The sequence below is a fragment of the Triticum urartu genome, chromosome 4A, assembly GCF_056163025.1.
Source record: "Triticum urartu cultivar PI428250 chromosome 4A, HENAU_Tu73, whole genome shotgun sequence".
Classification (NCBI taxonomy): Eukaryota; Viridiplantae; Streptophyta; class Magnoliopsida; order Poales; family Poaceae; genus Triticum; species Triticum urartu.
The window spans coordinates 174416103-174488191 of NC_141876.1; positions in this window are offsets into that span (position 1 = coordinate 174416103).

The window sequence follows — 72089 nt, forward strand, 5'->3', positions numbered from 1 at the left end:
AGGCCATATTTAATGCACAATTGACAAAATGATTGGGTGTCAAAAGTTTTGATCTACCTCTGGTGAAAAAGACAAATTCCCGCCGATTCAGTAGGAAGCGGGTCAAATTTAACTGCAGCTGCCTCATAGTTTGCTCTTTATTTTTTCCAAAAATCATTTCTACGTACATAAGTACATATATCACCATAGAAACATCAAAAGTTTTCCAAGATTCAACCACTAGCTAGGAACGGTCAAGTCCGCCGTCTTGACCGCATTTGAAACGAGCATAAAAAATTCAAAAAATTAGAAAACCTTCACATTGTGTCATTATATGTGACCAAGTTTCCAGGAAAAATAATAAACTTTTAATACGGCAATTATTTTAAAAAAGTGTTATCAGAAATGAGCTATCATGCATGAAGAATCATGGCTTTCAAGCCGAATGATCAATCTTATGGCCACATTCATGGCATAGTTTGTTCAAATGATCTCATATTGTGCATAGGGGTGCATCTTGGAGTTACAAACAATGATGCCTAAGGGAGTTTTCATTTTCTTTGCACGGAAAATTCATTTTCCATTTTCCCAAAATGAGTTTTTTTGTGAAGGACCAACCATATATTTGTTGCAAAATTGTACCAAATCAATTTTCTAAAATACTAGGCCATATTTAATGCACAATTTATAAAATGGTTGGGTGTCAAAAGTTTTGATCCACCTCTGGTGAAAAAGACAAATTCCCACCGATTCAGTAGGAAGCGGGTCAAATTTGAACTACAGCTGCCTCATAGTTTGCTCTTTATTTTTTCCAAAAATCATTTCTAGGTACATAAGTATATATATCATCAGAGAAACATCGAAAGTTTTCCAAGATTCAACCACTAGCTAGGAACGATCAAGTCCGCCGTTTTGACCGCATTTTGAAACGGGCATAAAAAATTCAAAAAATTAGAAAACCTTCGCATTCTGTCATTATATGTGACCAAGTTTCTAGGAAAAATAATAAACTATTAATACGGCAATTATTTTAAAAAAGTGTTCTCAGAAATGAGTTGTCATGCATGAAGAATCATGGCTTTCAAGCCAAATGATCAATCTTATGGCCACATTCATGGCATAGTTTGTTCAAATGATCTCATATTGTGCACAAGGGTGCATCTTGGAGTTACAAACAATGTTGCCTAAGGGAGTTTTCCTTTTCTTTGCACGGAAAATTCATTTTCCATTTTCCGAGCGCCCAAAATGAGTTTTTTGTGAAGGACGTAGCATATATTTATTGCAAAATTTGACCAAATCAATTTTCTAAAATACTAGGCCATATTTAATGCACAATTGATAAAATGGTTGCGTGTCAAAAGTTTTGATCCACCTCTGTGAAAAAGACAAATTCCCGCCGATTCAGTAGGAAGCGAGTCAAATTTGAACTGCAGCTGCCTCATTGTTTGCTCTTTATTTTTTCCAAAAATCATTTATAGGTACATAAGTATCTATTTAATTATAGAAACATCAAAAGTTTTCCAAGATTCAACCACTAGCTAGGAACGGTCAAGCCCGCTGTTTTAACCGCATTTGGAAACACGCATAAAAATTTCAAAAAAAATCAAAAGATTGGGAAACCTTCGCATTGTGTCATTATATGTGACCAAGTTTCCAAGAAAAATAATAAACTTGCAATACGGCAATTATTTTAAAAAGTGTTCTCATAAATGAGCTATCATGCGTAAAGATTCATGGCTTTCAAGCCAAATGATCGATCTTATGGCCACATTCATGGCAGAGTTTGTTCAAATGATCTCATATTGTGCACAAGGGTGCATCTTGGAATTCCAAACAATGTTGCCTAAGGGAGTTTTCATTTTCTTTGCACGGAAAATTCATTTTCCATTTGCCCAAAATGAGTTTTTTTGTGAAGGACCTACCATATATTTGTTGCAAAATTGGATAAAATCAATTCTCTAAAATACTAGGCCATATTTAATGCACAATTGACAAAATGATTGGGTGTCAAAAGTTTTGATCCACCTCTGGTGAAAAAGACAAATTCCCGCCGATTCAGTAGGAAGCGGGTCAAATTTGAACTGCAGCTGCCTCATAGTTTGCTCTTTATTTTTTCCAAAAATCATTTCTACGTACATAAGTACATATATCACCATAGAAACATCAAAAGTTTTCCAAGATTCAACCACTAGCTAGGAACGGTCAAGTCCGCCGTCTTGACCGCATTTGAAACGAGCATAAAAAATTCAAAAAATTAGAAAACCTTCACATTGTGTCATTATATGTGACCAAGTTTCCAGGAAAAATAATAAACTTTTAATACGGCAATTATTTTAAAAAAGTGTTATCAGAAATGAGCTATCATGCATGAAGAATCATGGCTTTCAAGCCGAATGATCAATCTTATGGCCACATTCATGGCATAGTTTGTTCAAATGATCTCATATTGTGCATAGGGGTGCATCTTGGAGTTACAAACAATGATGCCTAAGGGAGTTTTCATTTTCTTTGCACGGAAAATTCATTTTCCATTTGCCCAAAATGAGTTTTTTTGTGAAGGACCAACCATATATTTGTTGCAAAATTGTACCAAATCAATTTTCTAAAATACTAGGCCATATTTAATGTACAATTTATAAAATGGTTGGGTGTCAAAAGTTTTGATCCACCTCTGGTGAAAAAGACAAATTCCTGCCGATTCAGTAGGAAGCGGGTCAAATTTGAACTGCAGCTGCCTCATAGTTTGCTCTTTATTTTTTCCAAAAATCATTTCTAGGTACATAAGTATATATATCATCAAAGAAACATCGAAAGTTTTCCAAGATTCAACCACTAGCTAGGAACGATCAAGTCCGCCGTTTTGACCGCATTTTGAAACGGGCATAAAAAATTCAAAAAATTAGAAAACCTTCGCATTCTGTCATTATATGTGACCAAGTTTCTAGGAAAAATAATAAACTTTTAATACGGCAATTATTTTAAAAAAGTGTTCTCAGAAATGAGTTGTCATGCATGAAGAATCATGGCTTCCAAGCCAAATGATCAATCTTATGGCCACATTCAAGGCATAGTTTGTTCAAATGATCTCATATTGTGCACAAGGGTGCATCTTGGAGTTACAAACAATGTTGCCTAAGGGAGTTTTCATTTTCTTTGCACGGAAAATTCATTTTCCATTTGCCCAAAATGAGTTTTTTGTGAAGGACGTACCATATATTTATTGCAAAATTTGACCAAATCAATTTTCTAAAATACTAGTCCATATTTAATGCACAATTGATAAAATGGTTGGGTGTCAAAAGTTTTGATCCACCTCTGTGAAAAAGACAAATTCCCGCCGATTCAGTAGGAAGCGAGTCAAATTTGACCTGCAGCTGCCTCATAGTTTGCTCTTTATTTTTTCCAAAAATCATTTCTAGGTACATAAGTATGTATTTAATCAGAGAAACATCAAAAGTTTTCCAATATTCAACCACTAGCTAGGAACGGTCAAGCCCGCCGTTTTAACCGCATTTTGAAACATGCCTAAATATTCAAAAAAATCAAAAGATTGGGAAAGCTTCGCATTGTGTCATTATATGTGACCAAGTTTCCAGGAAAAATAATAAACTTGCAATACGGCAATTATTTTTAAAAAGTGTTCTCATAAATGAGCTATCATGCGTAAAGATTCATGGCTTTCAAGCCAAATGATCAATCTTAAGGCCACATTCATGGCATAGTTTGTTCAAATGATCTCATATTGTGCACAAGGGTGCATCTTGGAATTCCAAACAATGTTGCCTAAGGGAGTTTTCATTTTCTTTGCACGTAAAATTCATTTTCCATTTTACGAGTGCCTGAAATGAGTTTTTTGTGTGAACGACCTACCATATATTTGTTGCAAAATTGGATAAAATCAATTCTCTAAAATACTAGGCCATATTTAATGCACAATTGACAAAATGATTGGGTGTCAAAAGTTTTGATCCACCTCTAGTGAAAAAGACAAATTCCCGCCGATTCAGTAGGAAGCGGGTCAAATTTGAACTGCAGCTGCCTCATAGTTTGCTCTTTATTTTTTCCAAAAATCATTTCTAGGTACATAAGTATATATATCATCATAGAAACATCAAAAGTTTTCCAAGATTCAACCACTAGCTAGGAACGGTCAAGTCCGTCGTCTTGACCGCATTTTGAAACGAGCATAAAAAATTCAAAAAATTAGTAAACCTTCACATTGTGTCATTATATGTGACCAAGTTTCCAGGAAAAATAATAAACTTTTAATACGGCAATTATTTTAAAAAAGTTTTATCAGAAATGAGCTATCATGCATGAAGAATCATGGCTTTCAAGCCGAATGATCAATCTTATGGCCACATTCATGGCATAGTTTGTTCAAATGATCTCATAGTGTGCACAGGGGTGCATCTTGGAGTTACAAACAGTGTTGCCTAAGGGAGTTTCCATTTGCCCAAAATGAGTTTTTTTGTGAAGGACCTACCATATATTTGTTGCAAAATTGGACCAAATCAATTTTCTAAAATACTAGTCCATATTTAATGCACAATTGATAAAATGGTTGGGTGTCAAAAGTTTTGATCCACCTCTGTGAAAAAGACAAATTCCCGCCGATTCAGTAGGAAGCGAGTCAAATTTGACCTGCAGCTGCCTCATAGGTTGCTCTTTATTTTTTCCAAAAATCATTTCTAGGTACATAAGTATGTATTTAATCAGAGAAACATCAAAAGTTTTCCAAGATTCATCCACTAGCTAGGAACGGTCAAGCCCGCCGTTTTAACCGCATTTTGAAACACGCATAAAAAAGTTCAAAAAATCAAAAGATTGGGAAACGTTCACGTTGTGTCATTATATGTGACCAAGTTTCTAGGAAAAATAATAAACTTGCAATACGGCAATTATTTTAAAAAGTGTTCTCAGAAATGAGCTATCTTGCGTAAAGATTCATGGCTTTCTAGCCACATGATCAATCTTATGGCCTCATTCATGGCATAGTTTGTTCAAATCATCTCATATTGTGCACAAGGGTGCATCTTGGAATTACAAACAATGTTTCCTAAGGGAGTTTTCATTTTCTTTGCATGGAAAATTCATTTTCCATTTTCCGAGTGCCCGAAATGAGTTTTTTGTGTGAAGGACCTACCATAAATTTGTAGCAAAATTGGATAAAATCAATTTTCTAAAATACTAGGCAATATTTAATGCACAATTGACAAAATAGTTGTGTGTCAAAAGTTTTGATCCACCTCTGGTGAAAAAGACAAATTCCCGCCGATTCAGTAGGAAGCGGGTCAAATTTGAACTACAGATGCCTCATAGTTTGCTCTTTATTTTTTTCCAAAAATCATTTCTAGGTACATAAGTATATATATCATCATAGAACCATCAAAAGATTTCCAAGATTTAACCACTAGTTGGAACGGTCTAGTCCGCCGTTTTGACCGCATTTTGAAAAGGGCATAAAAAATTAAAAAAATTAGAAAACCTTCGCATTGTGTCATTATATGTGACCAAGTTTCCAGGAAAAATAATAAACTTGTAATACAACAATTATTTTAAAAAAGTGTTTTCAAAAATGAGCTATCATGCATGAAGAATTATGGCTTTCAAGCCAAATGATCAATCTTATGGCCACATTCATGGCATAGTTTGTTCAAATGATCTCATATTGTGCACAGGGGTGCATCTTGGAGTTACAAACAATGTTGCCTAAGGGAGTTTTCATTTTCTTTGCACGGAAAATTCATTTCCATTTTCCGAGTGCCCGAAATGAGTTTTTTTGTGAAGGACCTACCATATATTTGTTGCAAAATTGGACCAAATCAATTTTATAAAATACTAGGCCATATTTAATGCACAATTGATAAAATGGTTGGGTGTCAAAAGTTTTGATCCACCTCTGTGAAAGAGACAAATTCCCGCCGATTCAGTAGGAAGCGAGTCAAATTTGAACTGCTACTGCCTCATAGTTTGCTCTTTATTATTTCCAAAAATCATTTCTAGGTACATAAGTATCTATTTAATGAGAGAAACATCAAAAGTTTTCCAAGATTCAACCACTAGCTAGGAACGGTCAAGCCCGCCGTTTTAACCGCATTTTGAAACACGCATAAAAAATTCAAAAAAATCAAAAGATTGGGAAACCTTCGCGTTGTGTCATTATATGTGACCAAGTTTCCAGGAAAAATAATAAACTTGCAATACGGCAAATATTTTAAAAAATTGTTCTAAAAAATGAGCTATCATGCGTAAAGATTCATGGCTTTCGAGCCAAATGATCTATCTTATGGCCACATTCATGGCATAGTTTGTTCAAATGATCTCATATTGTGCACAAGGGTGCATCTTGGAATCCCAAACAATGTTGCCTAAGGGAGTTTTCATTTTCTTTGCACAAAAAATTCAATTTCCATTTTCCGAGTGCCCGAAATGGGTTTTTTGTGAAGGACCTACCATATTTTTGTTGGAAAATTGGACCAAATAAATTTTCTAAAATACTTGGCCATATTTAATTCACAATTGACAAAATGGCTGTGTGTCAAATTTTTTGATCCACCTCTAGTGAAAAAGACAAATTCCCGCTGATTCAGTTGGAAGCGGGTCATATTTGAACTGCGCCTGGCTTATAGTTTGCTCGTTATTTTTTCCAAAAATCATTTCTAGTTACATAAGTATCATTTTAATAAGAAATACATGGTTTGGTGGCGAGACATCGAGGTTTGGACGGTGGCCGAGGGCCTCAACTCTAGAGCGCGTAAGCTTGCTTGCCAGCCGCATGGTCACCACATGAGCGTGGCGTTGCCATGCGTTCTGGGCGGCCTAGTCATGTCTAGTGGGTTGGGAGCTCCCCAGGTAGGTGCTAGGAAGAAAATTACAACATAGGATTCTCATGAGGAGATCAAACTATGCTCAAAGATAAATTAGCACCCAAGTGTTTTATTAGCGGTACGGGAAATGCACATGGCCAATGGGTGTGAGTTTTGGCTAAGGATGAACATCCGCTAAGAAGAATGTCTTCACAAATTTTTAGCTCAAAAGGAGGATTCTAGGTGGTACTTCCTTCACAATGCTTCTAGGTGGACAAAAACTTTGGAAAATCGCCGAGGAAGATTTGCTGGGCAAATTGAGCTGAATTTGGTCATGATGTAATGATTTGGATAGGAAAAAGTGCCCAGAAATTTCGAGGGCATTAAAGAATATATAAATAGCACTTCCTTCATAAAGTGCTGTTGTGAACATAATAGGAAAATGAATATTGTTGAATTATTTTTGAACTAGGCAAGGAAGGATTTTTAGATATTTGACGAAGATATGACCCAAAGAATTTATGAGATTTTTTTGGGAATTTTGCGAATGACAGAAATATAGGTTGCTTCACAACCTATGGCAAAAATTGACACATGGACATGACACATAGGCAAAACTGATGAGGTGGCGCCTAGTCATACCAATCCACCGTAATTTACAAGGTTATGACCATCTATATTGGTAATGATTAGCTAGAAATAAGGCAGCAGGCCATTGCTGTCTGCTTTGTGACCATTTTGTGTAAGGAAATTACGACCTTTCTGACCAAAATGGTCGATATAGTTTAGGGTTTGGAGCCCCCCGAATAGCTTTTGACCAATTGGTCTCAAATGGTCATAGATCTATGACCAATTCTTCCAGGGTCACTGACAGAAGGTCACTAGTTGACATATTTCTTGTAGTGGTCTTTAGATGGCGATGCGGAGTACAAGGACTTGTTGGAGCGTGACCACCTGGCGGAGGAGCAGTGTATCGACGATTTGTGCCTCCAGTGGGCATGGAGCAGCAGCGCACCGCCGCTTTGAGTCGTGAGCAGAGCTCCCGCGACTGGGCCGACTACGTGGAAGCTGGCGCTCAGCAAATAGCCCTAGAGGCAGTCGGGCACGCACACGTGCGCGACGCTGGATTTTACTACCAGCTCGTCAAGTGGGTTTCCCACTTAGAAGCCGAAGCTTCGGTGGACCACGCCGGCATGGAAAGGGCCAACATGCGTGAGCAACGCGCCCTATCGCACCTCCATCAAGTCCGAGGCGAGGTGGAGGACGTCGGTGCCGGCATTTAGCGTGTACCGCAGATGGCGGCCGACATCGTCTAGTTAGCTAGGAGTAAGTCAGTACTTGTACACTAGAGTATTAGTGGGAGTAGATAGTTAACTTGGCTATGATGGTTGTCAACATGGAAGTTCAGTGCTCTATATCTGGTCAGACCTGTTACTTTTCTCTATATGTTGAAATTTCCGTCTGAACGCATGGAATGGACTGTTATTTTTTTAATGGGTGGTATTTGTCCGCCACGGGTTTAGAGGCTAACTTCTGGGCCTACTAGGCTGACGCGTAGACAATCAGGAGATGATTGTACGTGGAGAGGACGACAGCAGGGACCCACCAGGGTCATGGCAGTACGCAAGCAAGTCCCTCCTTATTTCAAGGCAGAAAAATGGTTCCTCCTAATGGATTTTTGACATCTGGGTCCCATGACATTGTCAACATAGTCAATAAACGAGAGAACTACACAACGAGCGGCTGACACGAGGGACCCAGTAGCTTGCCCAGTTTTTTTAGGGAAGTAGCTTGCCCAGTTTTTTTAGGGAAGTAGCTTGCCCAGTTGTCTATGTTTTTGAGACAGAAGCAGGGTATCAACTGGGCTGTGCGAGGCACTCTGGCCTGTCTAGCCAGCCTTTTCTTTTATCTTTACCACAAGACTAGCCCAATAGTTTTTTTTCTTTCTGAAAATGCCTAGCCTAGTTTTTTTGTTCTTTTGCAGAATACCCAACCGAGGCCGACTTGCTTTGTCAGCCCTGCTGGGCTGCAAATCTTTCAAGACGATAAAATGGGCTATCAGTAATGAGAAATGGGTTGTACATTTTTAAAACAAATCAAACCGGCAATTAGTTTCAAATTTCTTTTTTTCATTTCAAGATTTTAAATTACATTGATTTTTATGCGTGGAAAATTATTTGGATTTTATATTGATATGAATTTATTTTTCAAATTAGTTTGAATGTGACTCGAAATGTCGGGATTAAAAATAGTTGACCGCACCGAAATATGCAAAATTCCATATAATTTTTAACTGCGGCCACAATATGGGCTGTAATGCTAAAAAAGATGGGCTCCAAAAAAATCCTTAAGAATTAGCAAATGGGCTGTAAATTATTAGAAATAATGGCAGATGGGTTGTATGTTGTTTTCCACACATTTTGAGACTGACTTGTATGCCTACTAGGTTGAGCATATGCTTTCCTAAAAAAGGTTGACGCACATGCAACACCGTGTCAACTTAGTCAACACACGAGCGCAGTGACTGTTGGATGTCCATCCAACGGTCGTCGTGCTTCTTCAATCTCTGCTCTTTCTGCTCCAGCCGCTCAAACAAGCGCTGACGGGACTGCCTCCTCCCTCCTCCCGCGGCCGGCTATGCTGCCGCGCAGGCCTCACCGCCCAACCATACTCCCATCGTTGGCCTAGCCATCCCTCTACTCACACACACTTGCTACTATTCTTCGGCGATGGTAGACGAACCAGTAAACCCTCGTACTCCCCTTCTCATGGGAAACAACTACCGAGTCTTCCCTGGCTCCGTGTCGTTCCCTTCCTAGGCCTCGCCGTAGTCCATCGCACCGGTGCTCTCGGCGCGGCGTGGTCAACGTGGTCAACGAACGACATCCATCGGAAGTGGACTGTACGTGGAGAGGCTAACAGCTAGGTCCACGGCCGCATGCAAGGAAATGCCTCCTTATTATGCACAAAATAATGATTCCTCCACCTGACAGCTGGGACCCACCGGAAGGGCCTCTCTATTTCACGAAAAAAATGTTGCCCCCACTGTTAGCTTGGACCCACCAGCTATATCTTTGCACGCAAGGAAGTGCCTCCTTATTACACAAAAAATGAATACTCCCCCTGCTACCTTGGACCCACCATAGTGGGAGGTTGACTTGTGGGCCTACTAAGTTGACGGGGATAGAGGGCTTTGTCAACTTAGTCAATTTGAACGATTCTAGCTCCAGTGACAGTATGATGTCCATCCAACGGCCGTAGTGCTTCTTCGACATCTGCTCTTCTTACTCCAGCCGCCCAAACCAGCGTCATTCATGCCGCATGCTCCTGCCTCCCGTGGCCAGTTGTGCTCCCGCGGAGGCCTCACCGCCCCCTACTACTCCCACCGCTGACAGGCCATGCGGCGACGGCAGCCTCACACCACAATGGAACCAGTGAACCCTCGTACTCCTCTCCACGTGGGCATCCACTGCCACGTCTTCCCCGGCTCCACGTCGTCCTCTTCCTAGGCCTCGCTGTCGTCCACCGCCTGCGTGCTCTTGGCGCGGTGTGGTCAATGTGGTCAAGGAATGACTTCCATCGGAAGAGTACTGAACGTGGAGAGGCTGACAGCTGGGTCCATGGCCGCAGCAAGGAAATGCCACCTTATTACGCAGAAAATAATGATTCATCCACTTGACAGCAAGGACCTACCGGATGGGCCACCATATTTCGCGAAAAAATGTTTCCCCCTGACTGATGGGACCCACCAGCTACATCTTTTCATGCAAGGAAGTGCTTCCTTATCCTCCCTGACAGTCAGGACCCACCTGGTCGAAGCATACATAGCATTGTCATTCTGGTCACGAACGTGTATGTACATATGATCGGTCTGTTTGCAGGCTACAACAATCAACCATGGCCGAGTAAGGAAGGGGACGTGTCATAGTATATGCGCACACATGTCATAGTAGAGGCGCGCACGTAGCATGTGACATAGTCCCGTTAATATCGTGTACATGTACGTACAACCAAGTTGCAAGAAAGTAAATACGGCCACGAGTAAGGATTCTTGGCACTATTGAAGAAGGTGTTGTGTGCTCTAAAGCTGCTGACGCTGAAAGATCCTGGCGATGTAGCAGCACCTGGAAGCCTTGGCAGCCTTGGCTTCAGCTTCTGAACCTGAGGCCTCTACTCGACATGGTAGTCATACTGTGGTCCGCGATCAGTGGGAGGAGCCAAGATAGGCCATTTCATAGTGACCAGCTGTCCATGATCAAAGGCTTGTTCAATTGTGTAAGGCCTTGGAGGTGGAACTTTGGCTTCAGCATGCACATTGGCTTCAGGTTGCACATGAGCTTCAGGCACCACATTAGCTTCAGGCTCCACACTGTCTTCGTCCATGACAGTTCCATTGGCTTCAACATTGTTGTTTGTGGTAGCCTAAGTGGTTTCAATCTCCTTTGGTTCAAGGACAGGAGGGTCGGGCACAGTCACATTCTCCTCGAGAATGACTGGTTCTGTAGCAGGGGGTGTGGGAACTCTTTCTTCTTCTCTTTCTCCTTGATCTTCATCGGCTGATGCAGCCGGAATGTCTTCAGTAGCTTTGGCTTCAGACTCAGAGACATTCACAGTAGGGGTGGCTTCAGCAAATAGTTGACATGCTATTGAGCTTTGGTGCACCTCCCCTTCTGAAATGCTCAACATGGTGACCTGTGGCCTCTGCGAAGCCCGCGGAATGTGGGCGACGCCTATGGTGATGGACAGGTCTGCACCATGTAGTTGTCGTTATCAAGCACCAGAGTGGTGACATGAGGTGGTGGAGTTCTGGGTGTTTCTTCATAGACGGTGGTGTCTTGCTGAGGGCGATCCGCCCATGAGTCATCCTGAGCAATTGGCGTCAAGGGACGACCAATGCTGATGAGTTCGTTGTTCATAAGAACAGGCGATGATATCGATTGGTGCTCAATTTGAGGAAGGACTTCACCATCTTTAACATTGTCATCATGACCAATGTCTTCAGCTGTGATGGGGTCGATAGATGGAACTTCTTCATCTTCAGGAGCCTCTATGGAAGCAGGCTCATGGATCACAAGATGGCGCTCTTGGTTGGTGGAAGCTGGACGGGAAACAGAAATGGGCTCAACCACAAGGTGCTCAGTGGCCACAGCACGCTCTTTCTTTGAAGACTTTGTCTTCAATTTCTTCTTGGAAGGAGCCTCATCAGAGGTGTTCTTGTTCTTGCGCTTCCTGGCATCAGCTTCAGCTTCCCTTGTCTTCTTTAGTTCTGAAGCTGCTGAGGGGAGGCTTTGAGCGTGTCATGCTGGCAGGGAAGACAATGCGAGGTTCTTCCTGCCTTGATGCTTTAGTTCGGGCCACAACAGACTTCTTTGTTGGCTTGGCATCCATTCTTAGGTCGATGCTAGGACGCCCAGGAGCTTTGCGCTTTTTGGCTTCATTATGTGCTTGAACGCACTTCTCTACAAAGTACTTCATGCACTCTCTTGAACCTTTAGCTTCGTCCCTCTTCTTATGAAACTCTTCCTTGAGATTATGCATCATCTCTTTCAAGATTTGAGCATATGCCACGCTGAGCTTGGCCATGTTCTTCTTGAAGTGAGCTTTCTCATAATCAATTTTGTTCTTGAGCTCGACTATCCTCTGAGCCATCGCCAACTCATTGGCAATAGCTCCGTGAAATGTGACGCTGATGTCCACCGATAGCTAAAGATCATCAATATTGATGGTCTGATCATCAAACCAGTCGTCGATGAAGTTGTTCAGGATGTCAACATCAAATAGGGGCAGATCATTGAAGATCTCCGCCTCTTGCTTGCTCTCGATCACTTGCTCAAGTGCGTCATCACCAAGATCTTCGTCACTTGACAGATCAATGGTGTCTTCTTCGTTCCTAAGAATGGCAGCTGGAGATAGTTCATGCCCGGAAATCTTCTTAGGCTTCTTGGATTTCTTTGTCTTCTTGGCCTTCTTGGAGACACGAGATAGGTCTTCAGACTGCACACTGGCTCCAAGAGGTGAAGTGGCCAATGGCCTCATAGTCAAAGCTTTTGGTGTGGCAGAGGGCTTTGAAGCTTTGTCTTCTTAGTCTTCTACTTCGGTGGTGCTGGCGCATCTTCAGAATCTGCGTCATCAAGAGATTGATCCACCGTAGCCCTCTGAGAAGCAATATGTGAGAGAATACCATCAAAGTTGGCGAAGGGGCCGATGACATTAGGATTGGCATCGCGTGTGCCGTCAGCCCATGGAGCAGATGGACCAGGGTTGAAGTTGAGGCCCAACTCCTTCTTGTTCTTGTTGGCTGACTCCTTTTCAAACTGATAATTGTGCTTGAATAGATTGTCTTCATGACACCATAACAAGGATGATGGGTCGGCATTCTCTGGCTTCGGTCCTCGGACCATGCATGGGAAGAAGCCTTGAGCAATGGCTTCAGGCTTGGACTTGGGTTGCAGATTTCTGTATAGAATATCTCCCCATGGGTGCTTGATGGCATTCTTTTCAACATATTCAACAGTCACAAATCTGTACTTGAACCATTCTTCTGTCTAGTATCTTCGAATCCATTGGATTCGGGTCTTGCGCTGGTTGTCGCTTTCCTCGGGATCTGACTTGTACAGCTAAAACATATCTGGAGGTAAATCCTTAGTTGTATCTCCACGACGCGGCCTGCCGCCCTTTCTAGCTGATTTCTATGTTGCCATTATATTCAGATTGAACGGCTTCAAGACAGTGAATGGCTTCCTTCTGCTGGTCAGACAGGAACTGGCTTCAAGTGAGTGAATATGACGCTGTAAGAACTCTGCAAATGAATGCAGACTATGAGAACCAAGAGATTCTCCCACGGACATGTACATGTGACAACATTAGAGATGCGAGGGAAGGGGAAGAGGTCATATGCATTCTTAGAAGATTTTGAAGATAAATCAGTTTGAAGACATTGACCTCATAGAGCAAAGACATTCACTTATTTGAAGAGAGTCGGTTCCAGATTTGTACAAATCTGTGAATAAGTACAAGTGAGGAATCTAACTAGTTTTGAAGCATAAGTGAATATACTTGGCATGATATGAGATGCAGATAAGGATGGATCCATATTTGGAAGTGAAGAAACCACTTTTGGTTGAAGTGGATGGATCTGACGGATTTAAAAGGCAGTAAAAAGTAAGTTTTAATTACCTCTAATGAAATGCTAGACGAGGTAGATTTAGAGGCCGAGCAGTTCAATCTCCCACGCCCTAACTTGGCGGCGGAAGACACATACGTCGGCGGTGGAGAGGACGAGGTCCACGGCAGTCGTGAGGATGGCATTGAAGAAGTCGCGGCAGCTAAGTGCTTCGTCTCCGGCGTCGACGCGAGCTAGCGGACGCGCTACGGTTTGTGCAAGGTGGCGAGGTGGAAGAAAAGATTTGACTGCGATGAGTGTGTATTTATAAGGGGGGCAGCATAGTGTAATTACGCAGGTGCCCCTGGCGGTTTACATCTGAAGGACACCCGGCTTGCATGCAACTTATTGAAAGTTGTTCCACGTTCCCACGCACGTCTGGATTATCGGGTGGTCGTTTCGGCTTCTCCAGCATTCAGGCAAAAAGGATATGCATTAAAAACAGATTTAAAAGTGTGTCTCTATGTCTTCTGCTGACAAGGACTCAGAGAAGACAATCGACAGGTTTCAATAGAATGCATGTGATTTGGATAGATAGAGTTTGAGATAGAAGCATAGAGGTGGTTAGGGTCCGATCACATCCACTTAGATCAAGAAAGGATTCAAGCATGAAGACATAGCTATAAGTGAATGCTATAGAGGACAGAACACGAATATATATATATATATATATATATATCAGACCAATCTCAACATTGCAAAGATAAACCTTGAAGTCAAACCAATGTTGAAGATAAACCAAATGTGAAGACTATGCAAAAATGACGCCACATGAAACACTTCAAAAGGATTTTGGTGGTGACGTTACCCATCGTATAGGAAGTATTAGACGCAGACACGGCGCACAATTATCGTGGCGCTCCAAAGTCAAATTCTGCGTTAAGTTATTCACGCTTAGAGTGTATGTCTTCATTGATTTAAGATATACGTTACTTTGCGAGTTGCACATCTAAGTCATCAACATGCATAAGCGTTAGTATGTGTGTCCAATTATAGGACATTTGAGGATTCTAAGATATTTAGCTCACACCGCAACTTGCAAAACCTTTTCTCATCCAAGGGCTTGTGAAGATACCTGTCAATTGGTCTTCAGTGTTGACGTGAATGATATCAATATCTTCTTTCATGACATGATCTCTGAGAAAGTGATGATGGATCTGAATGTGCTTTGTCTTCGAGTGCTGAACTAGGTTGTTGGCAATCTTGATGGCGCTTTCATTGTCGCAGCAGAGTGGCACATGCTTTAGGTGGATGCCGTAGTTCTTGAGAGTTGCTTCATCCACAGAAGCTGAGCGCAGCAAGATCCAGCAGCAATGTATTCAGATTTAGCAGTGGAGAGGGATACACAGTTCTGCTTCTTTGAAGACCAACAGACAAGAGATCGTCCAAGAAAGTGACATGTGCCTGATGTGGACTTTGCGATCAACCTTGTGACCAGCATAATCATCATCTGAGAATCCAACTAGATCAAACTCTGAGCCCTTTGGATACCATAATCCTAGTGTTGGTGTGTAAGCCAAATATCGAGAATTCGCTTCATAGCTAAGTGATGCGACTCCTTTGGTGCCGCTTGGAATCGGGCACACATGCGAACACTAAGCATTATATCTGGCCTAGATGCACATAAATAGAGTAAAGAACCAATCATGGAGTGGTATACCTTTTGATCGAACTCTTTACCATTGTCGTTGGGGCCCAGATGACTTTTGGTTGGCATTGGCGTTGTGTATCCTTTGCAGTCTTGCATTCCAAACTTCTTCAGGTAATCTTTGAGGTATTTTTCTTGTGATATGAAGATGTTGTTGCTTTGCTGACGGATTTGAAGACCGTGGAAGAATTTCAGCTCACACATCATGGACATCTGATATTGCTCTTGCATCATGTGTCCAAATTCATCACATTATTTCTTGTCTATGCAGCCGAAGATAATGTCATCCACATAGATTTGGCATACAAACAATTCTCCATCATATGTCTTCGTGAAGAGTGTGGGATCCAGGGAACCAGGTTTAAAGCCTTTGCACTTTAGGAAGTCTTTGAGTGTGTCATACCAAGCATGAGGGGCTTGTTTGAGGCCATATAGTGCCTTGTTGAGCTTTTATACCATATCAGGATGTTTAGGGTCTTCAAAACCAGGTGGCTGTGCAACATACACTTCTTCTTCAATCTTGCCATTGAGAAAGGCACTCTTCACATCCATTTGGTACAGAAGGATGTTGTGATGGTTGGCATAGGCTAGCAGTATACGAATGGCTTCAAGCCTAGCCACTGGAGCAAAGGTTTCATCGAAGTCAATTCCTTGTACTTGAGTGTAACCTTGAGCAACGAGACGAGCCTTGTTTCTGACAACTTGACCATGCTCAGCTTGTTTGTTGCGGTAGACCCATTTTGTGCCAATGATATTGTGCTTGCGAGGATCAGGGCGCTTAACCAGTTCCCACACATTGTCCAGCTCAAATTGTTGCAGTTCTTCTTGCATCGCTTGAATCCATTCAGGTTCCATGAAGACTTTAGCAACTTTCTTGGGTTCAGATATAGAGAAAACGCAAATTGCCCACAGAAATTTGCTAGCTGTGTTGCTCTTGAACGAGTGAGTGGACCAGGTGCATTGATGCTATCGATTATCTTCTCAATCTGCACTTCATTTGCAACACGACGATGAACTGGACGAAGACTTTTCTCTTGCTAATTATTGTCTTCATCATCGGCATTCATTTCAGGCTGAGCATTGTCTTCGGGTTGATTAGGTGCAGAGTTGATGAGTTCTTCTTCAGCCTGAGCCTCTGAAGGTATGATTTCTCCAGTACCCATAAGCTTGATGGATTCACTTGGTGAGACTTCATATAGCACATTTGGCAGCTGCTCTCTTTGTGAGCCGTTAGTTTCATTGAACCGCACATCCACAGCTTCAACCACCTTATAGTGAAAGAGGTTGAAGACTCTGTAGGAGTGCGAATCCTTTCTATAACCAAGCATAAAACCTTCATGTGCTTTCGGTGCAAATTTTGAAGTGTTATGTGGATCCTTGATCCAGCACCTAGCACCAAATACTCTAAAGTTACTAACGTTTGGCTTCTTACCAATTAGTAGCTCATATGATGTCTTCTTTAGAAGCTTGTGAAGATAAACACGGTTGATGATGTGACATGCAGTGTCAATGGGTTAAGGCGAGAACTTCCTTGGTGTCTTGTACTCATCAAGCATCATCCATGCCATCTCAATGAGGGTTCTATTATTGTGTTCCACGATGCCATTCTACTGAGGTGTGTATGGAGCTGAGAACTCATGAGAGATGCCCAATGTATCAAGATAAGTCTCGAGGTCGGTGTTCTTGAATTCTGTGTTGTTGTCACTTCTGATGTGCTTGATCTTGATGCCATAGTTCGTCATGGCACGATTGGCGAATCTTCTGGAGACATCCTGCACTTCATTCTTATAGAGAATTATGTGTACCCATGTGTATCTTGAGTAATCATCAACAATGACGAAGACATGGAGGCATGCAGTGATAGTAAGTGTAGAGTAGTGAGTAGGGCCAAATAAGTCCATGTGAAGCAGCTCGAAGGGAAGGGAAGTCATCATGATTGTTTTTGAGGGATGCTTGGCCCTAGTCATCTTTCCTGCTTCGCAGGCACCACACAGATGATCCTTCTTGAACTTGACACCCTCGATGCCTACGACATGCTTCTTCACGAGAGTGTACAAGTTCCTCATGCCAGCATGCCCTAGCCTCCGATGCCAGAGCCAGCACTCTGAAGCTTTTGATAGAAGACATACGACCAACTATGGTCCTAGTGAGAAATCTACCATGTACAAATCATCTTTTCGATACCCTTCAAAGACTAGAGATTTGTCAGATTCCATATGCACAAGTCAATGATATTTTCCAAACATCACAATCATGTTCAGATCAAAAAGCATTGAGACAGACATTAAGTTGAGACCAAGGGATTCAACAAGCATCACTTTATCCATGTGCTGATCCTTTGAGGTCGCAACTCTACCTAGACCCAATACCTTGCTTTTACCAGTGTTAGCAAATGTGATGTGACTCTTGTCAGATGGACGTAGGGTTGAATCCATGAGAAGACTACGATCACTAGTCATGTGTTTAGTGCATCCACTGTCCATAATCCATTCTAAAGCCTTTGGTGTCATACCCTACAATGCAGTTTGGGGGATAGGCTTCACCAAGATCATTGTGAAGCATAAACATTTGACGAACAAGTGGATTATGAAAGTTCAGGTCTTGGTTAGGATAAGTAGGATGTTTGTCAAGGAATCCTGGAACGAAATACATAGTAAGACCATTAGGACATTTTATCTTGCGTCCCACAAGATGTTTAAGGTCCCCAGCATAAGCATCAGATGCCTTTGATTTCCGGCTGGAGACCTTTCCCTTGGCACCACATGCCATGAAGCAGTAGGTGGGAATAGAGTCATCATCATCATTAGCATCAGTGTTGGTGACGAGGCCATTGTCTTTAGTGTTGAAGATGGACTTGGCGACATACGCTAAAGCTAGAGCCAAACTTGCCACGCCTGAATCAGATTCCTCTTCAGACTCCACCTCCGCCTCCTCAGATGTAGACTCCTCCTCTGAATGCATCTCCTTGCCAACAAACGCACGAGCCTTGCTGGATGAGCTCTTCCTATGTGATGAATACTTCAATGAAGACTTGGAAGAAGACTTTAAGGATTTCTTCTTCTTCTTGTCATCAGAATCATATTCCTTGCTCTTCTTCTTCTTGTTATTGGTCTCATATCCCACTGTGGACACTCAGAGATGTAGTGACCAGGTTTCTTGCACTTGTGGCATGTTCTCTTCTTGTAGTCACGTGAGGAAGCTTCATCATTTCTTGAGTTGGATCTTGAAGACTTTCTGAAGTCTTTCTTCTTGGTGAACCTCTGGAGCTTCTTCACAAGCATAACAAGCTCCTTCCCAATGTCTTCAGGATCCTCATAACTGCAGTCAGATTCTTCTTCAGATGAGGAAACAACCTTTGCCTTTAAAGTGCGAGTTCGGCCATAGTTAGGACCATAGATATCTCTCTTCTCAGATAGCTAAAACTCATGTGTGTTGACCCTCTCAAGTATGCCAGACGGATAGGGAGTCTTGAAGTCAGGGTGTTCTTGAATCATCAGGGCCAGGGTGTCGAATGAGCTGTCAAGTGATCTCATAAGCGTCTTGACGATTTCGTGCTTGGTGATCTCAGTGGCGCCGAGTGCGCAAAGCTCATTTGTGATATCAGCGAGGCGATCAAATCTATGCTGGACATTCTCATTGTCATTTCTCTTGAAGCGGTTGAACAAGTTGCAAAGAACACTGATCCTTGAGTCTCTTTGGGTTGAGACGCCATCGTTGACCTTGGAGAGCCAGTCCCAGACTAGCTTCACAGTTTCCAGTGCACTCACACGGTCGTATTGTCCTTTGGTCAGGTGACCACAGGTGATGTTCTTGGCGGTCGAGTCCAGTTGAATGAACCTCTTGACATCAGCAGCAGTGACACCTTCACTGACCTTGGGAATGTCTTTCTTGATGACATACTAGAGGTCGACGTCAATGGCTTCAAGATGCATGCGAATCATATTCTTCCAGTAGGGGTAATCAGTGCCATCGAAGACAGGGCACGCAACGGAGACTTTGATTATCCCTGTTGTCGACATAGCTAAAACTCCAGGTGGTTAAACCGAATCACACAAAACAAGGGAGCACCTTGCTCTGATACCAATTGAAAGTGCTAGTTATCGACTAGAGGGGGGTGAATAGGTGATTTTTATGGAAGTCTTCAAAACACGGGGGCTTTGAAGACAAACAGTAGAAATGAACCTATTGATATGCAGAAGAAGATAGACTACACTAGACAAGCCATACTCAAGTAAGCAATGAAGTGAAAGCATGAACACTATTAGTAGCTAGGTAGTATGGATCAGGATGGAAGATAGTATGAAGCCAAACAACAACAGAGTTTACTTAGTGAAGTCAATCAGATCATACAGGCAAGCAATGACTTCATGAAGACAAACTGTAAAGTAAAGCGAAGTGAAGGATAGAACCAGTAGCTTGGTGAAGACAAGGATTTGGTAGATCAGTTCCAGTTGCTGTGACAACTGTACGTCTAGTTAGGGAGGCTGAGATTTAACTCAGAACACCGTGTATTCACCTTATACCCCTTGAGCTAAGGACACACAGTCCTCGCCCAATCACTCTGGTAAGTCTTCAAGGTAGACTTCCAAACCTTCACAGACATCGTTCATCGGCAATCCACAATGACTCTTGGATGCTCAGAACGCGACACCTAACCGGCTAGAGGATTCACAGTCCTCAAGTGTAACAAGTCTTCAGATCATGCGAACAGAAAGACTTTAGTGATGCCTAACACTCTTTGCTCTGGGTGTATAGGGCTTTGTCCTCGCAAGGATCTCTCTCTCAAATGCTTCGGAGGTGGGTTGCTCTCAAACGACAAAATCCGTGCACTAACTCTGAGCAGCCACCAATTTATGTTGTAGGGGGTGGGCTATTTATAGCCAGGAGGCAACCCGGCCTGATTTGTTCGAAATGACCCTGGGTCACTAAGAAACTGACACATGTCCAACGGTCAGATTTCAAACACATGCGGCAGCTTGACTTGGGCTACAAGTAAAGCTGACTCATCCAGCTCTGGATAAGATTTGCTCTCATTGTCTTCGCTCGAAGACATAGGATTTGGGTGAGCATCACATTAGTCACTCTGACTTTGTTCACTTCGACCCCACTTAATAGTATGGTGGTTCCTATGACTCAACAAAGAAGAAAAGGAAACTACGAAACAACTATGTCTTCGTACTCCATAGTCTTCATGTGATGTCTTCTCATGTCATAATCTTCATTGTGAATATCTTCACAGACCACCATTGTCTTCCATGTGTTCATACTTTTTTAGGGGTCATCTCTGGTAGGTAAACTGAATAAATATGGGACTACTATCTGTGTTATCCTGCGATTCTCACAAACACATTAGTCCCTCAACCAAGTTTGTCGTCAATACTCTAAAACCAACTAGGGGTGGAACTAGATGCACTTACAAGTGTGCAAGCCAATCTTCGTTGCCGGATAAATTATGGGATGGAAATGGAATAACTAAGTACTACATTATCAAACTCCATGACTGATCTGCTCATCGGACTAAATTCGACTACCTCTCAACGTCAGCAAATCTAGCAAAGTCAATGTGTAACCATGGCCAGGGAGCGATGGACTGTTCAAAGGGTTGTCCCATAGAAGAACCTTCTCCTCGAGGACGCATGGAAGACCAACAAGCATGGCCTTTTCCCAAGCCTGTTTAAGCATCGTCTTGAAAAAGTTGGTGCAGGAAGCACCGAATCTTGCGGCGGTGAGGAGGTTGGAGCGGCGTGTGATTTCTCCCAGAGGATTGTCATCCAAGGTTTCCCAGCCCTGACGAGGAGGAGAACCGCCTGGTGAATCCATGGGAGGAGGGATGAACTGCCTTCTCTTCGGGGGGAGGGGAACAAGCAAGGAGGAGATAAGAGCGTAGTAACCGCAGGGCCTCGTCCCTTCCAACTGTACCTCCTCGATCGTTCCTTAGCGAAGGGGTGAGGCTATTATTTACTATGTACTCGTACTGTAGCAATACTAGTACTACTTTATCAACTAGTAGTCGATGTAGTACTGTACTTCTAGTATAGTGCAGCAATTTTGAACTCTTGAATCTCTGGGCCAAGGAGCTACAGTTGGAAGTGGAGGGTAGTACTGTTCTCTAGAACCATCGCTATACTATCAATGCAGGGAAAGTACACCTACGTAGTGGGTACTCTCGGTGCTCTATTCAAGCGCATAGCTGGCCTACTCAGCCACTTCTCTCACGCACACATTAGCAGCCTATTTATCAGCGACGGTTACTGTGGGGGTAGAACATTTGAGTTATTTGATACAGCGAGACTAGGCTTTTGCTTCCATTTGTGGAGGTGTAATGGATCTCTTTGAGCTTTGTTAGTAGTTCCTTCTTCATGAAGGAGATGAGGCAAAGCTTTTGCCCATGTTTCAAAACAAAAAAATCACGTCAAGAGGAATTTCTTTTATAGAGCCGATAATGGAGTGAAGTCCATGTGTGCAATGCCACAAGCTACAGAGTAGTAGAGTACTAGCACTTCACGTACAGAGCCATATTTCATAGTTCCCAATGCCGCGCCAGGCTTTTCTAGCTCCTCGGGCTTAATTGGGAGGCGCTAGTTTAAATATGCTAGTAGCTGATGAGGAAGCTGCAAGCGAGGTGCGGCTAGGGCGAGCACGCGAGCCAGAGATGATGGGAAGGAAAACCTGTTCACGTGGCTGGGCTATCTAGTGCACCTAGATTTTGGTGCAACACGTCCGTTCGACTTCAAAACTCAAACTACCTATGTACCATATTGGCTCGCAGCGAAGTTACTATTTTAAAAAAAGGCCGTCATGTGTTTAGCAGGGATCGAGCCCACAAAACGACGTATACACTCCCGTGACCACTAGTAGTACTCATTGGAGTTCAACGCAATCTAGAATCGCCTTTTGTCGCTAGTAGTACATTGTTCCTTACAAGAAACCACTAATAATGCCAAGAAACCACTAATAATGCCAAGAAACCACTAATAATGCCAAGAAACTACTACCACTTGCATATGTGGCAGACTTAAGAAAAGACTACCTTATCAACCATTGTACTTGCCCTTATCAACCAGCCCTACCAAGAAACGACAACTCTACAAAGTGTCGTTATAGGCACGTTTCAACCCATGTCGCCCCTTAAGTCAACGCCTTCAATTCGACTGGCAAGTTAGGTATTATGACTTATGGGACCTACATGTCAGTCTGCACAATAATCCCCGAGTGACCTCCTACCTCCAGCCTGTCCACCTAGTCATCCTCGGCCATGGGACGCAGCTACCGCCGCCGGTAGAAGGAGAGGTTAAAACCGCTGGCGATGCGGAGCCCATCTTGTGCCAGCCCGGATGCCAGCTCCGTCCGGCGCTCTAGGCCGCTAGCTAGCCAAGATAGCTCCGTCCAGCTGCTTGTCTGCAACATTTTCTAGCTAGGTTGGCACGACGGCGCGGCGGCTTGCTCGCGCGCGCCGCGCTAAGGCTAGCCATCTGGGTCGAGCGAAGGCCAGCGCGGTGGCTTGCTCGCGCGTGAGTCACACTTGGGCCAGCCTACCAACCCGTGCGGAGGCTAGAGCGGCATCCGACCCGTCCGCCGGAGCGGCGGCCAACTCCCTCATCACCAACGCCGCCGACGAACACGCATCAGTATTGTTTGAAGTAATGTTTAGGAAAAATAATGATTTGAGGCGGAATATAACAGGATAGAAGGTTAGATGTGGGTCCCTCGTGTCAACGGTCAAACAAAATGTGTTGGTTTAAGCTGCTTCGTCAGCATAGACGTGTGGGCCAACCCTGTCATAAACGGGTTTAAACGAGCCTAGTTGGCACTTGGTAGTAGTTTTTGGCACGAATTAAGAAATTTTGGGTATGTTTTTACTATTCTTTGTACAGTAGTTTCTTCCTAGGGCTGTTTGAAAGTGGTAGTTTTTTGTTAAATACTCTACATATTTTAAGTAGGAGTAAAAGTTAAGCTTTGGAAGCCAATAAGCAAGGCTAGTTACATCATGCCTAGGTGTACGTGATTGAAAGTAAATATCAAGCATGAGTGACTAATATCTTGATGCAAAACTCGAAACTATGGAAATACTAGCATTTTTTGGAATGGCTGGAAATACTAGCAATGTTCACGTGCATTGCAACGGATCATAATTAGAATAATACTTATTCACAAACTTGATACAAAGCACTCTAATTTTGATATACATATATCACTAGAGATAAATTATGTTTCAATCAGAAAATATTTCTTGGGATGTTTTGGTGAGGTGAGGGAGGGGTGTTGTTGGTTTTAAGTTACTAATTATGGGTTTTTCCGCAAATTGGTAGAGAAGTGGGATGTTGGTGAGGAAAGGCAACAACTTACCTCACAATCGTTAGATGTAGATCTAATGGTCAGAAATGACGGATGGCACACACACCATCATCCCCAATTTAGTCTTCTGTAGGAGTACTAGCAAGATGTCTGTGCATTTCACGGAACATCAAGATGCATATTTTTTATAAAACACTTGTTGTGATTGACCCATGTAGGAGTAATCCCAGGTGTAAAAACTAATGATATCTCGAGAAATAGGAGATAAGGTGAAGAGGAGTGGGGCGTGGTGGTGATTGGTGGTCGGACTGAGCGGAGGCAAGGGGATGGATGACGCCAGCAGCGGCCACCATGCCAGTTTGTTCCAGAGGCTTCATTTTTTAATTGCTCAACAATGAGTGTCGGTGTACAAAAGTAGGGGCCCTTCTGTACCCCTCTACTTGTGCATGGGCAGTCGTAGCCGCACCTGCGGCCGGGCTCGGCAGGGCAGAGGGAGCAAAGATACAAGGCTACCGAGGCAGCACCCAAGCCAGAAGCATGAAGAGCAAAGAGACAAGATGGGCTTCCCCGGCAAGGGCCCTTGCTGAGACGGCCTACATGGCCCCAGTAAGAGCCTTGCCAGGGCAACTTGCCCAACATCAGCAAGATCGCCACCCTTGAGACTGAGAGTGATGACGCTGTCGACAACATCAAGACCGAGGCTTGGAAGCGCCTGCATGGTGGAATGCATATCTTTGTGGAAACCAAAGGCCTGTAGGCCTAGGTGAGCACCAAAAGACGAAGATCCTCGGCAAGGTCTTGCCGGGGACGACTAAAGACCCCCGGCAAGATCCTTGCCGGGGACGCTCGCGAGCCCCCGGCAAGACCCTTGCTGGGGACGCCCACGAGATCCTGGCAAGGGCCTTGCCAGGGGCGTCTATGGAGCCAAAGCCAGGCCCGCACTTACCAAAGCTTCGTTGCCCCGCGCCCGTTCCAACGTGGTGACCAACCTACCAACTAGGCACACACTTGCTTGGCAGCAGGCAGCTTCTAGGCCGACCAGCCAACAACCTGTGTGGTGGCATGCAGATCTGCATGTCTCATCACCTTGGACGAGAGTCGAAGCAAGGCGAGGCGGCGATGGACGGGACGGGCTCCTTTACCGTCCCCGATAAAGCAATAGGACGCATAGGTGGCCCATTAAAGGTGTTTTGTCCTAGGATGTCAGGAGATAAACTTGTACACTTTACATACTTTCCACCTCCTGTGTGCCACTTTGGCAACCCCTTTGACATATAAAAGGAGGCCCGAGGCATACTGAAGAAGGATTCGGACTTTTCGGAGTGGGCATGCACCGCAGCTAGTTCAAGAGCTCATGAACACTAAATACACACAAAGCAGGACTAGGGTTTTACGCAACGCTTGCGGCCCAAACCTGGGTAAAAATCCCACCGAGTTGATCTTCTAGACCCGCTCTTTGCGCAGCCCCATGCCCCGCAACTGTAGAAGGGATTCCGTTGATGGATCCCATAGGTGTCGTTCCATAACCCCGACATCATTGACACACCAGGTAGGGGGCAGCTGAGGCTGTGGAAATCCATTTTTATGGTCAACTCATAGACTCCTTCATCATGACGGCTCCCAAGAAGAATGCGATCACGGCGGTCGGCTCGTCTTGGGCCGAACCACCCGTCCAAGTGCGGCGGGCAACGGAGCGGTCGCGGATGGTGGCGGAGACGTGGCCCGCGAGCATCCACGACACTCTGGCAATCGGAGCCAGGCGAGCGGCGTCGTGCGTGCCCGAGACGACAAGCTGCGCGCCGCTGGGCCCGGGGCGGGGCCGTGCTGCCCACGGGCGGCGCAGCGACCTCCTGGATGCCCTAGCCGGCGCACACGCCACAACCTTCCCAGGCCATGCCTGATGATCAGCGCCGCGATGTCGGTGCCTTCGGACACCGCCGCAGGAAGAGCCCTTTGCGTCATTCTCAAGATGCACCAGGCCAGCATGCGCGCCCATACGCTGGCGGAAATGGCACATGACAGCGAGACCATGATAGAGCTCTTTCTAACATGGTTATAAGTCAGAGCGCGTCACGGTCCATGCAGCTTTCGCAGCCACCCGCGCCAGCGGAAGCATTGGCGCGCGTGCAACTACTCCTCGACTTCCCTACAACAGCGGAGAAGCTTGACAAGTGGAGGGCCACCATTCGAAGCTTCGTCAGCTTCGCCAACAAAGATGAGCCGCACCCAGTAGGACCCTCGTGCCAGTGTTCTGTTGAGACGGTGCATGATGGCGGTGGGAGGACCAAGGACGCAGGGACCACGGTGCACTCTCCTCCCCCACGGCCGCGACAACAGCTGCCGGCTTGCCGGGCCGACGCCCGTGACAACGTTTCTATGGTCGTCTGATCCGCGAGCCCACCGCGACCAACGTCTAGTCCTTCAGGAGCAAGCTCAGGAAGACGCTCGGACAATAATCGAGCAGCAGCGAGACACACGCCATCAGTCAGATAGGCGCGCGGGACCCATTATGGACAGCCCAGCGTTGGGGGGTGCTGATGACCTACCTTATGAGGTGGGTTGTCCAGCCTTCACCCGTGATCTGCGACAGTTCCAGTGGCCCACCCACCGCATGTTCAAGCCTGAGGTCAGAGAAAAATACAACAGCAAGACTCAGTTGTCAGAGTTCCTCAGCATCTACACCATCGCAATGCAAGCTGACAGGGCTCGTGACGATAAGGTACTGGCCAATTATTTCCCATTGGCACTTAAGCCCAACGTCATGTCATGGTTGATGCACCTACTAGTGGATTCCATCTCTTCTTGGTCGGATCTGTGCCACGAGTTTGTTGGCGCCTTTACCGGAGGTCACCAAGCTCCTGGCGATGCGAGTGATTTGCATGTCATCCCCTAGAAGGACGGCGAGTCCCTGCGCAAGTACATACAAAGGTTCATCCGTGTGTAGTACAACATCCCAGATGTTCATCCCGCCGATATCATCAGTGCATTCCATTAGAATGTGTGCAACCGCAAGATGCGCGAGGAGCTGGCGATGAACAAGGTTAAGGAAGTAGCTGAGCTGTATGTTCTAGCCAATAGGTGCGCTCGGGCTGAAGAAGGAAGGAAGTACCCCAGCGAAGATGCCGGTGCAGAAACAGACTCCACGGACGAAGACGCCGTCGCCCCGGCAAGGAAGGGCCGATGCCGCAATAGTAAGCATAAGGGCAAGACCGTGATTGCCGTCGAGGAATTCGGCAACCCCGGTGCTGCCAAGAAGACAAAGGTTGACGACCCTGGGAAGGAAGTTGCCGGGTGCGCCGCCTGCCGGGCATTGGTGGCTGCCGACAAGCCAGGAGGCTCCGACAAGCAGTATTGTAAGATCCACCGCACCAAAGGTCATGACCTCCAGAATTGCCGGCAGGTTGAGCTACTTGCAGAGAAGCAGAAAGCTAAATATGAGAGGCGCAACAAGGAGAAGGGCCAAGATGGTGCTGAAGGATCCGGCAAGAAGCCTGGCGGTCAGGGAGGCCACTGGGACATGGAGAATCAACAAGAGAGGCCCGCTCGGGGCCGCGACAAGAAGGAGGAGGAGGATGATCATGAGGAGGACAATGAGTCCGGCGAGCACGAGTTCCAGAAAGCTATGGAGGCCTGTGCGTCAACGGTGGCGCCTCGCTGCACACCTCTCACCGCCAACTAAAGTAGTGGGCGCGTGAAGTCACAGCGGCGGAGCCATCATTCGACGCCCAGAGGCCACTGAATTGGTCCAGCATGCCTATTATTTTTGATACCGAGGATCACCCTGACCGCACAACTGCGGTCGGGTGTTTGTCGTTGTTGGTTTCCCCAACAATACGCAACCTCAAGGTGACAAAAATACTAGTTGACGGCGGGGCCGGTCTAAACTTAATCTCGCCCACTGTGATTGAAAGGCTACATATCCCCGATGGAGATCTCGAGGAGACAGGCACATTTCAAGGGGTCAATCTAGGGAGGAGTCAGCCGAAGGGCAAAGTCACGTTTCCCGTCATGTTTGGGGGCGAGCTGAACTATCAGACGGAGAAGATCGTTTTTGATGTTGCCAAGATCCCCTTGCCTTATAATGGGATCCTCGGCTGCCCAGCGCTGGCCAAGTTTATGGCGGCATCACATTACGCTTACAACACGTTGAAGATTCCGGGCCGATGAGCATCATCATCGTCCCCTCCGACAAGAAGGACGCGCTTATCTGCGCTGGCCAACTCTATCGGGAGGCAGTTGCAACGGCTGCCGCCAAGACACCCGTTCCTGCCGCTGAGGCCTGGGGAGGGAAGAAAACCAGCAAGACCTCTGCCTCTTCTGGCAAGGCCCCTTCCGGTAAGACTTCCGACCCCGGCAAGGACTCCTACACCTCCTCTGGCAAACGTGCCTCTTCGGAGCGCTGTGTTACCGTTGAGGACATGCCAGAGAGTTCTGCCAGCGGGAGCAAGAGGTCCAAGGCGGCCCTACCAGAAACTAAGATGGTGCCCGTCAAGGAGGATGGCACGGGTGGAGCTTTTACCATAAACTCCACCCTCAATAGCAAATAGGAAAGCGCGCTCATCGCCTTCCCACGGGCGAATGTCGACATGTTTGCATGGCAAGCATCCGACATCCCCGGCGTTCCTAGGGAGGTGATTGAGAACCACCTTGATGTTTGTCCCCATGTGCAGCCCGTCAAGCAGAAGGTCAGAAAGCAAGCTTTGGAGCGACAAGAGTTCAGCATCGAAGAGATCAGGAAGATGGAGGCGGCAGGCTTGGTCAGAGGAGTGCTCCACCCCACATGGTTGGCCAATCCAGTGGTAGTGCGTAAGGCAAATGGGAAGTGGAGGTTGTGTATTGACTACACAGACATCAATAAGGCCTGACCAAAGGATCCTTTCCCTTTGCCGCGCATTGACCAGATCGTGGACTCCATTGCTGGGTGTGACCTGCTAGCATTCCTCGGCACCTACTCAGGATACCACCAGATCTTCATGATGAAGGAAGACAAAGAGAAAATTGCGTTCATCACCCCATGTGGTACATACTTTTTCATATGGATGCCTTTCGGGTTGAAGAGCGCGGGTTCGACATTTCCCCGAGTGGTCCAAATTGGTTTTGAGCCCCAGCTGCATAGAAATATGGAAGCATATATGGATGATATAGTAGTCAAAACCAAAGACAAGGCCATGCTCATGCAAGATCTGGACGAATCATTTGACAACCTACGCAAGATCAACCTCAAGCTCAACCCATAGAAGTGTGTGTTTGGCATTCCATCCGGCAAACTTCTTAGGTTCTTTGTGTCTCAATGTGGAATCAAAGCAAATCCCGACAAGATCAAAGTAATTGAGAAAATTGAGGTGCCAAGATGAATCAAAGATGTCCGAAGGCTTGCCGGCTGTGTCGCTGCTCTAAGTAGGTTCATCTCCAAATCTGTTGAGCGCGCCCTCCCCTCCTTCAAAGTTTCAAAGAAGGCGGGTCCAATGAAATGGACTCCGGAGGCAGAGGTGGTGCTGCAAGATTTGAAGAGGTACCTCTCCTCCACGCCAATACTAGTCGCACCCGCAAGAGCCGTTGCTGCTATACCTAGCGGCAACGAATCAACTGGTTAGTGTTGCGCTAGTGGCTGAGGGAGTCCTAGACTAAGGGGTCCTCGGGCGTCCGGATAGTTATCCATGGGCCGGACTGATGGGTTGTGAAGACATGAAGGCCGAAGACTGCACCGTGTCCGGATTGGACTATACTTGGCGTGGAAGGCAAGCTTGGCGACCGAAAATTCCTTCTTATGTAACCGACTCCATGTAAACCCTAGATCCCCTCGGTGTCTATATAAACCGAAGGGGGTAGTCCGGAAAGGACATCGCATATACTCATTACCATACCCACATAGGCTAGACTTCTAGGGTTTAGCCATTACGATCTCGTGGTAGATCCACTCTTGTAACACTCATATTAATCAATATCAATCAAGCAGGACGTAGGGTTTTACATCCATAGAGAGGGCCCGAACCTGGGTAAACATTGTGTCCCCCGTCTCCTGTTACCATCGATCCAAGACGCACAGTGTGGGACCCCCTACCCGAGTTCCACCAGTTTTGACACCGACAGTGGCACAGAGGGAATTTGAGGAAGAAGCAGCGGTAGCACCAGAGCCTTCGTATGATGAGCCGGAGCTCTCCTCGGCAGGGCCAGATGCCGGCAAGGCAGAACCCCCACCGGAGCCTGGTCCCGGCAAGATGGAGCCCGCGCAAGCAGGCGAAGTCAAAAAGAAGAAGAAGGTGGTGCAGCACCCGGTTTATTTTGTTAGTTCCCTCTTGCAGGGGGCTAGACCAAGATATTCTTGCATACAGAAGCTACTTTTCGGCCTTCTTATGGCCTCTAGAAAGCTGTGTCACTACTTCCAAGCACATGAGATCACCATCGTCACCCGCCTCCCCTTTGCAACGAATCTTTCACAATCCGGATGCCACTGGGAGGATTGTGGAGTGGGCATTGGAACTGTCAAGATTTTGCCTCAAATTTCAAAGCGCTTCAACAATCAAGAGCCGAGCCTTGGCAAAGTGCATAGCGGAATGGACCTCAGCACCAAATGAAGAAGTTAGAGAGACCACCCTTCTCGGCAAGGAGACGAGCCATGATTGGATCATGTACTTTGACGGAGCCTTCTCGCTGCAAGGTGCTGGTGCCGGTGTGCTACTCGCCGCACCCACCAGAGAGCGCCTCAAGTACGTAGTCCAGATGCACTTTCCCTGGGAAAAGTCAACGAACAACACGCCAGAGTATGAGGGATTGCTTGACGGTCTCAGGATCGCGGCGGACCTCGGAATCAGGGAGCTCATCATCAGAGGTTATTCGCAACTCGTCATCAAGCAAGTCAACAAGGATTACCAGAGCCTGCTGATGGAAGCTTATGTGGATGAGGTGAGGAAGTTGGAAGAGCGTTTTGACGGCCTGCAAGTAGAGCATGTTCCCCGAGCAGAGAACAACATTGTCGACGACTTGTCGAAACGCACTACCCTCAAGTTGCATGTGGAACCAGGTACCTTTGTGCTTCAATTGCCCCAGCCATCCATTGAGCCATCAGCAGGACAGAACAAGTGAAGGAAGGTAGGCCCCGACAAGTACTTTCCCACTAAGCTCCCAGGAGCCGCCGGCGAAGACGTTGCCAGATGCCCCAAGCTTGCCAGGAGGCAGCAACCTCCGGCGGGACTCCAGGCCTCGGCCATAGAGGCAGCTACCCCTACGGCTGAAGAAGATCCTTGCTGTCAAGCCCCAGGCTCCGGCATGGGCGCAGCACACCGTCCGTTTCCTCCAAACAGGAGAACTCCCTGGGGAACAAGAAGAGGCAGAGAAAGTAGCCCGTCGGTCCAGCATGTACCAGTTTGTGGATGATGCCCTATATAGAAGGAGATCGAACGGTGTGAAACTGAAGTGCATCCCTCGGGAGGACAGACTAGAGTTGTTGGCAGAAATACATGGGGGCATGTGTGGCTCCCACATAGGGTCGACAACCCTTGCCAGCAAAGTGTTCCAGCAAGGTTTCTTTTGGCCCACCGCCCTCCAGGATGCAACTGCACTAGTAACCAAGTGTGAAGCGTGCCAGTTCCATTCAAAGAAGCTTCATCAGCCAGCCCAAGCCCTTCAAACAATCCCTCTTTCCTGGCCTTTTTTGCTCTAGGGGCTCAATATACTGGGACCCTTTCCCCGTGCTGTCGGGGGCTTTGAGTACTTGTACGTCGCAATCGACAAGTTCACAAAGTGGTCGGAAGTGGAACCAGTGATAAAGGTGACAGCACAATCAGCCGTCAAGTTCTTCAAGGGACTAGTTTGCCATTTCGGTGTGCCAAATAGAGTCATCACCGACAATGGCACACAGTTCACAAGCCACACCTTCATGCAGTACATTAAAGACCTCGACGGCAAGGTATGTTTTGCTTCTATTGCTCATCCCAAAAACAACGGCCAGGCTGAGAGGGCAAATGCGGAAGTGTTGCGGGGCCTCAAAACCAAAACTTTTGACAGGCTGCACAAGTGTGGGAAGACACTTTATTGATGAGTTGCCAATGGTTCTTTGGTCGATCAAAACGACACCAAATCGAGCCACTGGCCAGACACCCTTTGCCCTGGTATATGGGGTAGAAGCAGTTCTCCCCATGGAACTCATACATGGGTCACCTTGAGTGCTCGCTTATGATGAGCTCGAGCAAGACCAGTTGTGCCAAGATGAGGCGACGCTCCTTGAGGAAGTTCGTCTTTAGGCTGCTGTGCGAGCCGCTCGTTACCAGCAAGCCTTGCGTCGCTACCATAGCCTCAAGGTTCATGCCCGAAGCCTTAAGGAAGGTGACCTTATTCTTCGGCGGATCCAATCGGCCAAGAATTCAAACAAGTTGACACCAAAGTGGGAAGGCCCTTATCGCGTAATACGAGTCACCAGGCCCGGCGCAGTCCACCTAGAGACCGAGGATAGCATTCCGGTGAGCAATTCCAGGAACATCGAACATCTTCGCAAGTTTTACCCCTAAGGCGCGGTTGCCAGGAGCCCCGGCAACCCCCTTTTGTACTAGCCTTGCCAGCAAGGCATGTAACCCTATGTACAAAACCAGGCCAGACCCTGCACGCAGTCAGGGAAAGAAACCCTTAGTATGTACAGTTTCCTATTGACTTCCATAGTTATGTGTATACGTATATGCATGCTTATCTAGGGTATTGTACTAATTTTTGATTCCAACAAATATTAACGGACTGCCAAGGGTCCATGCTCTTGCCCTCTTTTCCTTCCAGCCATGGCAAGGACGCTCGATCCCACCAAGGACCCAGCTCCGACAAGAAGTTGAGAAGACCGCCCAACATGGTGATCCCCACCAAACCAAACAGATAAAGTTCACCTCTTGCCCATCCATGTTCGTAACCTGCAACTTGTGCATTAGAAAACCTCGCCACTCTCTTTTGAAAGACTCAGGTACTCCCATTCCCGGCCCGAATACTGCTTCGGTCGGAGTGGTCGTAGTAGCCCTTGCTAAAAAGAGATGGACGGGGGGTTGGATCTTTGTTTGTAACCCGGCAGATGTGATTCTCCGTCAAGCGCAGAGGGCACCGGCAAGACGACTTGCCGAGAGAACTCGTTTATTTGCGTTAAAGAGGAATTTTGCCTCCGCACGAGCGTATTCGTGCACGGGTTTCCGGCAAGGCTAGACTTTTTCATTAAATGTTGATACAAGTACGGATGTTGCGGAACATAAGCATGGGCTCGAGAGATTACATTACTTAGAAGTTAAAATTCGGCAAATGCCTACAAGTTTAGAAAAAAAAAGATAAGTGCCCAGTGATCTCGGTTCTTGCCCCTTTCCTCCCAGGTATGGCAGGTGAGGGCGAAGAAGGGGCGACAGGGAATGCGTCAATGGAGAGCATGGAGGGGATGGCCCTCGGCAAGGCGGGTGGCCGAGGGAGGAGGGCGATGCAGATGATGATGCTGCCACCGACGATGATCCGGAGTCGGAATCGGCATCCTCCCGCCCGGTCCCCTCCTCGTCGCCGTCACTCGAGGAGGAGCTCCTATCGTCGCTCGAGCTCTTCGCACAGCACCCTAACCTGTGTCCCGAGCGCCCAAGACCTTGACGGAGAGCAGGTCGCTCTCCACTAATTTGAAGTGGAGAACATGTCCCTTCATCAAGCAGTGGGTGTGTGCGAAGGTTTTCCAGCCCCGATGAAGAAGCATTACATGAGGGACGGGGAACCTTGTGCTCGCCCATATGTCGTCATTGCAACACCCCTTCATGTGAAGCCTCAGCCTCGGCGGCTGGTCGATCTCCAGCACCCTTGCGAACGCCTTGGGGAGGCGAAGGCGGCTACGCGGCAGCTCGCGCAACTGCAATATGAACTCCAGCACCATGTCCCCGACATGGCCGCTCGATGAAGCAGGAGGAGATGGTGGAGGAGATGGTGTCGGAGATGGAGACATCGCAGGTGTCCTCCTTCCGCGCCCACCTCTGCCTCGACCGCCTCGTCGACCGCACACCCATCCGGCACCTCCACCTTAGGTGTCTGGCTCTTCCTTGACCGCCACAGCTCTCTGACGAGAGGAAAATCGAGTCACCTCCATAGAAGCATGGCCACGGCCACACCCTCTCGGCATGGTGGTGGATGAAGGATGGAGGCGACATGAGGGGATGCCTCTCCTCCTCCTCCTCCTAAGTCCCCTTTTTATAGCCAAGCAGGGGAAGGCAGAAAGACTGGCTCTATGCCTCTGAAGGTCCCTTTCAAGTCCGGCTCATGAAGTTGGCGACGAGTGAGGGTTGTCGACCGCCCTCCCCACACCAATCAAAGGCGCATGGGTATCGGCCATGGCGCGCTTTCCCATATCCCGCACATCCGTCACCTAACGCATGCCATGCATGTGGCGTACGTGGCCAAAGAGACGGGCATGGTGGGAAACGTGGAACGGCGGTTCCAAGGATGAGAGAGGCGAGGGGAGTAAATGAGCAGCAAACCTGCAGTTTTCCCTTTTTAAGGGGAAAACGCGGACCGCCTCTATACTTTTCACCACGGGGTGATGCAAGCATGATGCGGTCATTCCACGCACGACCCCCCACGTCACGCACTCAATACGGGTCGTGGGGAAACGCAACTGGCGAAGGAGTTGCCGCAGTAAAAACTCTGCCACGCATGCCCGCGCACCGTTCTGGGCCTGGCCCAACAACACTCCGCGCTTATGTGTGGCCTAGGCCCGGGGGCTCCTGTCGGTGTACAAAAGTAGGGGCCCTTCTGTACCCCTCTACTTGTGCATGGGCAGTCGTAGCCACACCTGCGGCCGGGCTCGGCAGGGCAGAGGGAGCAAAGATACAAGGCTGCCGAGGCAGCACCCAAGCCAGAAGCATGAAGAGTGAAGAGACAAGATGGGCTTCCCTGGCATGGGCCCTTGCCGAGACGGCCTACATGGCCCCGCCAAGAGCTTTGCCGAGGAAACTTGCCCAACACCAGCAATATCTCCACCCTTGAGCCTGAGAGTCATGACGCTGTCGACAACGTACCGAGGCTCAGGAGCGCCTGCATGGTGGCATGCAGATCTTTGTGGAAACCAAAGGCCTGCAGGCCCAGGTGAGCACCAGAAGACAAAGACCCCCGACAAGGCCTTGCCGGGGACGATTGAAGACCCCCGGCAAGATCCTTGCCGGGGACGCTCGCGAACCCCCGGCAAGACCCTTGCCGGGGACGCCCACGAGATCCCGACAAGGGCCTTGCTGGGGGCGTGTATGGAGCCAGAGCCAGGCCCGCACTTACCAAAGCTTCGTTGCCACACGCCTGTTCTGACATGGCGAACAGCCTACCAACTAGGCACAAACTTGCGAGGCGGCATGCAGCTTCTAGGCCGACCAGCCAAGCACCTGCATGGTGGCATGCAGATCTTCGTGAAGACCCTGCCACCGCACCAGCTCAGTAGCCAGCCAGCCAGCCAGCTTGGCGCTGCATGCCTTGTCACCTTGGATGCGTGTCTGTAGGATCTAGAAGTAGATGTGTCTAGAGGGGGGTGATTAGACACTTAGTGCTAAAGTTGCAATTTTTAGGCCTTTTGGTTTGAGTGGAGTTTTAGGCACAATTTCAACATACACAATACATATCAAGCAAGCATGCAAAGATTATATGAGCAGCGGACTGTAAAGCATGCAACTTGCAAGAATGTAAGGGGAAGGGTTTGGAGAATTCAAACGCAATTGGAGACACGGATGTTTTTCCCGTGGTTCGGATAGGTGGTGCTATCCTACATCCACGTTGATGGAGACTTCAACCCACGAAGGGTAACGGTTGCGCGAGTCCATGGAGGGCTCCACCCACGAAGGGTAATGGTTGCGCGAGTCCATGGAGGGCTCCACCCACGAAGGGTCCACGAAGAAGCAACCTTGTCTATCCCACCATGGCCATCGCCCACGAAGGACTTGCCTCACTAGCGGTAGATCTTCACGAAGTAGGCGATCTCCTTGCCCTTACAAACTCCTTGGTTCAACTCCACAATCTTGCATATTGAACTTCTTGAATAAGTCCTTGGTGTACTTCGTTTGAGAGACAAATGTACCTTCCTTAGTTTGCTTGATTTGCAAACCGAGAAAGAATTTGAGTTCACTCATCATAGACATCTCAAACTTCTCTGACATTAGCTTTCCAAACTTTTCACTAAAGAGAGGGTTAGTTGAACCAAATATGATATCATCGACATAAATTTGGCATACAAATAGTTCTCCATTAACCCTTTTAGTAAAAAGAGGAGAATCAATTTTACCAATTTCAAAACCACTTGTAATAAGGAACTTGGTCAAGCATTTATACCATGCTCTAGGAGCTTGTTTAAGACCATAAAGAGCTTTGTGAAGTTTGTAAACATGATTTGGTTTCTTAGGATTGATAAAGCCGGGAGGTTGTTTGACATAAACTTCCTCCTCTATTTCACCATTTAGAAAAGCACTTTTAATGTCCATTTGGTACAAGGTGATATTATGGTGATTAGCATAGGCAAGTAAGATGCGAATGGACTCAAGTCTAGCAACGGGAGCATATGTCTCACCATAGTCCATACCTTCGACTTGTGTGTACCCTTGGGCGACGAGACGTGCTTTGTTGCGAACCACTTGTCCATCTTCATCTTGCTTGTTGCGAAACACCCATTTGGTACCAATGATGTTGTGGTTGTTGTCGGGCTTCTCAACCAATGTCCAAACTTGGTTTCTCTCAAAATTGTGTAGCTCTTCATGCATAGCGTTTATCCAATCCGGATCTTCCAATGCTTCTTCAACCTTCATAGGTTCAATGCTAGAGATGAATGAATAGTTTTCACAAAAGTTAGCTAAACGAGTTTTTGAGCGAGTGATTCTCCCGGTTTGTATATCATTGAGGATTTGCTCGACGGGATGATCTTTGGCAATTCTTTCTCGAACTCGTGAGAGCTTTTTCTTGGGTCTTTGTTGAACATCTTCTTCATCTTGTTCTTCTTCTTGGCCTTCTTCATTGTTGACGTCGTCGTTCTCTTGTCATGGTGGAGAAAGAGGTTGTTGATGTTCGTCTTGATGCATTTCCTTGTCTTCTTCATCTTGGTGTGTCCCACTTGTGGATGCTTCCGTGTCAATTCTTGGTTCACTTTGTCGTGAAGTAGAAGCTTCCACTTGGACGGATGAAGTAGTCTCCTTCACCTCCGTTGGACGAATTTTGCCAATGGACAAGTCTTGGATTGCTTCTGAAGGGTCTTTATCTCCTACATCAATTGGCAATTGCTCTACTTGCGAGCCATTAGATTCATCAAACTTCACATCTACCGTCTCATCAACCTTTCGGGTGAAATTGTTGTAGACACGGTAAGTGTGAGAGTTCGAGCCATAACCAAGTAGAAAACCTTCATGAGATTTAGGAGCAAACTTTGAACGATGATGCTTATCAAGAATGTAGCACTTTGAGCCGAATACTCGAAAGTATCCAACTTGGGGTTTGTTACCGGTGAGAAGCTCGTATGCCGTCTTCCCGAGTAGCTTGTGAAGATATAAGCGATTTGTTGCGTGACAAGCTATCTCAACCGCTTCTGCCCAAAAGTGCTTCGGCGTCTTGTATTCATCAAGCATCGTTCTTGCCATTTTGATGAGCGTCCGGTTCTTCCTCTCAACAACTCCATTTTGTTGAGGTGTGTACATAGCCGAGAACTCGTGTGAAATCCCTTCTTCGTCAAGAAAGGTGTCCACATTTGCGTTCTTGAACTCCGTTCCATTGTCACTCCGAACCTTCTTGATCTTCACGTCAAACTGATTTTGGGCCTTCCTAGCGAAGTTTCTGAAGATCTTCTGGACCTGCGACTTGTCATTAAGAAAGAACACCCACGTAAATCTTGAAAAATCATCAACTATAACTAGACCAAAAGAATTTCCACCGAGACTCTTGTAGGCGTTGGGACCAAAAAGATCCATATGAAGTAGCTCGAGTGGCCTCCTTGTGGTCATGATGTTCTTCACGGGATGCCTTCCTCCAACCTGTTTACCTGCTTGACAAGCACTGCAAAGTCTATCCTTATCAAATATGACATCGTTAACTCCAAGGATATGATTTCCTTTAATAATCTTGTCAAGGTTTCTCATGCCAACGTGACTTAGTCGTCTATGCCACAACCAACCTTTTGAGGATTTAGCAACAAAACAAGTTTTAGGTTGTGCATTTTTAGAGAAATCGACAATGTAAAGATCACCTCTACGCATACCGATAAAGACCATTTTATGATTGTCTCGACTAAATACTTGGCAATTTACCTCAGTAAATAGGACATTCAAACCGAAATCAGCAAGTCTAGATACTGAAAGTAAGTTGTAGCCAAGAGATTCAACGAGCATGACATTTTGAATGGAACTATCATGTGAGATGGCCACCTTACCAAGGCCAACCACTTTACCCTTTGAATTATCACCAAAGGTGACATATTTCCGAGGGCCGTCATTTTCAGCAAGCTCACGGAACATCTCTTCATCTCCAGTCATATGATCAGTACATCCACTATCAAGAACCCATTCGTTTCCTCCTGACTCATATCCCCGAAGATTTGCCATAAGACCAAAATGTCTCATTGCATCATCAAGATCGAAGTCACTATCATCATCATCATAGTATCCATGTTCATCATGATCTTGTGACTCATCATTTCCTAGAGAGGGTAATTCATTAGATAAATTATCATCAAAGTGGTCACTTTTATGAATTCTTATAGCTTCGAATATGATATCACTAATGATTCCAACATCTCCTTTAGCATGCTTAAGATTGGTAAGTTCAAATAGACAATTACCAAAACAAGGATCACTAGAGTTCATCTTACTCAAGGCAATAGATTTATGGAGAATTTCATCCAAATTTTTCAAGGAATGATCGGGAAATCGTTCCTCAAGAAATTTCCATATAGTATAGGCACAATTAAGAGTAGGCAAACTAGCAATCAAATTTTTGGGCAATCCTCTAATGATGAGCTCAATAGTTCTAAGATTGCGAATCATGTCAATATCTTCATCTAGGGTATAATGCAAAGGATCAATATGAGGTGCACAAGGGCTAGCAATATACTTGTTCAAATGATATTGATTGAAAATTACAAGAATCTCATTTTTCCACTCATGAAAATACTCTCCATCAAGAATAGGCACTCTATGTCTAAGACTCCCTAAGGTAGACACATCCATCTTCCTCCAATGGTGATTAAACCAAGGCAATGGAGACCAAAACTCTGATACCACTTGTAGGATCTAGAAGTAGATGTGTCTAGAGGGGGGTGATTAGACACTTAGTGCTAAAGTTGCAATTTTTAGGCCTTTTGGTTTGAGTGGAGTTTTAGGCACAATTTCAACATACACAATACATATCAAGCAAGCATGCAAAGAGTATATGAGCAGCGGAATGTAAAGCATGCAACTTGCAAGAATGTAAGGGGAAGGGTTTGGAGAATTCAAACGCAATTGGAGACACAGATGTTTTTCCCGTGGTTCGGATAGGTGGTGCTATCCTACATCCACGTTGATGGAGACTTCAACCCACGAAGGGTAACGGTTGCGCGAGTCCACGGAGGGATCCACCCATGAAGGGTAATGGTTGCGCGAGTCCACGGAGGGCTCCACCCACGAAGGGTCCACGAAGAAGCAACCACCCACGAAGGGTCCACGAAGAAGCAACCTTGTCTATCCCACCATGGCCATCGCCCACGAAGGACTTGCCTCACTAGCGGTAGATCTTCACGAAGTAGGCGATCTCCTTGCCCTTACAAACTCCTTGGTTCAACTCCACAATCTTGTCGGAGGCTCCCAGGTAACACCTAGCCAATCTAGGAGACACCACTCTCCAAGAAGTAACAAATGGTGTGTTGATGATGAACTCCTTGCTCTTGTGCTTCAAATGATAGTCTCCCCAACACTCAACTCTCTCTCATAGGATTTGGATTTTGTGGAAAGAAGATTTGAGTGGAAAGCAACTTGGGGAAGGCTAGAGATCAAGATTCATATGGTAGGAATGGAATATCTTGGTCTCAACACATGAGTAGGTGGTTCTCTCTCAGAACATATGATTTGGAATTGTGTATGTGTTCTGATGGCTCTCTCCACGAATGAAGAGGAGGTGGAGGGGTATATATAGCCTCCACACAAAATCCAACCGTTACACACAGTTTTCCAATCTCGGTGGGACCGAATCAACAAACTCGGTCGGACCGAAAAGGTAAACCTAGTGACCGATAGAGATTTTCGGTGGGACTGACATGCAACTCGGTAGGACCGATATGGTTAGGGTTTGGGCATAACATAATCTCGGTGAGACCGATTACACAAACTCGGTGAGACCGAGTTTGGTAATAAGCTAACCAGAGAGTTGGTCAGGAAAACTCGGTGGGACCAATTTGCTCTTTCGGTGAGACCGAAAAGTTACAAAAGGGAAACATAGAGTTTACATTGCAATCTCGGTGGGACCGATTCGCTCTTTCAGTGAGACCGAAAAGTTACGAAAGGGAAACAGAGAGTTTGCAATCCCATCTCGGTGAGACCGAGATCCCTATCGGTAGAACCGAGTTGCTAGGGTTTGGCAGTGGCTTATGACAAGTGAAACTCGGTGGCGCCGGATAGAAAGAATCGGTAGGACCGAGTTTGGCTTAGGGTTTAGGTCATATGTGCAAGTGGGAAAGTATTGAGGAAGGATTTGGACTGGGCATGCACCGCAGCTAGTTCAAGAGCTCAAGAACACTAAATGCACACAAAGCAGGACTAGGTTTTTATGCATCGCTTGCGGCCCGAACTTGGGTAAAAATCCCACCGAGTTGATCTTCTAGACCCGCTCTTTGCACACCCCCATACCCCGCTACCGTAGAAAGGATTCTGTCGAGGGATCCCATAGGTGTCGTTCTAGAACCCCGACAATGAGGTTGTTGGAGATAAGGATGAATGAGGGAAGGCCTTGTCTGCAAATGTGGAGAGAGGTGCGGGTATATTTTAGTTTAATTTCCATCCATTAGATATAGATTGGATGGTCTATTGCAAGATGGCACGCATACCATCATCAGCAACTCAGTATTTTTATAAGAGAAGAAATATAAGTATGGAGATACAAACGTGTTATCGATACTTGTTTCCGTAAACTTGGACCAACATTCTATTCAACGGCTCAGCATGTGGGGCCTTAGCACAATGACTTCTCGACTGTGTAAAACAAAGGTTTTCTCGTCGCTGATAAGGAAGGGGTGACGGTGGCGCGCTTTTGGCTTGCTCTAGTCCTAGTAGTCATACTAGGTAGTCTACGCACGTATAGATTTATTCTTTTTCACATCTCGTGTTCGCCGTACTGCCATGACTATTGATGAATAGACGGTAAGTTATTCACAGGGAAACCCTTGTTGAGCGTGTTTGCGAGAGAGAGAGAGAGAGAGTGTGTGTGCGCGCATGTGTGATATGTCTAGAGACTGAGGCAATGATAAGAGATTCTTTGTGTCTATGTGTGTGGAGGATAGAGAGAGAGACATGTACATGGGGCTTTGTGTTGTGTAACATGGAGAGACATAGACATAATCAGAGAGTGGGTGTGAGATACACATGCGGACATGGGGAGATATGTGTGAGTTAGAGAGATGGAGGATTTTGGTGTGGATCTGAGCTATAGAGGGGGGTATATACATATCTAGAGTTGTAGAGAATATGCAAGGGTGTGTGTGTCTTAAAAGAAGGATCCCGATAGCTAGATGGGTGTTTGTGCGTGTCTCTGTGTGTTTGTGCGTGCGTTTGTGTGTGAGAGGGAGTGTGTGTATGTGGAGTAGAGAGACCACTAATGATGTAAACCTAGTATAGGGGAAGGGGGAATGGTGTGACATGTGTGTCAAAGAGAGACAAATGCATGTGTAGTAGCGGGATAGCATGGGTGCGGGCGGGGAGAAGACTATTTGGAAGAGACATCAAGTGTGTGTGGGAGAGGGGTGTGTGAGAGAGAGAGAGCTAGCGACGGAGAGAGAGAGAGAGAGAGAGAGAGATGAAAAGAGGGGGTGAGAGGGGTTGTTTGTGTCCATAAGTGGCGTATAGATAGGGAGACAATGTTCATGTTGTTCGAAATTGGCCTATTTACGGAGACGCAAGGGAAGCGAGTCATCGTGTGTGTGATAGGGACTTCATGGGAGATCTAGAATAGATGGTGTAGAGAACAACATGCGAGATTGAGAATGATGATACATTAGGGAGCTATGGGAAGAGTCATGGCATATATATATACAGGGAAGGAGTTGGGGTGGGTCTGCATGTGGCAGAGATAGAAAGAGGAGAGTGGTGCCCAAGGAGACAAAGTGTTCTTGTTTGAAGTGGGGGTGGTCTGTGAGGTGAGTGTGCAAGAACCACATAACTAGGGAGATAGACGTTTGGGGGCGACGTTTTGTGTGTATGGGAAAGATACACTCTAAGTGTGTGTGTTTGGGAAAGAGAGATGCCGGGAGACCTCGCGAGGTGCCCCCCGCCTTGGTATCTTCGCTCCTTGGGAGCCAGCCTAGCGAGGCTGCCCCTAAGGAGGTCCTGTGCCGTCCGCCTCACGAGGCTTGGCCCCTCACGAGGGTCTTGAGTGGTTGCTGATGAAGATGGGACGTACCGGGACGCCAGAAGAGCCATGCAACGGGCCGCAGGCAGGCAGGTTTGGGTACCCCCGTTCCCAGGATGCCAACAATAGCCCCCGGGCCTAGGGCGCACTCGGACTTGGCTTCGAGGTGAAGCCAAAGGGCAAGTGCGGAGCACCGCGGGCCCCAACCGCCTGCGGCCTTGATTGATGCATGGTGATTGACAGGACGTGGGCGTCTCCGCTTCCCCACGCTACCTCGGCAACTGCCCTACTTGACGAGACCTTGCTGCATGCAGAAGAAAACCATCATTACCTTAGATCATGGAGGCCAGCAGTTGGCCTCCCTATGGCTATAAATGTGGAGAAGGGCGGAGCCCCCATCGCTCATCTCCTTCACCACTTCACCCGCTTCTTCTTCCTCTTTGTTGCGACACTCATGGCGCCGATACGGAGGTTCTCTGCCACTGAGAAGGGAAAACCCCCCTGCGAAGAGCTTGGGCCACTCCCACCAAAGAAGTGGTTGGCCCGCTCTCGCGACGGCATCATGAGGCCATAGGTGACGAGGCCTTGGTACGAGTGGCCTCCCCCCGGCTACCCACTGCCCTTGTACGCCCAAGCGCAAGGCTTCGGAGGGGGAGGAGGCGGCAACTTGCGTCGCCCACGTCACGGCCACGGTGGCCAGGCCATGGTGGCATGCACCGCCGGCACGCGAACTGACGCCAAGGGCTCCTCACGCGAGCTCATGGTGTGGGCGGCAATGTCGCCGAGCACCTGGATCAGGTTTCCGTAGTTCTTCGCACCCCGGGTTGTGGCTATAGCACGCCGAGTGCGGCACCCCGGCGACGGGAGCAGAGGTCAAGGCCGTCTCCCTGGGCAAGATCTTCATGACCCATGGATGGGGCGAGGTTGCCCGTGTCTGTCACACGGAGGGGGCCCTCGCCATCCATTTTGAGTACGACCGTGCCTCCACGATGCTCTTCAAAGTCTTTGATGAGGAAGGCTGCCGCCTAGAGTGCTGCCATGAAGGGGTTCACCAAGACAGTGCAGGGGCAGGTGCTGGGCCCACCCTTGGTCCTGCCGATGACTCCTCCAACAGCAGCGACATCACCTGGGAGTCCAGCGACTCTCCCGAGCCTAACAAGACTCCGGAGACGAGCGACGACAGTTATGTGCCCTCGAGCTCTTGTCGCGCCCGGAGCGCAGCAGCAACGTCCGCTCGTCGTCGCCACTGATCTGGATGGGGTTGGCACCGGCCCCTTGTGGCCCACTGTTGATGATGGCGCCGGTGGCGACACCTGTACATAGGATTCCTAGAAACTTCCTTGTTTTGTTCCCTGCGAGGAATCGAGATGAACCCCGTGGGGGTGTGTAAAGAATTGGTAACGCTTTTGCATCAATATCATTCTTACTGCGAAATTCATGATTGCACGTCTTGCTCTGGCATTGTCCCCCTTTTTGTCCTCGTGGTAGCTTAGTGCTCTATGCCGACAAGTCCCAGTCCTTAGGTAGGCGTCAGCCGTCGCTGGTATGCCAGGTCGTGATGCCATGGTCAAGGCCAGGTGGTGAGCGGCCCAAGGTCCGGTAAGAGCTCCTAAGTCGCCATGCTCTGGAGGTCCCCCTTGGCGTGCAAGCAGCTCCCTAGAGGCAGAAAAGGAAGGCGGCATTGCTGGAGCAAGGCTGCAAGAGCTGGAAATCCTGGGTCACAGCGCTGGGTTGGTTTGAGTGTGTGACTTATCTTAGTGATTCGGGTCGATTCCTTGCATGGTGCTCGATTTACGCACCGCTAATGGTGATACCGTTGAGTTGTGTTCACGCCAGCTCCCCCCTTTCACACTCTCCTGAGTGCTCTGCGTCCTCGGGTCCCGACCCTCGAGCAAGCTCAGCCGCCACTGGTATGCCAGGTCGCGATGCCGTGGTCAAGGCCAGGGGGTGAGGGCTGGAGAGTCAGTAAGAGCTCCTGAGGTGCAATGCTCAGGAGCCCTCCTTTTAACGCCCAAGCGAAAAGCATGAAAGGGAGCAGCTGGCGGGGCCACCTATAGCTAGGCTCCAGAGATTCCTGCGGGTTAGTGCGAGAGAGAGAGAGAGAGTAGCCCATAGCCGCGCTTGCCGGCTGTCGTGGTTCTAAGTCCGACAGTAGTGTAGGGGGGTAAGTATGGAGAGGCAAGATCTTAGCTAAGAAGTTGTAAGCAAGCAAGGTTTACGAGTTCAGGCCCTTCTCGGAGGAAGTAATAGCCCTACGTCTCGGAGCCCAGAGGCGGTCGACTGGATTATGCGTGTATGAATTATAGGGGTGCGAACCCTTGTCTCGGAGGAGGGGGGTGGCTTATATAGAGTGCGCCAGGACCCCAGCCAGCCCACGTTACAAAGGGTTCAATGTACATTAAGGCAGGGCGTTACTGGTAACGCTAGTAATAAAGTGCTATGATGACCATAAAAGATACTTAATAGCCGACCGTTAGCATGCGGAGTGCCTTTAGGTCTCCTGACTATCGAGTGGCTTGGTCTTGGTCGAGTGGTTGCTTCTTGGTCGAGTATCTTTGAGTCTGTCGAGTGGAACACCTCCAAGTCGATTGAAAGATGATTTCTTCTGGAGATGTCCTTGGGTAGGTCAGTTTGGACAGGTCCATGCCCCTACCCTAGGTACATAGCTTCATCATTAGCCCCCGAGTGGATCGAGGTTTGAGTGGGAAAGGGATTGAGCACTTCTCCGACTCATTTTTCATGCCATGAGCATTTCTTGTTTCGAATCAATGAACCTGAGCGATGGCAGCGACTTCCTTTCCAGTCGCCTTGATCCATTCTTAGGTTTTTGTTGAGTGAGTTTCTTTACTTGAAAGGCTTCGAGTGACGGTGCGGAGGAGACCTTTGGTCTGACAAGTTGTTCCGCTGCCCGCAGATTTTGTGGGATCCGAATTTTGGGAAGCGCGCAGGAGGGGGGGGGCGCAGTAATCGGATGGGATAGAGCGGAGCCGCCTCGATCCCCGCGCCACCTTTTTCGCCACGTATCGTGCGCGCAATTGTTACGGGATTTGACAGAACCGCCCGGGCCTACCAGTCAGCCACTCGAAAGTGGCCTCATATAGGGCGTTGGACCGGGGTCTCCCAAACAGTGCGTCCCCATTATCTCTTCTCCTCTTCACGCTCCTCCGCTGCGCTCACTCTCGCCCTCGCGCCACCGTTCCGTACGCGTCTCGCCGGCGACGATGGGGAAGGAGAAGACGGCGGCTCTGGAGCGGGAAAAGAAGGCGACGGCGAGGTCGAAGGGGAAGGCGACCAGTCGGGGCGGATCCTCCTCGCGAACCGGCCTGCCGAAGGACTGGATCCAGGGCGACTGGATCCACTCGAGGCTCACCCAAGAAGACCTGACGACCTGGCTGAGGGAGGGCTGATCCCCTATGACTCGGCGCGGCTTCCGGGGAAGGAATCCGAGCCGCAAACATGGGAGGGTGAGCGCGTTCTTCTTGCCACCCACGTCGACCGTGGATTTTCCTTGCCTCCTCACCCTTTCTTTCGAGGATTTCTGAACTTCTTTGGGGCACAACTCCACCATTTTACTCCCAACACAATCGTTTATCTCGCCGCTTTCATTTCTTTGTGTGAGAATTTCCTGGGTTGCCGGCCTCACTTGGGTCTTTTCAAGCATATTTTCACTTGTCGCTCCCAGATAGTGAAAAAGGCTAATCCGAGTGACGAGAGGACCCAAGTGATCCAGATGTGTGGGGGTCTTGGTATCCAGATGAGAGGGAAAAGCTCCTTTCCGTCCATGATTCTTCCCGACTCAGTTCGCGGATGGCAGTCGACCTGGTTTTACTGTAAAGACCAGTCGACGCCAGGGCAGTCGACTGGCCTCCCTCCCTTTACCATGGACCGAGTAAGGAAACCATCCCCTTTGAAGGTGCTCCTGGAGGAGAAAGCGCAGGTGAGGGTGCTGGTCGAGCGAGTGCTCCAGCTTATCCGTGACGAGGTCACCGGTATGGATCTCTTGGAGGTCTTCCTCCAGCGGCGCATCCAGCCTCTTCAAGCCCGAGACCATCCGATGTGGATGTATTCGGGTCTTGAAGACTCCACTCGGATTCACCCGGAGGAGGTCGATGACGACACACTGGAGAAGTGGCTGTCGGGCATTACCGGAAACAAGGATAACCCCAGGGGAGCCAGGAGAGTTCCCCCATTCGACCAGTCTCATGCACCAGAGAAGGTCTGATTCTGAGTTTTTGCTTGTAATCTGAATTCACTCGCGCAGCTGCCTATACTGCGTCGACTGACTTTGTTCTCCCTGCTTTCTTTCAGGCCATTATTGAAATGTATTCAATTCCCAACGGAGAGCAAGAGCAAGCTCTGGAAGGCGAGGCGAGTGGAGGCGACAGTGGCGAGTGGACTTCCGACGGTGAAGGGGATGGAGGAAGTGACGACTCAAGCGATGGAGAAGAAGTCGAGTCGCCCCCTCGCAGGGAGAGGCGATCCAAGCTTGACCAAGAACGACCGAGCGCCCGCGAAAAGGCAACTGCTCAGGCTGGTCAGTCTTCAAAGCGTCCTCGGATCTCTTCACCAACCCCGACTGAGAAGGCGCCAAAGCACCCCAAAGTTGCAGAGCCGAAGACTTGGAAGGCGTTGCCGAAGATCAAGATTGATATCCCCGTCGCTTCCGCGTGAGTGTCTCTCTTTGTATTCACTCGATGCTCCGCGCTGTTTGTTTTTCTTGTTTTAACTGGACGAACTTTGGAACTGTCAGCGCTGCCACTTCCGGGACCTCAGCTTATAGGGACGATGATGAGGTGATGGAGGATGCGGTCACTTCTAATCTGGGTATGATTTCTGCCATACTGTCTTTGTTCGGTCGATTCAACTACAATGTGCATCATTGGGTGACGTGATTTTGGCAATTGAACTTTGCACAGCTCCCAACATTATTGACCTCCCCGATGATGATGAAGAGCCCGAGAGGTCTTTGACGAGGAGGAATAGGCAAGCTCCTGCAAGCGAGGCGCTACAGTCGATGCCGAGGGCGGAACCAGTCGTTCAGGACACTGGCGACGCCAATCGGAGTTCTGTTACCTTCGCCGTGCCACTGTCGAGTGCCTTGCCTTCTTCGTCGACTCCTCAGGCCCCTGTCGACCCACCTTCAGTTTTTGTGACCCATCATGTCCCAGAAGACAAAGTGAATGCTGCCAGGGAAGCGATACGCCAGGTGGGCGTCATGATGGAGAAGATGAAGATGGTGCGGGACGCCAGTCAGGCTGCCTACGATGCCAGCTCGGCTCTCCAAAGCAACGTTCAGGTTAGTTGGTCGCCGCTTGTTCTGTTAGGATATGATATCTGAAGACTCTTTCCGAAAATCTTTGCTCCGAAAAGCTTTGCGTTAGTACACCCACTGGGTGCGTTGGTTGAACTTTGAATTAGTGGGGGCACGCTGAGTGCACCCACTGGGTGTAGTCCCCGAGACTACAGTGGATTACGGGCAGTCGACTGTAGTCTTCGTATTTTGTCGAGTGTAAACCGAACTGATCTCTTCCACTAGGTCTGGTCGAGTGGGGTCAGAACCGGTGGGGGCACGCCAAGTGCACCCATTGGGTGTAGTCCCCGAGACCGCGGTCGACTGCTGGCAGTCGACTGTGGTCTGAGTTCTTTCTCTCTTCTTCTCTTTTTTTTCTCCCTGCACTCGACTCCGGCGGGCCGGTCGAGTGGGATCAGAACCGGTGGGGGCACGCAAAGTGCATCCACTGGGTGTAGTCCCCGAGGCTATGGTGGACTGCGGGCAGTCGACCGTAGCCTTAGTACTTATTGACTTTGTTGTTTTTCGCTATAAAAATAACTTCTCCCCTTTGATTTCAGAAATCTTGTGATCTTGGAGCTCGCTTTGCTGACTTGGAGAAAAAGCAGATCCAACTGAACCTTGAATTGGAGCTGGCCAAGATAGATCTGCAAAGGGTCAAGGACGACGCCACTAGTAAAACGAATTTGTCGACTGGTCTGTCTTAGGCTTGAGTACCCTTTTGCTCTTTCTAAATCAGGCATCATTTCTTTGTAGAAAAACTGAGAGAAGCTCTGGCGAAGAAGGATCAGGATTTGGATGCTGCTCGAAAGGAGGCTGACGACAGAACCGCTCTAGCTGAACAGAAACTGGCTTCGGTCGGCCAGTTAGAAGAAGAGAATACCAGGCTGAAATCTGCTCTGAATGACGCCAACACGGAGTGATCGCGCTGGAAGAAGGAGAATCTCATCCTGGGTGAGAAGATGGAAAGCATTGCTCGCAGGAGGGACGATCTGGAGAGCTATCTGAGGAGCCTTGCCAAGAAGTTGTTCATCAAGCTTGAAGGTGCACATTTTGTTCCGACTGATTTTTTTATGTCGACTCAGTGTACGAAAATTGACTTATCCTCGTGAATGCAGAGTTTTGCCAGAATTTCGAGGAGGAGACTGGGCGGATTGAGCTAGGTTTGGACCCAATCAATTCTCCCATAAAAGATGAAACTGCCATGAATCTGCTCCGACTGGAATCCCGCATCGACGGTGTCGTGGACTACTTGGCTCGACTGAAGGTTGCCATGTCGCGGATCGACCCGGCACTTTGGCCAGAGACCACGCCCCAGAATGATCTCGAGTCCCCGATGAGTCGACTTAACGAAATCCCTGATCGAGTGCAGGAGTGGAAGAAATCTTCTGCCCGGTGTGGAGCTGATGTGGCCCTGTCTCTGGTTCGCGTCCATTGCAAGGAGGTGCGTCAAGATAAGCTAGCGGCAATCAAGGTCGCCAACACCCAAAAGCATGACTTCCGATCTTTTATGGAGACTTTCATCGCTGCAGCCACTCGGATCGCCGACGGCGTCGACCTAGACGAGTTCGTCGAGCCTGCTAGTCCTCCTCCCGCGGAGTGAACAAACTTTTATGCCTCACCTTAAATTTGCCTCGGGATGCCGAGTGGTTTTTGTAACCGTTAAACTCTTTCGGGCTGAAAGCCTGAGCACTTCGATCTGTGGTCCGAAACCTTTAGGGTTTATCTGAACTTGGTTTGTCGCTAAATATCTTCATGAATCCCCCGTCGAGTGGGAATCGTTCTTCATTCGAGACAACTTTTGTATTTGTGGCGCAGCTCCGAAGGAGAAGGTGGTAGTCGACCTACATCTTGCAACTGCAGAGCGGGACGGAGCGCACATTGTATTTGTGGCGAAGCTCTCAAGGAAAAGGTGGCAGTCGACCTGCACCTCGTTACTTCAGAGCAGGATGGAGCGCACATTGTATTTGTGGCGAAGCCCTCACGGAGAAGGTGGCAGTCGACCTGCACCTCATTGTCCTTGAGGATTCAGATGTGTTTCGTACTTAGGCGAGTACTAGACTGCAGCTAAGCCTCCAAGTGGGAGGCTGGCTCACCACTCGGTAGGATTTTCAGATACTTAGGCGAGTACTGGACTGCAGCTAAGCCCCTGAGTGGGAGGATTGCTCTCCACTCGGTAGGATTTTTTCAAACTTAGGCGAGTGCCGGACTGCAGCTACGTCTCCAAGCGAGAGAACTTAGGCGAGTACTGGACTGCAGCTAAGCTCCCGAGTGGGAGGATTGCTCTCCAGTCGGTAGGATTTTTTCAAACTTAGGCGAGTGCCGGACTGCAGCTAAGTCTCCAAGTGAGAGAATCTTAGGCGAGTACTGGACTACAGCTAAGCCTCCGAGTGGGAGGATTGCTCTCCACTCGGTAGGATTTTTTCGAACTTAGGCGAGTGCCGGACTGCAGCTAAGTCTCCAAGTGAGAGAACTTAGGCGAGTACTGGACTGCAGCTAAGCCCCCGAGTGGGAGGATTGCTCCCCACTCGGTAGGATTTTTTCAAACTTAGGCGAGTGTCGGACTGCAGCTAAGTCTCCAAGTGAGAGAACTTAGGCGAGTACTGGACTGCAGCTAAGCCCCCCGAGTGGGAGGATTGCTCTCCACTTGGTAGGATTTTTTCAAACTTAGGCGAGTGCCGGACTGCAGCTAATTCTCCAAGTGAGAGAACTTAGGCGAGTACTGGACTGCAGCTAAGACCCCGAGTGGGAGGATTGCTCTCCTCTCAGTAGGATTTTTTCAAACATAGGCGAGTGCCGGACTGCAGCTAAGTCTCCAAGTGAGAGAACTTAGGCGAGTACTGGACTGCAGCTAAGCCCCCCGAGTGGGAAGATTGCTCTCCACTCGGTAGGATTTTTTCAAACTTAGGCGAGTGCCGGACTGCAGCTAAGTCTCCAAGTGAGAGAACTTAGGCGAGTACTGGACTGCAGCTAAGCCCCTGAGTGGGAGGATTGCTCTCCACTCGGTAGGATTTTTTCAAACTTAGGCGAGTGCCGGACTGCAGCTAAGTCTCCAAGTGAGAGAACTTAGGCGAGTACTGGACTGCAGCTAAGCCTCCGAGTGGGAGGGTTGCTCTCCACTCGATAGGATTTTTTAAATACTTAGGTGAAACGGATTCGCAGCTAAGCCCCCGAGTGGTAGGCTGGCTCGCCACTCGGTAGGAAATTGTTTTTACAAACTTAGGCGAAGCGGATTCGCAGCTAAGCCACCCACTAGGGGATTTCTCACGCAAACAAAAACAATTATAATCACTAGGAAAATTATAACGCTCTTGTCTTTGATAAATAAACTACAGGAGTTTTTCTTATTACATCTCATCCGAGTGAGAATTCAAGTATAAAAGGGGCGGAGGAGCTCCGCATTCCAGGCTCGCGGCTCATCAATCTGGCGATCGAGATTGTAGAGGTGGTATGCTCCATTGTGGAGGACTCTGGTGACTATGAAGGGGCCTTCCCAAGTAGGAGCGAGTTTGTGTGGTTTCTACTGATCCACTCGGAGGACTAAGTCTGCTTCTTGGAAGGCTCCACTCTTCACGTTTCTGGCATGGAATCGACGCAAGTCTTGCTGATAGATGGTCGATCGGATCATGGCCATTTCTCTTTCTTCTTCCAGGAGGTCGACTGCATCCTGCCGGGCTTGTTTTGCTTCATCTTCAGAGTAGAGCTCGACTCGGGGAGCGTTGTGAAGCAGGTCACTCGGCAAGACTGCCTTGGCTCCATATACCAGAAAGAATGGGGTTCTTCCGGTCGATCGGTCCGGGGTTGTCCTCAATCCCCAAAGGACTGATGGAAGCTCGTCGACCCATGCACCTGCTGCGTGCTTGAGATCGCGCATCAATCGGGGTTTCAGTCCTTTGAGAATTAGGCTGTTTTCCCTTTCTGCTTGCCCATTCGACTGGGGGTGAGCGACCGAAGCATAGTCGACCCGAGTGCCCTGAGAGGCGCAAAAGGCCCTGAATTTGTCGGAATCGAAGTTTGACCCATTGTTAGTGATGATGCTGTGCGGAACTCCATATCTGAATATCAACTCTCTGATGAAACTGATAGCAGTGCAAGCATCAAGATTCTTGATAGGCTTGGCTTCAATCCATTTGGTGAACTTGTCGACTGCTACCAGTACATGAGTGAAGCCGCTCCTACCCGTTCTCAGTGATCCAACCATGTCCAGCCCCCAAACAGTGAAGGGCCAGACGAGTGGAACTATTTTCAGGGCTGACGCGGGCTTGTGCGACATATTGGAGTAATACTGACATCCTTCACATTTGTCGACTATCTCTTTTGCCATTTCATTGGCTCTTGGCTAGTAGAATCCCGCTCGGTATGCTTTAGCCATAATGGTCCGAGAGGACGCATGATGACCACAGGTTCCAGAGTGGATATCATCAAGGATCATCTGACCTTCTTCTGGTGTAATACACTTCTTGCTGGCCCCAGTCGCGCTTTCTCTATATAATTGTCCCTTTATGACTGTAAAGGCCTTGGATCGACGGACGATCTGTCGAGCCTCTTTTTTGTCCTCTGGGAGTTCTTTCCTTAGGATGTACGCGATGTACGGTACTGTCCAGACGGGAGTGATGACCAAGACTTCCATGATCAGGTCGACCACAGCTGGAATTTCAACTTCAGTCGGATCCGTGGCACTTTTTGGCTGCGGGGCCTCTTCAGTGAAGGGATCCTCTTGAACTGATGGTGTGTGGATGTGTTCCAAAAACACATTGCTGGGAATGTCTTCTCTTTTGGAACCTATTTTTGCCAGATCATCAGCTGCTTGATTTTTCATTCGGGGTATGTGATGAAGCTCTAACCCCTCGAGTTTCTTCTCCAGCTTTCTCACTGCATTGCAATAACCAGTCATGGCTGGACTTCTGACATCCCATTCCTTCATCACATGATTAACCACCAAATCTAAGTCGCCATAGACCATGAGGCGATGGACGCCAAGTGAAATGGCCATGCGCAACCCATATAAAAGTGCTTCATATTCTGCCTCGTTATTGGAGGAATCAAAGTGGATTTGAAGAACATATCTGAGTTTATCTCCTCTGGGGGAGACCAACACCACTCCGGCACCGGAACCATTCAGCATCTTGGAGCCGTCGAAGAACATGGTCCAATGCTCCGAGTGAACCTGAGTCGGCAGTTGCTGTTCAATCCACTCGGCGACGAAATCTGTGATTGCCTGGGACTTGATAGCTTTCTTTGCCTCAAACTTGATATCTAGAGGAAGGAGTTCAATCGCCCATTTTGCCACTCGACCAGTTGCATCCCTCTTATGCAGGATCTCTGACAATGGAGCGTCGCTGACGACTGTAATGGAATGATCAGAGAAGTAGTGAGCAACATTCTTTGTGGTCATATAAATCCCATATACAAGCTTCTAATAATGAGGATATCTTTGCTTCGATGGGGTCAAGACTTCAGAAATATATTATACTGGGTGCTGAACTTTGAAGGTTTTTCCTTCTTCTTCCTGCTCGACCGTAAGTACCGTACGGACGACTTGTCCTGTGGCTGCAATGTAAAGCAGCAAAGGCTCCTTACTGATTGGGGCAGCAAGCACCGACTGGGTGGAGAGCAGAGCTTTGAGCTCTGCAAACGCTGCATCAGCTTCAGGAGTCCACTCGAACTTTTCGGACTTCTTCATCAATCGGTAAAGAGGCAATGCCTTTTCACCGAGACGAGATATGAATCGACTTAGGGCGGCCAAGCAACCAGTAAGCTTCTGGACGTCGTGCACTCGCACAGGACTTTTCATTCGGAGTATAGTACCGACTTTTTCTGGATTGACGTCGATTCCCCGTTCAGAAACGAGAAAACCGAGTAATTTTCCGCCAGGAACTCCGAATGTGCACTTTGATGGATTAAGCTTGATATCATACCTCCTGAGGTTGGCAAAGGTTTCAGCAAGGTCAGTCAGCAGGTCGGAACCCTTCCGTGACTTGACCACAATATCATCCATGTACGCCTCCACATTCCGACTGATTTGAGTGAGCAAACACTTCTGAATCATCCTCATGAATGTGGCTCCGGCATTCTTGAGGCCGAACGGCATGGTAACATAACAGAACAGCCGAATGGAGTGATGAAGGCTGTTTTGATCTCGTAAGGTCCATACAGACGGATCGGATGGTACCCAGAATAGGCGTCTAAAAAAGACAGTCGCTCACATCCCGCAGTCGAGTCAACTATTTGATCGATGCGGGGAAGAGGAAAATGATCTTTCGGGCAGGCCCGATTGATATGTTTAAAGTCAATGCACATGCGAAGTGACTTGTCCTTCTTGGGGACCATAACAACGTTGGCGAGCCACTCGGAGTGGTAGATTTCTCGAATGAACTCCGCTGCTAAGAGCCGAGCCACCTCCTCGCCAATGGCCTTTCTCTTCTGGACGGCGGACCGTCGAAGATGTTCCTTGACAGGTTTTACTTTTGAGTCGACTCTTAGGCGGTGCTCAGCCAGCTCCCTAGGAACACTCGGCATGTCAGAAGGCTTCCATGCGAAAATGTCCCAGTTCTCACGGAGGAACTGGATGAGTGCTTCTTCCTATTTGGAGTCGAGTGTTGTCGAGATATGAGTTGGAGCAGCGCTGGGGTCGGTCGGGTGGATGTGAGTTGTCTTTGTATCGCCAGTCGACTGAAAAGCTGATTCTGTAGCGGGCTTCTTGGCTCGCAACAAATCACTCGGGTCTGCAGTCTTCTGGTATTCCTGTAACTCCACCACTGCCATCTGAGCATCGGCGATCTTCGAACCTTTCTGAAAACATTCTTCCGCTTTCTTCCGATTGCCCGTAATAGTGATCACACCTTTGGGGCCAGGCATCTTCAATTTGAGATACACATAACATGGTCGGGCCATGAAGCGTGCATAAGCCGGCCTGCCCAAAATAGCGTGGTAGGCACTCTGGAAGTCTACAACTTCAAATGTCAACTTTTCTTTGCGGTAATTCTTGGGATCACCGAAAACCACATCAAGAGCAATCTGGCCGAGTGATTCAGCCTTCTTCCCAGGAATGACTCCATGGAAACTCATGTTGCTGGAACTGAGTCTGGACATCGGAATGCCCGTCCCTTTCAACGTCTCAGCATATAATATGTTCAAACCACTACCACCATCCATCAGGACTTTGGTCAGTCGAGTGCCTTCAACAACTGGGTCGACCACCAAAGCTTACCTCCCAGGGGTGGCGATGTGCGTTGGGTGATCGGACCGGTCGAATGTTATGGCAGTCTGAGACCACTTCAGATAACTGGGTGTCGCCGGAGCGACCATATTCACCTCTCGGTTGATAACTTTCAGTCGACTTTTGCTTTCAACATCAGCAAAAATCATCAGAGTGGAATTGACCTGAGGGTATCTGTCGTCACTATCTTCCTTGTCCTCAACTTTGTCTGATTCCTTTTCCTTATATTTGGGCTGCTTGCCCTGGAACTGCTGGATCAAGAGTCGACACTGTCGAGTGGTATTTTCGGGTAAATGAAATTACCCTCTTCATCTTTCTTTGTGTGGATGTGACACGGCAAATCCAACACATCATTTCCGTCCTGGTCTTTAACATTCTTGGGGTTCCAAGGTCCTTTGGGTTTTCCCTTAAATTTTCCTTGAGTCACAGCCAAGGCTTCCCTAGGAGCAGCTGGCTCGGCTTTCCGCTTCTGTTTCCGATTGGAACTTCCTCCGGCTTCTTGAGCGACTGGCTTGAGCTTGCCACTCCTGAGTCGATCCTCATCTTCACCATTAGCGTACTTGGTGGCAATCTCCATCATCCGATTCAGAGACATATCTCCGGTTCGACCGAACTTCAGATTCAGTTCTCTGTACTTAACGCCTTCTTTGAAGGCGCAAACTGCTTGGTGGTCGGGCACATTCTCAACTGTGTGATGCAACGTGATCCACCTCTGGATGTAGTCCCTCAAAGTTTCATTTGGCTTCTGCACGCAAGACCGTAGTTCCGTCAGCCCTGCCGGTCGTTTGCATGTTCCTTCAAATGTGGTGACAAACACTCGGGCGAGATCTTCCCAAGTGTAAATGCTGCTGGGTGCTAACTGATTCAGCCACGCTCTGGCCGAGCCCTCCAACATGAGAGGCAGATGCTTCATGGCCACTTCATCATTGCCGCCGCCAATCTGGACGGCCACTCGGTAGTCTTCAAGCCAAGTATCGGGTTTGGACTCACCAGTGAACTTACTGACTCCAGTCGCCAACCTGAAGTTGGGAGGAACCACAGCGGCCCTGATGGCTCTGCTAAAGCACTATGGCCCCGAAACGTGTACTCTGCCGCTGGTAGGTGCATCTCTGTCGTGACCTTCTTGGTGAGCTCTGTTCCTGTCGACCAAACCTTGAACGAGAATGGATCTCGCATCAAAGCCTGGTTCCCTAGGGTCGACTGGAATCCTTAGCCCAACACTATGAGCACGCCTGTCATCTTGCCGTCGAGGCGCATACGACCCGCTCCTCGGGGGAGGGGTGGGCACTCGACGTCGATCATCACGATCGAATCGGTGATCATACTGCTCACGGTTCCCGTACTGATTACGTCGATCTCCACGTCCCTCACGCCTCAGGGGAGATCTCGGGCTATGGGCCGACTGGACTGTGTCTGCAGCAACGGATCTGCTATGAATCCTGTTCCGCGACTGAGAAACAGCGGAATTCTGGTCTCCTGCTGCCCGGAGTAATGCTCTGATCTGCAGCAAGCCTCTGCCAGCCTCCGACTGGGATGGCTGAATCGACTCTGCTATACAGGCTGCAGCTGCTAAATTCTGAATCGAAGTTCGGTATACTTGCAGGGGTGGAAAGAGCTGACGTCGACTGGATTCTGGAACCCGTTGTCACGCACGCTCGTCGAGTGCTCGCTGGAGGTTCTCCAGTCGAGTGCTCGCTGGAGGTTCTCCAGTCGAGTGCGCTCGGCCAAGTTTGCCAGGCGCGCGTCTTCCAAGGCACGAGCCTCGGGGGTTTCTCCAACGATAGGAGTGTGAAGTGCATCCATGTTCCGGCGGTGAAGTTCTTCTCTCTGCTGCGACGTGAGAGGCTCGGGAAGATATTCCTCATGGGGATGCGACGGGTCGCCTCCACCCGTGCCTCCGTCGGTGCGGGGAAAACCGGGAGGACTGGGCGGTCCATCGACCATCATAACCTCCGCCGCCGGATCGCTGCTGTCGCACTCGGACGCGGTCTCTGCAGAGCTAGGCGATAGGTCGAACAGGCCGTAGAGGGATTCGTCGGGCTCGATCGCCGCGACTTGAGGGGTGGCCGACTGGCGTGCCACCGCGTGTCTCACCCACCGCTGAAGTCTCGACCGACCGGAGCGCTTGCGCCGGAGGGAAACAGGGAGGGAGGACAACACAGGGGCCGACCGGTAGGGGGTCGATGGTTGCCACAGGAGAACGCCGTGAACACACGCGCTAAAGTGCGTTGCCCCGCGGACAAGGAGTGCGTCCACGTCGAGCGGAGCCTCCTGAAGCCAAGCGAAGTCGTCAGCGATGAACGTGAGCGCGCCAAGACGGATCTCGCGGCCCTCCACCAAAACTCCACCGAAAACCATGATGATTCGGGTCGGAAAAGATCACAACTCCTCCAACAAAACGCTAAAACACCTGCCCCACGGTGGGCGCCAACTGTCATGGTTCTAAGTCCGACAGTAGTGTAGGGGGGTAAGTATGGAGAGGAAAGATCTTAGCTATAGAGAAGTTGTAAGCACGCAAGGTTTACGAGTTCAGGCCCTTCTTGGAGGAAGTAATAGCCCTACGTCTCAGAGCCTGGAGGCGGTCGACTGGATTATGCGTGTATGAATTACAGGGGTGCGAACCCTTGTCTCGGAGAAGGGGGGTGGCTTATATAGAGTGCGCCAGGACCCCAGCCAGCCCACGTTACAAAGGGTTCAATGTACATTAAGGCAGGGCGTTACTGGTAACGCTAGTAATAAAGTGCTATGATGACCATAAAAGCTACTTCATAGCCGACCGTTAGCATGCGGAGTGCCTTTAGGTCTCCTGACTGTCGAGTGGCTTGGTCTTGGTCGAGTGGTTGCTTCTTGGTCGAGTATCTTTGAGTCTGTCGAGTGGAACACCTCCAAGTCGATTGAAAGATGATTTCTGCTGGAGATGTCCTTGGGTAGGTCAGTTTGGACAGGTCCATGCCCCTACCCTAGGTACATAGCTTCATCACCGGCCTGCCATTGCTCCTTCTGCGAGAAGATGAAGGCACTGTGGATTTGGTGAGGTGGCGTGCACGGAGCGGGCCGCGAGCCAGAGCTTGATCACACAGGTTTATCAGTGTTGCAGGGTCGAACCCGAGCACAAGCACCGTGCCAGCATGTGAGTCTCCCGTTGCGGGATGAGCAAGTAACTGATCAGCAGCGCAGGAGGCCATGATGAGCAAGCACCAGGTGAGCAATAATTATAGAGCAATTCATGCGAGGAGGCAAACCAGTTCAGATAGATGCAAGAACGGTACATGCCACTAGGATGGACCCGAGCGGCCTGGAGATGATGTAGCCCGTGGGGCGCTCCCGATAGAGTAAGCTAAAGATGCAAAAGGATACACGTCGGAGGGAAAGGTCCATGCGACCTGGGGATGATGCAGCCCGAGGGTGCCCCCAGCTGAATGAACCAGAAGTAGTCACCTGGTACTATTGCTGAAGAAGTGTTGAACCAGTTGAAGATGTGCGCTGGGGAGGTCGCTCGTCACGAGCCGCCAGGCCCCTGAGCCTCAAGAGGCTCTGGGGGCTCGGGTAGTTCTTGAAGAACCATCGCCATCTCCACTAGGACTGCATGGTGCTTGGCCTCCTGAGCCGCTAGAATGCTCCGTAGGTGGCGCTGGAAGGTGACAGTCACGTTCGGCAGGCCGAAAGTCATGCGAACGTAGCTGTGAGTGGGACCCTCGCACCGTCCAACACTCGATGGCCAGAAGTGCCCCTGAGATGCGGCCCTGTTGAGCCGTGGAATGTCGACGCAGACGCATAGCCCGCCATCCTCGCCAGGATGGGGAGTTGTGCCAAGTGGTGGGTGGCGGTCGTCGCACATGGCTCTTGCTTCTTGAAGCTCCTCAGTCGCCTTGGTGATGAACTCCTGAGCACCAGGCGCTCGGGAGTGCGTCAAAGCATGCCCCCACGTGGTGCCTGAGCTCCTCCCTCGTGACATTGGCTAGGTCTGAGGCCCTCCAGAAGAGAGCCCCCGAGCCTAGCCTAGGGAGGGCGCCAGGCGCGCCTTCCTATCCGAGGGAAGGTTGCTCCCCACCTGCGGGCACAGATCCTGAGGTGGTGCCGCTAGAAACGCCTTTTTCCTGAGGCCCTTGGTGGAGTATCTGCTTCTTCTTCTTGGGGTTGGCCTCAGGAGGATACAGGGTGCCTTCGTTGTCGGGGTCTTCGACCGCTGCAGCTTGGTAAGCGCGCTCGAGCGAGCATACTGCATCTCTTTCCTCGCAGGCGACTGAGATGACGCCGACACTCCCTGGCATCTTGAGGACGTTGTAGCCGTGATGGGTCACCGCCATAAACTTGGCCAGGGCTGGATAGCCAAGGATGGCATTGTACGGTAGACGAATGTGGGCGACGTTAAAGTCGATGAGCTCAGTGCGGTAATTGTCGCACTGGCCGAATGTGACGGGGAGGCGGACCTGCCCTATCGGGGTGGTGGAGTCGTCGGTCACTCCTGAGAAGGGCTTGGTAGGCTGTAGCTAATTGTATGGCACTTGGAGGCGATCGAACGTCTCGACGGACAGGACATTAAGCCCTACGCTGCCATCGATGAGGGTCTTGGTGACTTGGACGTTGGTGATGATGGGCGAGGAGAGCATCGGGAGGGCGCCAGCGGTTGCCGCGCACTTGAGCTGGTCGGACGAGCTGGAGGTAATGGTGCACTTGGACCACCTGAGCGGGCGCGTGGCCTCGAGCCTAGGGAGATCCGCGTTCACCTCGCAGGCAAACTGCTTGAAGATGCGCTGGGAGGCTGGGGCCTGAGCACCACCCAAGATGCAGGCGATGGCACGGGGCTCCTGAAAGCCCCCAGCCCCCCTTGTCTTGATGGTGGTCGTCGTTTCTCCTTGGCGGTGGCGGCAGTGGAGGAAGGCCGGCATTGCCCTGAGGACGGTCCTCACGAGGCTGCTCCCTCCAGGGGCCCTCGCGAGGCTGGTCCTGCCAGCGATCCTCACGAGGTCGGTCGTGCCACTCCTGGCGGGGGCCGCGGTCGTCCCAACTGTTGGGGAACGTAGTCAGTTAAATTTCCCTACGCACACGCAAGATCATGGTGATGCATAGAAACAAGAGGGAAGAGTGTTGTCCATGTACCCTCGTAGACCATAAGCAGAAGCGTTATGGCAACGCGGTTGATGTAGTCGTATGTCTTCACGATCGACCGATCCAAGCACCGAAGGTACGGCACCTCTGCGATCTGCAGACGTTCAGCTCGGCGACGTCCCACGAACTCACGATCAAGCAAAGTGTCAAGGGAGAGCTTCATCAGCACGACGGAGTGATGATGACGATGATGCTACAGGAACAGGGCTTCGCCTAAGCACCGCTACGATATGACCGAGGTGGATTATGGTGGAGGGGGGCACCACACACGGCTAAGAGATCAATGATCAACTTGTGTGTCTATGGTGTGCCCCCTTGTCGGTGTCAAAACCGGCGGATCTCGGGTAGGGGGTCCCGAACTGTGCGTCTAAGGCGGACGGTAACAAGAGGCAGGGGACACGATGTTTTACCCAGGTTCGGGCCCTCTTGATGGAGTTAAAACCCTACATCCTGCTTGATTAATATTGATGATATGGGCAGTACAAGAGTAGATCTACCACGAGATCAAGGAGGCTAAACCCTAGAAGCTAGCCTATGGTATGATTGTTTTTTTTCTACGGACTAAAACCCTCCGGTTTATATAGACACCGGTGAGGGCTAGGGTTACACAGAGTCGGTTACAATGGTAGGAGATCTACATATCTGTATCGCCAAGCTTGCCTTCCACGCCAAGAAAATTCCCTTCCGGACACGGGACGAAGTCTTCAATCTTGTATCTTCATAGTCCAGGAGTCCGGCCGAAGGTATAGTCCGGCTATCCAAACACCCCCCTAATCCAGGACTCCCTCAGTAGCCCCTGAACCAGGCTTCAATGACAACGAGTCTGGCACGCAGATTGTCTTCGGCATTGCAAGGCGGGTTCCTCCTCCAAGTACTTCATAGAAGATTTTGAACACAAAGGTAGTGTCCGGCTCTACAAAATAAGTTACCACATATTGCCATAGAGAGAATAATATTTACACAAATCTAATCTGCTGACGTATTCCGTAGCGTGACATCACACCACGGCCAAGTCTTTATTCGAATCGTTTTATTGTCCCACCTCAGCGCGTTTAGCGAGGTGGTTTCCTTGGCATGTCTTGTTAAAGCAGAGATCGTGTCCCCTTATTCCGGGATTCTCACCAATACGGGCGTGGGTAACCCAGTCGTACCTGTTGGTATGTTTTCTCGATCAAAGGCGAGTCCCAAACAGTCACGGGAAGGGCCCTTGGTATTCAACCTCTTATAAAGAGACCAAGGCCTTACTCCTTTCTTTCAATCTCAAACGAGTTCGCCCTCCGCCTCGAGTTCCAACACCCAAGGCTCCAGATTTCGGGCGCTTCGGACCCTCGACAATGTCCGGTTCCGACCTTCAAGGCCGATGGATGCCCTCCTCCGTCACGGAGGAGGACGTGCTGAAGTTGAGAGAGGCCCGGTTCTTGACCAGCGAAGTCTCGCATAGGCTTCCTGCTCAAGGGCAGGTCATTCCCACTCCCAAGCCTGGTGAGAGTGTGCTGTTCATGTCTCACTTCCTTCGGGGGCTAGGCTTCCCGACGGATCCCTTCGTGAGGGGGCTCATGTTTTATTATGGGCTGGAATTTCACGACTTAGCTCCGGAGTCCATCCTCCATATTTCCTCATTCATCGTCATGTGTGAAGCCTTCCTCCGTATTACTCCTCACTTCGGACTATGGCTCAAGACCTTCAAAGTAGAACCGAAGATGATCGAGGGACGGCACACGGAGTGCGGAAGTGCTTTTATAAGCAAGAATGCTTGTGCTCCATGGCCCAAGGGCTCTTTTCAAGGGGAGTCCAGCTTATGGCAACGAGAGTGGTTTTATATCACAGCTCCCAGGAGCACCAATGAAAGTGTGTTATATCGACTAGAGGGGGGGTGAATAGGCGATTTTTATGAAAGTCTTCAAAACGTGGAAGTTATGAAGACAAACGATAGAAATAAACCTATTACCCTGCAGCGCAAGGTAGACTACACTAGGCAAGCCATAGTCAAGTATTCAATAGAGTGAAAGCACAATGACTAGTAGCAGCAATGTAGTAAGGATCAGGTAGGAAGATATTGTGAAGCCACACAGAACACGCAGTCACTCAGTGAAGACAAAAGATAGTGCGAACATACAATGACTTCACAAGGAGTAACAGTAAGTAAAGAGAAGGGAAGATGAAACCAGTGACTCGCTGAAGACAATGATTTGTTGGACCAGTTCCAGTTGTTGTGACAACTGTATGTCTGGTTAGGGCGGCTAGGTATTTAAACCTTAGGACACACAGTCCCGGACACCCAGTCCTGAACACGCAGCTCAGGACACCCAGTCCTCACCGTATTCCCCTTGAGCTAAGGTCACACAGACCTTGCCCAATCACTCTGGTAAGTCTTCAAGGTAGACTCCCAAACCTTCACAGACTTCATTCACCGGCAATCCACAATGTCTCTTGAATGCTCAGAACACGACGCCTAACCGGCTGGAGGATGCACAGTCCTCAAGTGTAATAAGTCTTCAGATCACACAGACAAGAAGACTTAAGTGATGCCTAATTCTCTTTGGCTCTGGGTGGTTAGGGCTTTATCCTCGCAAGGAAAACTCTCTCAAAGGCTTCGAGGTGGGTTGCTCTCAAATGACAAAAGCCGTACTCTAAATCTGAGCAGCCAACCGTTTATGGTTGTAGGGGGTGGGCTATTTATAGCCACTTGGCAACCCGACCTGATTTGTCCGAAATGACCCTGGGTCACTAAGGAACTGACACGTGTTCCAACGGTCAGATTTCAAACTCACACGGCAACTTTACTTGGGCTACAAGCAAAGCTGACTTGTCCGACTCTGGACAAGATTTGCTCTCATAGTCTTCACTCGAAGACATAGGTTTTGTTTAAGCATCACTTCAGTCATTCTGACTGGTTCTCTTGGACCCCACTTAACAGTACGGTGGTTCCTATGACTCAACACAGAAGAAAGAGAACTATGAAAGATCTAAGTCTTCGAGCTCCATAGGCTTCATGTGGTGTCTTCTCTTGTCATAGTCTTCAATGTGAATATCTTCATATACCACCTTTGACTTCAATGTCTTCATACATTTTTAGGGGTCATCTCTGGTAGGAAAACCGAATCAATGAGGGACTTCTACCTGTGTTATCCTGCAATTCTCACAAACACATTAGTCCCTCAACTAGGTTTGTCTTCAATACTCCAAAACCAACTAGGGGTGGCACTAGATGCACTTACAACCAAGTGGGTGGCGCTGCCTGCTTTCCGCTCGGGTCCCCTGCCATGACTGGCGTCATGGGTCAATAAGGGGCTGGACTGGGGGTCGGCAAAGGACGTGCCCCTGTTGCAGGGCCGCATCTGAGATCTCCTAGAAAGAGACATCAGTCTGATCGTGGTGATGCAGGTTATGTTAATTCGCCGAGTTCTACCCTGCAAATGTCGCCCCCTCCGCCTGTGGGAGTTCAACCCGGAGGGACCACGAGTTCTCCAACATTTTCTTGGCATGACGCCCGTGGAGATGTGCAAATTGTTCTTCGGACCACAAGTAGTGTGTCCGGATTCTACGGAGGATGCAGGTCTGAGCTGCAATCGTCCGGATACTCAAGTAAGTAGCCTTGTGTCCGAACTCGCTATCCATATATTTATCATAAAATGGCCCCTAAAAGAGTTGTCCTTTAAACAGGAGTGGATAGCGAAAGCAAAGCTAATCAGGTGTCCGGCCCCCCTCCCCGAGACCACGCCGGATCCCGTGCTAGTCAGGATGTTGGAGGTTGTGCCTTCGAAGGAAAGCGAGGGAGGGGACAAGGAAGCTACAGCCTCCTCGAAGAAGGTTGTCCGGAAGGGAGGAATCAAAAATTCCTCTCCTCAGGGGAAGAGGAGGACCGCCTCTGACGACCCGGAGACCATGGCCTCAAAGCGGGGCAAGAAATCTTTGTCAGAGGGTCCTGCGCCGGGGGATACTTCGGCCGAATTATGCCCTCAAGGGGATCAGCCCTCCACCGAGCCATAAGTAGAGAGGAGTTTTTCTTTTTAAGAAATGAGAGAAATCCTTGCATTATATCTGAGAAGAGTAATCGAAAATTTACCTTGTAGCTCGGACCTTAGCCCTTCTCAGTAGAGCTCGTCTTCGGGGGATCTTCTTCCGGAGATGATGGAGAGCGGAACGCTTCCCCCTGCCGTACCGCCTTACGAGGCGGGTGATCCTGAGGTATCATCGCGGAGGGTTTCTCCGAATCCGGCAGGGCTGGAAGGTAGTCATATGGGCCCCCAAAGCCCTCCGTGTCCGGCCTTCGAAAAGGGCCATAGGACGAGTCCGGCACCGTCTGGTGCCCGGTCGAGGGAGCTGAAGGATCTGCTAGGGTGAGCATCTATCTCAGAGGAGCACCGTGCATTGATGGGTACGGTGATTGAGAGGATTTCGTCCGCGGAGAGCGGATTGCACGAGGCCGTCAGGGGTTTACTGACAGGTTTTGAGGTATGCGAAATAATGTACCCTTTTTTGACAGTTGCGCATAAATAAGATGCGCCCTGTGTAGATAGTATCCCCTGAGACTCTGTACGTTGTCAAAAATGACGGTGCGTAGAGGATCATAATCCCAGGTCTAATATGCCGCCTTCATACGTAGGTGGCGAAGTGTCGGGTGGCCAGCCGGACTGATGAATTTGCCAAGCTAAAGCGGCAACTTGACGTGGCAGATGCTGACATCGCGCTTGTTAACAAGCGGCTTGACGAGGCACAAGGTATATAATTACTCCGGCGGCACCTGGTAAGAGGAGCTTTATGTCAGTATCTTACAATGTGTGTGCTTGATGCAGATGGTGCTGCTTCCATGGAGAATCTTTGGGCGGAACTTGCCCGAGCCAAGGAGCAAGCCAGGAAAAGTGATGCGGCTGCCGGAAAGGCAATTGAAGAGCTGAAAGCCGAACAGGCTGCTCACTGCTGAAGCAAGAAGGAAATGGCCGAGATGGATGTGAAGCTGAATAGTGTTGCTGACCGTTGCAAGCTTCTTGAAAAAGAAGATCAGTCGGAACAGACGGACCTGGAGAAGGCCATTGCCGATGCCAAGGATGCTCGCTCTGCGATGAGAGCTATGAAGGAGGAGCTGCATCAGGCCGGAGAGATCGCAGCTGGAAAGCACTTTATGCTGCGGAGGAGGTTCTTTGATCCTAAACATGCTCCGTTAGACCGGATGTGGAGTACGGCAGATACCTATCTGTATTTGGCAGCGAGTGCCGCAGATGCGGCCGAACACTTCCGAGATCAAGAACATCGCGAAGTGGAAAAGCTCTTTTGGTCGCAGTTCCACAATCTGGAGCGTCCACTGTCATTAGCCGATTGTTTGGCCGAATGGGCCGAGCTAAATAGGTTTTCCGGACTCGCCATGAAGTATGTCATGAGTCATTTGTGTCCAGAGAGGCCAGAGCCGAAAAGTTATTTCAACTTGGTGCAGCAGTTCCTTGATGCGGGGCTGCATATCAATGCGATGAAGAGGTCGGCGTGCATAGAGGGTGCGCGGATGGCTCTTGCCCGTGTCAAGACATACTGGGCGGAAGTGGAGGCCACCGCTGTTGCATCCCCAGACTCGGATGGAAGCCGAGTACCTGCCGAGCACTATTTTCAGGAAGTTCTGCAAGGCTCTCGTTTAATAGAGATGCAGTGCTCGAAGGATACTATATTCGAATAGCATATTATTACTGTAAAACAATATTTTGATAAATTGTAGAAGCTTTTTATACTTGTGCCTGCAAGTATTATAATACCTCCTGTGCGGCCGTTTAACATATATGTATATATAATCTGAAAGATGGCAGTCCTCTGCTTCAGCCCCCACGCACATAATGCGGGGGTGTTTGCAGAAGGCACATTTTCACACTTGATCCAACGTCTTGGTCCTACAAAGGAGGTGATAGCGCAGCGAACTAGGCAATCGGACTATGATGCTTTATCACTTTCACTTAGCCATAGGAGTTTGACAGTGAGGCTACTTATATAGCCCCTGGTGGCGCCTGCGCTCGCCCGAACTCGGGGCGCGTATGTGCCTGGCCGGGAAGCGGCCCTTCGTTAATGCGGAGGAATCCTAAAGATTCTGGTAAGTCATCGAGTGGTTGACTAGTCTCACGCTATATCATGACAGTCAGTTTTCGGCTATCTCTACTGAGGTGCTCGCCTGGCCGAAGCGGGGCACAATCGCAGTAGTTCTCCTGGTGCCGCCTTAGCCGATAGAGCGGAACGTAAGGTAGCAAAACATAGGAGCCAGGCAAACCCAACATTTGACCAAAGACATGATTCGGAGCTGATGCATATAAGGCCAAACTCGCGACGCCGAACACTCCCTAAGGTATTTGGTCTTTATGAGGGCGGGCGGGATAATGCCCTTAGTAATAAGCCCCTAGTGTCCAGGTACGCGCAAAACTCTAACGTGGCCACATGCCAAAACGCCAGCCTCCTCCTTGGTTATACCAAGAAACCAGGGGATGTGTATCAACAAGAGACAGTAAAAAAGGTTTACGCAGGGTCTTAATCTGAAAAGAATCCTTGGAACGGGTCCTTGCTGCACGTCTGCGCCTGTGTCTCCGTTGTGCCGTATCCTGGACGGGCGTAGCTCGGTGTTCATCTGTAAAAGAGAGGAACTTAGTTGAAGAAAGATCGTGCCGAACATGAGTTATACTAAATAAACAAAGTATAAATCGAAACGGGTAAAATTGAGCTTTATTATCTCTTGTTTTATATGAGCGGAGCCCCTAGTACAGGGGTATACGGCTATTAAGCCTTTATCAATTGTATGTTTATGCCGGATTCGTCTAGCCGTGTCCGTGGTCTTGACGACCTGTTTATGTGCTTTGGCTGGTGAAGCCGCTTTATTCTGGGGCTGTCAAGGCAGCCGCACTGTCTTCCGCGCAGGAGGAACACTCAACGTTTTCCCTTTAATGAGATGATGCCTCATGGACCGTGCATCTTAAGCATAAGAGATGCATAATGTGGTATTGCGTTAAAGCGGGCGAAAGCTTCGAGTCCCAGCAGTGCTTGATAGCTACTTGAGAATGGGGCGATGTGGAAAGTTAGTTGTTCGCGAGGAAGTTATCGGGGAAGCCGAACATAACTTCTAGCCTGAGAGAACCCATGCAACGGGCATCCGAGCCCGCGTTACCCCTTGAAAGGAGGTTTTGCTATGGCGAATTTTTGTTGGGTCTATCCCCATGTTGCAGATTGTGTCCTGGTATAACAGGTTTAGACCACTGCCGCCGTCCATCAGGACATTTGTAAAGTGGAGTCCGCCGATTATTGGATCTAATACCAAGGCAGTCCAGCCTGCGTTCCGGATACTTCTAGAGTAATCCTGATGGTCGAAGGTGATCGGTTTTAACAACCATTGGCGAGACTCCTTTGGGATAGGTCGTATGGCGTGTATCTCTCTTGGCACTATTCTGTTCGTCACATGAAGTAAGTTTACTGTTTTGACTTCTTGTGGGAAATCCTTTTGTTTCCTGGTGCTCTGCTTGTGGGGTTCGTCATCGTCCTCACTTGGCGTGTCGAGCCCCTTGTTTCCGGCGTTGAGTTTGCCAGATTGCTTGAAAACCCAACAATCTCTATGGGTATGATTTGCAGGCTTCCCGGGAGTACTGTGTATTTGACATATCTTGTCCAAGATTTTGTTTAAGTTGGATAGCTCGTCCCTGTTTTCCTTGAGGGGCAGCTTTCTCTGATTCTGCCACGAGCTTTTGAATCTGGCGTTTACCGCCGTCCTCTTTGGGCTGTTTCCCTTATTCCGGCGCTGGTCCTTGCTGCGTCGGGGTTTTCCGTTTCCATCCCTAACTTCGGATGTACTTGGGTCGCTGGTGCTACATCTTGCCAACCAGCTGTCCTCTCCTGTGAAAAAGCGGGTCGTGAGGCTTGTTAATGCGGCCATTGTTCTTGGCTTTTCTTGGCCGAGGTGTCTGGCGAGCCATTCGTCTCGAACGTTATGTTTAAAACTTGCTAGGGCTTCGGGTCCGGACAATCGACTATCTGATTCTTTTTAGTAAGAAATCTGTTCCAGAATTTTCGGGCTGACTCTCCGGGCTATTGAGTTATGTGACTGAGATCGTCTGCATCCAGAGGGCGGACAAAGGTCCCTTGAAAATTTGCCCGGAAAGCATCCTCAAGCTCTTCCCAACTCCCAATGGTTTTTTCGGGAAGGCTTTTGAGCCAATGTCGGGCTGGCCCTTTAAGCTTGAGGGTAAGTATTTTATGGCGTGGAGGTCATCTCCTCTGGCCATGTGTATGTGGAGGATATAATCCTCGATCCAGACCCCAGGGTCTGTTGTTCCGTCATACGCCTCTATGTTTACGGGCTTGAATCCTGCTGGAAATTCATGGTCCAGCACCTCATCGGTGAAACATAGGGGGTGTGCGGCACCCCTGTATTTGGGTGTGCCGTGATGTTCGGATATTTGTTGTGTTGCATTGCTTACTAGAGCTTGCTTTCTTGGCCCGTAGATAGATCTGGCTGGACCATCTTTTTGATGCGGATCCTTTGGTGGATCGTGTGCTGGCTTGTGTGCGGCGCCGCTTGCCGCTCCATGCTGGCCATGTGGTCATCTATCCGACCGGGTGGCTTTCCTATTTTTTGACTGCGGGGGCTCTAAGGCCTCCTCGTCAAATTCAGGCAGTAGCTTTTGCTTTGGATAGCTTTTTGTGCGGCGCCTGCCGCCATATTTGTCTGCGGTGTTGCGTACTTTGCTCCATCTGATTCTGTGTGCATCTTCCGCAGTTTTGAGCTTCCGCTTCTGCTTTTTAAGGCTATGCGCAGTGGCGACGAGCCTTTCGTGGAGGTTCTTCTACTCCATGAGCCTATCCGGCGTAAGGTCGTCCGGACTGTTGTTTTCTCCGGGGATGGGGTGTTCGGTTTGTTTATCTAAGTTGCCTTGTTCGGATGGTTGCTCGAAGGCATGTTCTTCGTCCGCCGGCTCGTCCTGCTCTATGGCTGGGTCTGTATGGCTGCTGTCTCTGTCGAGGCGGGGCTTGGAGCGGCACTTACGTCGCCGCTTTGATTGCTTTTCGAGTGAACGATCCCTCGTTGCATCCCTGTGTTCCTCGTCGTCGCTTCCTTTGGGTGTATCCACCATGTATACATCATGAGATGAGGTGGCTGTCCAGTGCCTTATAGGCGTTGGTTCATGTTCATCTCCTACATCGTCGTCCATACCGTCTATGTCTTCGGAGTAGAAGTCGAGAACGTCGTTTAAATTATCGACAGTGGCTACGAAGTGGGTGGTGGGTGGGCTTTGAATTTCATCATCCGCATCCCAACCTTGTTGACCGTAGTCCGGCCAGGGCTCTCCTGATAAAGAGAGAGACTTTAGTGAATTCAGAATATCGCCGAAGGGCGAGTGCTGAAATATGTCCGCGGCAGTGAACTCCATGATCGGCGCCCAATCGGATTTGATCGGTAGGGGCACGGAGGGCTCGGAGTCTGGAGAGGAGTCCGGCTCCTTGGACTCACGGGCTTCGCAGAAAATAGGGCTGGTGTTCGGCTCGATCGCCGTAGAGATTGCAGCCCCCGAGGCGGTGTCCAACCACCCATCCTCGATTGGCGCAGTTGGCTCCGAATTAAGGGTCGGAGCTGATGCGGGTGCGGCCTCCAGGGCGCTGTTCGGTGGCAGACCTAGATCATGCCCATCGTGACAGTGCGGCACGCTTGGCTGCAGCTCGAATCCGTCGAAGATCAAGTCTCCGCGGAGGTCCGCTGTGTAGTTTAAACTTCCAAATCTGACCTGACGGCCAGGGGCGTAGCTTTCGATCTGCTCCAGATGGCCAAGCGAATTGGCCCGCAGTGCAAAGCCGCCAAATACGAAGATCTGTCCGGGTAGAAAAGTCTCACCCTGGATCGCATCGTCGTTGATGATCGGAGGAGCCATCGGGCCTAAAAGTGACGACACAGAGGAACTCTCAATGAAAGCACCAATGTCGGTGTCAAAACCGGCGGATCTCGGGTAGGGGGTCCCGAACTGCCAAAACCGGCGGATCTCGGGTAGGGGGTCCCGAACTGTGCATCTAAGGCGGATGGTAACAGGAGGCAGGGGACACGATGTTTTACCCAGGTTCGGGCCCTCTTGATGGAGGTAAAACCCTACGTCATGCTTGATTAATATTGATGATATGGGTAGTATAAGAGTAGATCTACCACGAGATCAAGGAGGCTAAACCCTAGAAGCTAGCCTATGGTATGATTGTTTTTTTTTCTACGGACTAAAACCCTCCAGTTTATATAGACACCGGAGAGGGCTTGGGTTACACAGAGTCAGTTACAATGGTAGGAGATCTACATATCCGTATCGCCAAGCTTGCCTTCCACGCCAAGAAAAGTCCCTTCCGGACACGGGACGAAGTCTTCAGTCTTGTATCTTCATAGTCCAGGAGTCCGGCCGAAGGTATAGTCTGGCTATCCGGACACCCCCCTAATCCAGGACTCCCTCACCCCTCCCCCGTATATAAAGGAGTGGAGGAGGGGGAGGGTCGGCCCTCTACTATGGCGCGCCCTAGGGAGTCCTACTCCCACCGGGAGTAGGATTCCCCCCTTTCCAAGTAGGAGTAGTAGAGAAGGAAGGGAATGAGAGAAGAGAAGGAAGGAGGGGGAGCTGCCCCTCCCCCTAGTCCAATTCGGACAAGGCCTTGGGGGGCGTGCGGCCAGCCCTAGGAAGCCCCTCTCTCTTTCCCCTAAAGCCCAATAAGGCCCATATACTCCCCGGGGGGTTCCGGCAACCTCCCGGTACTCCGGAAAATGCCCGAACTCATCCGGAACCATTCGGATGTCCAAACATAGGCTTCCAATATATCGATCTTTACGTCTCGACCATTTCGTGACTCCTCGTGATGTCCGTGATCAAATCCGATACTCCAAACTACCTTCGGTTCATCGAAACACATAAACTCATAATACCGATCGTCACCGAACGTTAAGCATGCGGACCCTACGGGTTCGAGAACTATGTAGACATAACCGAGACACGTCTCCGGTCAATAACCAAAAGCGGAACCTGGATGTTCATATTGGCTCCCACATAATCTATGAAGATCTTTATCGGCCAAACCGCATAACGATATACGTTGTTCGCTTTGTCATCGGTATGTTACTTGCCCGAGATTTGATCGTCGGTATCTCAATACCTAGTTCAATATCGTTACCGGCAAGTCTATTTACTCGTTCCGTAATGCTACATCTCATAACTAACTTTTTAGCTACATTGCTTGCAAGGCTTATGGTGATGTACATTACTGAGAGGGCCCAAAGATACCTCTCCGACAATTGGAGTGACTAATCCTAATCTCGATCTATGCCAACTCAACAAACACCATCGGAGACACCTATAGAGCACCTTTATAATCACACGGTTACGTTGTGACGTTTGGTAGCACACAAAGTGTTCCTCCGGTATTCGGGAGTTGCATGATCTCATAGTCATAGGAACATGTATAAGTTATGGAGAAAGCGATATCAACAAACTAAACGATCATCGTGCTAAGCTAACGGACGGGTCAAGTCAATCACATCATTCTCTAATGATGTGATCTCGTTAATCAAATGACAACGCATGTCTTTGGTTAGGAAACATAACCATGATTGATTCAACGAGCTAGTCAGGTAGAGGCAAACTAGTGACACTCTGTTTGTCTATGTATTCACACATGTACTAAGTTTCCGGTTAATACAGTTCTAGCATGAATAATAAACATTTATCATGATATAAGGAAATATAAATAACTACTTTATTATTGCCTCTAGGGCATTTTTCCTTCAGTCTCACACTTGCACTGGAGTCAATAATCTAGATTACATTGTAATGATTCTAACACCCATGGAGTCTAGGTGATGATCATGTTTTGCTCATGAGAGAGGCTTAGTCCACGGGTCTGCAACATTACGATCCATGTGTATCTTGCAAATCTCTATGTCTCCCTCCTTGACTTGATCACGGATGCAATTGAAGCGTCTCTTGATGTGCTTGGTTCTCTTGTGAAAACTGGATTCCTTTGCCTAGGAAATTGCACACGTATTGTCACAAAAGATTTTCATTGGA